The 53,475-nt window shown below is 47.1% G+C and overlaps 1 protein-coding gene across 1 annotated transcript; it reads left to right on the top strand.

Annotated features, from left to right (window-relative positions):
- Window positions 1-4,449: 4,449 nt before the first annotated feature.
- Window positions 4,450-52,031, top strand: GSR (glutathione-disulfide reductase). Its single transcript, XM_056848931.1, has 13 exons — window positions 4,450-4,623; window positions 23,102-23,128; window positions 24,050-24,138; window positions 27,514-27,583; window positions 29,499-29,646; window positions 31,669-31,723; window positions 33,395-33,494; window positions 36,246-36,332; window positions 38,091-38,252; window positions 38,934-39,045; window positions 41,700-41,831; window positions 51,147-51,280; window positions 51,878-52,031. The coding sequence occupies exons 1-13, from the start codon at window positions 4,450-4,452 to the stop codon at window positions 52,025-52,027; spliced, it is 1,440 nt and encodes a 479-aa protein (XP_056704909.1). The 3' UTR covers window positions 52,028-52,031.
- The last annotated feature ends 1,444 nt before the right edge of the window (window positions 52,032-53,475 follow it).

Here is a 53,475-nt window from a genome sequence, read left to right as displayed (position 1 = left end):
CTAAGTAGCAAGTGATGTGAAAGACCTGAGACCCTGGACAGCCACTGCCAGTCAAAGCAGACAACACTAACCTTGATATACCCAGGGTGTAATTCTCCATATGGCAACTCTCCTCCCCATGTGGCTTGCCTGCTTATACCTGTTTCAACAGTCTGTGTTGAACCCTGATGAAGAACCTATCGAAACAGGAAGAATACTGGATCCCTGTCCTATGATGGGTTCATTTGAACCAATTATTGTCCACTTTTGAAGTCCTACACCTCGCTACACAGCTCCAGGGAGATTGGGATCGATTGTTCCTTTCCATCTCAAGGAGTTCTGGGTGTGGATTTGGATTTTAATTCTTTACAATTCTCTCTACTTTACATAAAGAATACAACAGTTCTGTTCATGTAAGAACTGCACATTGTAACATATGATTATATTTGAATGTACTTTTGAACAGTATTCAATTGACAACAAAGCTAAGCTGTTCACATTATAGTTTTCTGTATTTTTCATAGCCAATACTGCTGTTACTTAGTATACCTATTTCTTGACAACTCCTTGTTTCTTAAGAGGTTTTTTTTCTTGCTGGACTGAATGCCAACCCTTCTATGGTTAGGCAAAGTAGATACGTGAACCTACCATATTCCGAAAGGACCTGCCCGTGTTCTTCTGGTTCTATTCATTCACACGTCATTTTTATGAGGATCTAAGATCAAGATATATTATTCCTCTACTAACAGATTGGACTAGTAACTCTGTGTCTGAGCTGTGTGTGTAAAGTGCCTTCAAGTCGCAGCCGACTTACGGCGACCCCTTTTTTGGGGTTTTCATGGCAAGAGACTAACAGAGGTGGTTTGCCAGTGCCTTCCTCTGCACAGCAACCCTGGTATTCCTTGGTGGTCTCCCATCCAAATACTAACCAGGGCTGATCCTGCTTAGCTTCTGAGATCTGACGAGATCAGGCTAGCCTGGGCCATCCAGGTCAGGGCTGTGTCTGAGCTAATACCCTATTTATTAAGCGACAGCGATCCTAAGGTTACATTGGCAGTGGAAAAAATTATCTCAGTCCTTATATCCCTTAAACAACAGATTTAGAATTATGCTGCTCAAGGTTTATGAATCAAGGAGCTTCTAAGGAGGAAAGGAAAGGTCCATATAGCAACTTCATATGTTTGTTATATTGGGAAAGGGTTGTGGCCCCAGTGGCAGAGTATCAAAGTTGCATGTGTAACTCCCAAGAACTAGCTGGTTCAGCCCAGCAGGGGCAGAGATCATGTATCATAGTAGCAGAGAAAGAGGCTGGTTGCTAGGGATAAAATTTTCTGGGCTCAGTCTTCATTACCTTGTATAAGGTAACTAGAAAACTTTGTATGTGAAAATGAATTGTGAAAGGGAGGCTTACATTTAGTTTAACTGGCCTTACTGTAGTAATTATATTGTTATTGGAGGGCCTAGATCTTTCCAACAGCAGTCTGACTAGCCCAGCTTAGCCTGTGTTTGTTAGAGCTTGGGTCAGTTATATGGTTAGTACTTGGATAGAAGTCCATCAAGAAAGACTGGGGTTATTATGCAAAAAAAAAAAAAAAAAAAGCAATGGCAAAAAGTATCTCCACTCATCTTTTGCCTTGAACACTCTGCAGATGGGGTTGCCATGCGTGACTTGATGGCACATTATTCATTCATTCCTCTTTCAAGCTGCAGATTTCATTATAGTTACAGTGTTGCGCAGTTTGTTGGAACTGAATCCTTTTGAAAGAGAAGTGGATGAGAAGAACTCTGCACCTTGGTGGATTTCAGAAGGGGATTGCCGTAACTCACCACAAAAGTTTGCAAGCGAGCACCAGCTGTTTAACTGAACTCAGAGAGACTTATCCGTTGCAGTTTCCTGCTCTCTGCTATATTTATATGTTAGCTACGTCAGTTTTTTCTTCTTCATTGTTCGGTATGGTGGAAAGGTTGTTGAAGACATTTTTATTTTAAATCGTTTTGCCTTACAAGTTCTCTTTGTGAATTAGCCCCATAGATCCCACACAGAACGAAGTTATACATGCAGAAGATCATAGGTTCAAAACCCTGACACTTAAAACAATTAGGTAGTAGACAATGTGACACAAATCTACCTGGGACTCTGACAAGCCGTTACCAGTCTGAATAGCCACCACTGTCTGGGATAGACCAACGGTCAAATGTCATCTGCAGTAGAGGCAGCTTCATGTGTTTTTCACAGAAGCCGCACACTGGGTTGATGTCTGCATTGAGCTATCCACTACCACTTCAAGATCCCTTTCTTGGTCTGTCACTGCCAGCACAGATCCCATCAGTGTATATATGAAGTTGGGATCTCCCCCCCCCCCAATATGCATCACTTTACACTTGCTCACATTGAATCTCATTTGCCATTTTAATGTCCATTCCTCCAGTTTGAAGACATCCTTTTGGAGTTCTTCACAGTTCGATTTTGTTTCAACCACCCAAAATAATTTGGCATCATCTGCAAACTTGGCCACCTTGCTGATCACCCCCAACTCCAGGTCACTGATGAACAAGTTGAAAAGCACTGGTCCCAACACAGATCCCTGAGGCACCCCACTGCTCACATTCCGCCATTGTGAGAATTGACCATTGATTCCTACTCTCTGCTTCCTATTTTTCAGCCAGTTCTCAACCCATAAGAGGACTTTTCCTCTTATCCCATGACTATGAAGTTAGCTTAGCAGTCTTTGGTGGGGGACTTTGTCAAAAGCCTTTTGGAAATCCAAATACACCATGTCCACAGGCTCATTCCTCTCCACACGCTGACAACTAAAAAAAAAAACTCTAAAAGGTTAGTGATTCAGGACCTACCTTTACAGAAACCATGTTGGGTTTTGCTCAGCAGGGCTTGCCCTTCTATATGCTTGACAATTCTATCTTGAATAATGCTTCCCATTAATTTAACTGGAACAGAAGTTAAGTAACTGGCCTGTAGTTTCCTGGGTCCTCCCTGGAACTTTTTTATAAATGGGTGTTACATTGGCCATTCTCCAATCCTCTGGTACAGAGGCTGATCTAAGGGACATGTTAGGTATCAGACCATTTATGCATGGGAGGTTTTGCCTTGGATTTGCCGCTCCCTAGATACACATTTTCCCCATCCGAATTCTCAAAACTCAAAAATAAACCCCCATGCAGAGTTTTCAGTGTCTGGATGGGGAAAAATGTGCATCTAGAGAGCGGCAAATCCAAAGCAGAACCTCCCAGGCGGCCATTTATGCATGGTTTTGCGTTGGATTTGCCACTCTCTAGATGCACATTTTTCCTATCCGAATTCTCAAAACTCATTTATTCATGGAAGGTTTTGCATTGGATTTGCCATCTAGATGCACATTTCCCCCATCCGAATTCTCAAAACTCTGCATAGGGGGCTTACTGTTGAGTTTTGAGAATATGGACCGGGGGGGGGGGGGAGTGCATTTAAAAAGTGGCAAATCCAAGGCAAAACCTCCCAGGCATAAATGGCCATAAATAGGCCACCATGGAGAGTTTTGAGAATTCAGATGGGGGAAATGTGCATCTAAAGAGTGGCACATCCAAGGCAAAAACTCCCATGCATAAATGGCCCTAAAAAATAAACCCCCCATGGAGAGTTTTGAGAATTCAGATGGGGGAAATGTGCATCTAAGGTAAAAGTCCCCTGTGCAAGCACCAGGTCATTCCTGACCCATGGGGTGACGTCACATCCCGATGTTTCCTAGGCAGACTTTGTTTACGGGGTGGTTTTCCAAGGGCCTTCCCCAGTCATCTTCCCTTTACCCCCAGCAAGCTGGGTCCTCATTTGACCGACCTCGGAAGGATGGAAGGCTGAGTCGACCTTGAGCCGGCTACCTGAAACCGACTTCCGCCGGGATCGAACTCCGGTCGTGAGCAGAGCTTTTGACTGCAGTACTGCAGCTGAGCACGGGGCTCCCTAAAATGTGTTTGTGTGTGTGTGTGTGTGTGTGAAGCGCTGTCAAGTCGCAGCCAACTTATGGCGACCCCTTATGGGGTTTTCATGGCAAGAGACTATCAGAGGTGGTTGGCCAGTGCCTTCCTCTGCACAGCAACCCTGGTTTGCCTTGGTGGTCTCCCATCCAAATACTAACCGGGGCCGACCCTGCTTAGCTTCTGGGACCGGACGGGCTCAAGGGCCGTCAGGGCAACGCGTGCGCAGAGAGCCGCCAATCCCAGGCCAACCTCGCCCAGGCGCGAAGGGCCGTTACCGGCTCCCCCGCCCCCGCCCTCGGGCTAGGCCTCGCCTTTGGGCCTAGCGGCCTGCCGAGAGCCTGCCGGGCCCTCAGCCAACCAGAGCCGGCCTGGGCAGGGCCCGAGAGCCGACCTCCGGGCAGGGCTCGGGGCCTACCTCCGGCGGGCGGGATGAGGGGGCCGCGCCCAGGCGTCGTCGTCCTCCTCCTCAGCGCCGCCAGAGACGCTTCCCCGCCCGCCATGGCCCAGCTCCGCGCGCCTGCCTCCTCCTCCTCGGCCTCGGCCTCTGCCGCCGCCGCCTTCGACTACCTGGTGCTGGGCGGCGGCTCGGGGGGCTTGGCCAGCGCCCGGCGCGCCGCGGAACTGGGGGCCCGGGCCGCCGTGGTGGAAAGAGGGCCGCTCGGGGGCACCTGCGTGAGTCCGGGGGAGGGGGGGAGGGGGGGCTGGCTCCGGGTGGGTTTTGGGGGGCTTTTTGCAGGCCGGCTGCCCCTTGGGCGAAGACGCACGGGAGGTTTTTCGCCTTTGGGGGTGACCGCACTAGGTATTCCCAGCGATGTATTAAGAGTTTGAAACCGTTATAAAAAATATTGTTCGCACTTTGTTTGGCCCCTTTAGCGGTGAAGACGTCTTCCAGCCATTTTTTAGCCGTGGCATCCAAAACCCCCTTTTAAAGCGATGTTTTTTATAACATTTTCAAACTCTGAATACATCGCTGGGAATACAAAGTGCGGTAACCCCCTTAGGCTGTTACCGCACTTGAATTCCCAGCGATGAATTAAGAGTTTGAAAACGTTATTAAAAAAAATCCATTCGCACTTTGTTTGGCCCCTTTAGCTGTGAAGACATCTTCTAACCATTTATAAGCCGTGGCATCCAAAAACCCTTTGAAAGCAATGTTTTTTATAACGTTTTCAAACTCTTAATACATCGCTGGGAATACCTAGTGCGGTAACCCCCTTAGGCTGTTACCGCACTTGTATTCCCAGCGATGTATTAAGAGTTTGAAAACGTTATAAAAAATACTGTTTGCACTTTCTATGTATTCCCAGCGATGTATTAAGAGTTTGAAAACGTTATAAAAAATACTGTTCGCACTTTGTTTGGCCCCTTTAGCGGTGAAGACGTCTTCCAACCATTTATAAGCCGTGGCATCCAAAAACCCTTTTAAAGCGATGTTTTTTATAACGTTTTCAAACTCTTAATACATCGCTGGGAATACCTAGTGCGGTAACCCCCTTAGGCGGTTACCGCACTTGTATTCCCAGCGATGTATTAAGAGTTTGAAAACGTTATAAAAAATACTGTTCGCACTTTGTTTGGCCCTTTTAGTGGTGAAGACGTCTTCCAACCATTTATAAGCCGTGGCATCCAAAAACCCTTTTAAAGCGATGTTTTTTATAACATTTTCAAACTCTTAATACATCAAAATATTGTCAAAGGCTTTCCCGGTCAGAGTTCATTGGTTCTTGTAGGTTATCCGGGCTGTATAACCATGGTCTTAATACATCGCTGGGAATACCTAGTGCGGTAACCCCCTTAGGCTGTTACCGCACTTGTATTCCCAGTGATGTTTTAAGAGTTTGAAAACGTTATAAAAAATACTGTTTGCTCTTTCTATGTATTCCCAGCGATGTATTAAGAGTTTGAAAACGTTATAAAAAATACTGTTCGCACTTTGTTTGGCCCCTTCAGCTTGTGAAGACGTCTTCCAGCCATTTTTTAGCTGTGGTATCCAAAAACCCTTTTAAAGCGATGTTTTTTTTACAACATTTTCAAACTCTTAATACATCGCTGGGAATACAAAGTGCGGTAACCTTGCCGCTCTCTAGATGCACATTTCCCCCCCATCCCAATTCTCAAGACTCTGCATGGGGAGGGGGGCTTATTGTTGAGTTTGGAGAATTTGGATGGGGGGGAATGTGCATCTGTGTGTGTGTGTGTGTGGAAAGTGCCATCAAGTCGCAGCCAACTTATGGCGACCCCTTTTGGGGTTTTCATGGCAAGAGACTAAGGGGGTTACCGCACTTTGTAGTCCCAGCGATGTATTAAGAGTTTGAAAATGTTGTCAGAAACATCGCTTTAAAAGGGTTTTTGGATATCACGGCTTATAAATGGTTGGAAGACGTCTTCACAGCTAAAGGGGCCAAACAAAGTGCAAACAGTATTTTTTATAACGTTTTCAAACTCTTAATACATTGGTGGGAATACATATAAAGTGTGAACAGTATTTTTTATAAAATTTTCAAACTCTTAATACATCGCTGGGAATACAAGTGCGGTAACCCCCTAACAGAGGTGCCTTCCCTCTGCACAGCAACCCTGGACTTCCTTGGTGGTCTCCCATCCAAATACTAACCAGGGCTGACCCTGCTTAGTTTCCAAGATCTGACGAGATCGGGCTGTACCATGCTGCCTTCCCGATGTGCATCTAGAGAGCCACAAATCCAAAGCGAAGCCTCCTGTGCATAAATGGCCTTTTAAACAGGCAATTCGGATTAATAGGGAACTGCCATTTATGCCTGGGAGGTTTTGCCTTGGGTTTGCCGCTCTCTAGATGCATTTTACCCCCATCCAAATTCTCGAAACTCTGCATGGGGGCTTATTGTTGAGTTTTGATAATTTGGGTGGGGGCAACGTGCATCTAGAGAGCAGCAAACCCGAGGCGAAACCTCCCATGCATAAATGACCAATATAAGCCAGTTAAGGGTGCTTTCGCACATAACTGAATAGTGTGCTTTCAGTGCTCTTTATAGCTGGGTTTTATTGTGTGAAATGGCAAAGTCCACTTGCAAATGACGTCAAAAGGCGGCAGGGCCATGTTGCAAATAAATAAACGTGGAAGGGAAACAGCACTTTCACACAAACTGAATAATGCACTTTCAATGTACTTTAGCGATTGGGCAAAAACACACGGGAGGGTTTTGCCTTGGATTTGCTGCTCTCTGGATGCACATTTCCCCCATCTGAATTCTCAAAACTCTGCATGGGGGCTTTTTTTTTAATTTTTGAGAATTTGGCTGGGGAAAATGTGCATTTAGAGCACTGGTTCCCAACCAGTTTCGCGGACCTTAATTTAGGGGGTCCGCGAGAACTAAATTAAGGTCCGTGAAACAAAGTTATAAACCCATAATAAATTAATATTTTCAATTAAAAGTTCTCTATTATAAAAATATATTCAAATATTATTCTAAGTTTAGTGTTTAACTAACAGTTATGGTTAAAGTTTATTTTCAAATTCTCGGAATTTTTATTTTGAACCTTGGGGTCCCTGCACCGAACAAAAAGTCCTAGTGGTCCCGGAGACAAAACCTCCCAAGCGTTTTCGCCCATGATTACTAAAGTACATTGAAAGTGCATTATTCAGTATGTGTGAAAGTGCCCTGCATTTCCTTTCTACGTTTATTTATTTATTTGCAACATGGCCCTGCCGCCTTTTGACCCAGTTCGGGCTCCCCAAGGTGGAGGAAGTCAACATGGTGGAGGTCAACCAAAGTGCATAGTGTAAAAAGAAACAACGTTCCTTTTCCTGTAATGCTCACCCTTGGAAACTAACTGGAGGTCGTTCCAGATACAGCGAAAGGAAAGAAGGGATTCAGTGGTACCTTACGGCGCTTTCCACACATGCCAAATAATATACTTTCAATCCACCTTCAATGCACTTTAATGATGGTTTGCAAGTGGGTTTTACCGCTTAACGCAGTAAAATCCAGCTACAAAGTGCATTGAAAGTAGGGTTGCCAACTTCCAGGTACTAGCTGGAGATCTGCTAGTTCAACTGATCTCCAGCCGATAGAGGTCAGTTCACCTGGAGAAAATGGCTGCTTTGGCCATTGGACTCTATGGCATTGAAGTCCCTCCCCTCCCCAAACCCCGCCCTCCTCATGCTCCACCCCAAAAACCTCCTGCCGATGGCAAAGAGGGACCTGGCAACCCTGTTTGAAAGTGCATTGTTCAGCATGTTTGAAAGCGCCCTTGGAGAGACTAACAAACTATTGTAAGGTTTTGTGAGTTGAGGGCAGCTTCACGGGCAAGCTCTGGCTCAGGGGAAATTTATGCTGGAATAAATTTTGCTAGTCTCCTGAGGGTGCTGCTGGACTCCTGTCTTGATTGGCTGTACATTTAGGTGAGGCAGAAGAAAGTCTTATATCACACAAGGGGTAGTTGGCTTGTGGAACTCACTGCCACGAGATGGAATGGCTGCTAGCTTTGGTGGGTTTTACAAAGGGGGATTGGACAGATTTATGTAGGGTAAGTGTATCACTGGCTGTTAGCTGTGATAGCCAAATGGGGCCACGGGTTCAAAGGTAGGTATGTTTTTATGACTCCCCCACATACTTCTCCCCTCCATGCATGTTAGACCCATGCCCTCCCTCGTGGGATCCTGTTAGCTGAGGAGCACACCACCCTGGAATGCACTGTAAATTTTGCTCTCACTGTTATGGTGTCCTCAAGTACAGGATTCTCCCTACAGGAGTGAATGGCAGCCATTCACTTATGTAGGAAGAAGGAAAAGGATGCTTTGGATTGCCGTTGGGGTGGGAGCTAAGCCACCATGCTCAAGATGACATACGAGTTATATCAGATAAGCCACCATGCTCAAGATGACATATGAGTTACATCAGATAAAACAGTTTCAACGCGTTTGTAACAAAACCTATGCCTTCCATGTAATCCTGTTTTACTAGAATTTCGGGGTCATCTGATGCTGGAGGGTGAGAGATTCAGAACAGATAAAAGGAAGTATTTCTTCACACAACACATAATTAGATGGTGGAACTCTCTGCCCCAGGATATGGTGACAGCTGCCAACTTGGAATGCATGAAGAGGGGAGTGGACATGTTCATGAAGGATAGGGTTATCCATGGCTACTAGTCAAAATGGATATTAGTCATGGTGCATACCTATTCTCTCCAGGATCAGAGGAGCATGCCTATTATATTAGGTGCTGTGGGACACAGGCAGGATGGTGCTGCTGCAGTCGCCTTGTTTGTGGGCTTCCTAGAGTCACCTGGTCGGCCACTGTGTGAACAGACTGCTGGACTTGATGGGCCTTGGTCTGATCCAGCAGGGCTTTTCTTATGTTTTTATGAGGGGGTCTATGCTCCATACTGATAAACTAGAGCCTTTTCTGGGAGAGCTTGCATTTTTTTGAATTCCCTCATGTGCAGAAATTCACAAGGCGCAGGTCTCCCCATAACAGTAACCCTATCCCAGTGAAAATTTTGCTTGCTTGATTTCTACCTACCAGGCAGCTGTTAAAAGACACAGGAGGTCTCCCCGCCCCCCTTGGCAATAACAGGATTTAATGTCTTGCATCCATTCCATTATGTTTTTTTGCTTTTACCACTTTTATTCTGCAAAAATACCACTTAGTATTTTTGCATTTACCACTTTTATTCTGCAATCACAAGCATCCTTATAGCCAGTATAGCATAATGGTTAGAATGTCAGGCCAGGATCCAAAAGACCCACGTTTGAATCCCTCCTCTGCCACGGAGGCTTCCCGGGTGACCTTGGGTCAGTCACACACTCTCAGCTGAACCTACCTCACGGTGGTTGTGAGGATGAAATGGAGGCGAGGAAAACATTGTAAGCCGCTTTGTGTCCCCACTGGGGGAAAAGACAGGGTATAGATAAAGTAAATAATAGTTTGGAAGGAGATTAAACTAACATGAGTCTTCCTTAAACCAGAAAGGTACCATGGTTGAAAGTTGACGGGAAACCCATGCCCTATGGTTGTGATTATCTGGGGAGGCCCAAAGGCACATGCTCAAACTATTATTCTTTTTTCCCATTGCTTATCATGATTTATTTATTTTATTGAGTTACATTTAGATTTATATTCCACCCACCCACTACAGCGGGGCTCGGGGCAAGTCACAGCAAGTCAAATATACATATACAAATATACATCAGGTCCCTAGCCCTTATGTTAAAAACAAACGCTAGACCTGAGGCCTGACTCAGTTTAAACCAGAGGGGGTGGGGGAAAGATGTGTTTATATTTGCCTTAAATTCTCCCACATCTTTTTGGTCTGAAGGTGATGTCACAGATAAGTTGTACAGGAAAAACTGAGTTTTGCTGTGAAGTTAGCTTGTCGCTCTACTGGATGGCTGCTAGCACTGACTTGTTTGCTGCACCCACTGTTTTCTTTTGCATTATTTTTGCTTACACAACCAGACAGCTTATGTCTAAAAGTAGTGGCCGGGATCCAAAGAATGACTTGGGCACACCTGAGGGAGGGGCCGTGGCTCAGCGGTAGAGCATTTGCTTGGCATGCAGAAGGTCCCAGGTTCAATCCCTGGCATCTCCAGTTAAAGGGACCAGGCAGGTAGGTGATGGGAAAGGCCTCTGCCTGAGACCCTGGAGAGCCACTGCCGGTCTGAGTAGACAATACTGACTTCGATGGACCGGGGGTCTGATTCAGTATAAGGCAGCTTCGTGTGTGTGTGAGGGCTTTGCATATGCCTAGTGACTTTTAAAATATATTTATTTATTTGATTTATAACCTGCTCTCTTCCCGGCCAAAACCAGGCTCAGAGGCTAAAAGTCTTATTCGTAAATACATCATTTCATAAAACTCCATAAAACATAACACAATTGTGTGTGTGTTAAGTGCCGTCAAGTGGCTTCCGATTCATAGCGACCCTATGAATCAATGTCTTCCAAAACTTCCTATCCTTAACAGCCTTGTTCAGATCTTGCAAACTGAGGGCCGGGGCTCCCTTTATAGAGTCCGTCCATCTCTTGTTGGGTCTTCCTCTTTTCCTGCTGCCTTATGCAGAGTCAATTTTGATTCTCGCTCAAAGCTCTTTTTAAAAAATGCGACCTTTAAAATGCCTATTCACAGTCTCAATGCAAAAGGAGAAATTCCACCCCCCCCCGCTCGCCTGCTCCTTCTCTCTGCATAGCCATTGGTCATTTGCACAGCTAAGCCGCGTTTGTGATTTTTCATGGTTCCTTCACTGAATGCTTGGGGGTGGCGGAGCAAATACAAAAGGTCGCGTTAAAGGGGCTCTTAAGAAATGTGAAGCAGGTATGCGCCGGCTTCGCAGTCACTTCCTGAATGACGGTTTAGCGGGGCACTTCAGCCTGGAACGCGCCACTAATTACCAAGCATAAATGGCCCATGAGTCCAACACCAGGCTAAAAAAACCATGCATAGAGTAAAGAATAGGCAACCCCTGTGTGTGTTATTTGCTGTCAAGTTGCTTCCGACTTATGGCCACGCTACGAATTAACTGAATGGAAGAATAAGTTAACAGAATATGCAACTACGACTAAACTACCTTTGATACATAATAGACTTATGTCAGAATTTCAATAAAAATGAATATTTTCTTTAATTATGTTGCTAACAATTAAGAATAGAATTAAATTAAAAACAGAATAAAAACGATTTAGGTTATGTATGGATTTCCAATAAATATATTACTGGATATGAAGACTTTATAGAGCATTGTAATTTAGAGGCTGATTATTGAGATGTAATTTCAAAAGAAAAACCAAAGGTAAGCTCCATGTAAACTGTAGCATGATGATTATGTACGTTTGTGTGTTGTTATTTTATGTTGGTTCACAAAAGAGATTAAACTTTAACAAAAAACAATGTCCTATTATTAACAGCTTTGCTCAGGTCTTGCAGATTGGACAAGGCGCCTCAGACATTCACAAAATCTGTTCCAGCATAAGATTTCATGAGTCAGAATTTATTTCATCAGACGCATGTAGTGCATATCCATTAGGCAGATGCATTTGTATTAAAGGGAAACCACAAAAGGGTGGAGGGAGGAGAGAGATTACAAAGAGAGGCCGGTTTTAAGAGCCAGTCAGAAGAGTAACCAGTCCACTCAGAGTAGTAAGACCTACTCCCAGCTGAATAGGCAGAACTGCTTTGCAGCCTTGAATATAAGTCTGCCGGCCTAATAGGTGTACACCCTGACCCGGATGGCGCAGGCTAGCCTGATCTTGCCAGATCTCAGTAGCTAAGCAGGGTCAGTCCGGCAACGGCAAACCACCTCTGTTCGTCTCTTGCCTTGAAAATCCTATTGGGGTTGCCGTAAGTCGGCTGCGACTTGACGGCACTTTACACACACCCAATAGGCACCCCCGTGGCGCAGAGTGGTAAGCCGGTTTCAGGTAGCCGGCTCAAGGTTGACTCAGCCTTCCATCCTTCCGAGGTCAGTAAAATGAGTGCCTGCCTTGCTGGGATGAAGTGTAGATGACTGGGGAAGGCAATGGCAAATCACCCCATAAACAAATTTCAGTACCTTTATTGGCATACCATCGAGCAGTCGATCAAATAAAACCAACCCTCTAAACATTATCACCCCATAAACATAGTCTGCCTAGTAAACGTTGGGATGTGACGTCACCCCATGGGTCAGTAATGACCCGGTGTTTGCGCAGGGGACTGCCTTTACCTTTTAATAGGTGTACACTTTGTGCATCTGATGAAATAAATGCTGGCTCACGACAGCTTACGCGGGAGTAAGTTTTTGTCAAGCCTCTAAGGCAGGGCCGGATAACTCATAAATGTCACTTGGTTGGGCTGGGCCATGTGTACCATAAAATTTAATGCCAGGTACAGGAGGTACAAACTTTATTGAAGACACAGACATAGCCAGTTAATGATGTTATTTTTTACTTTAAAATACAGACATGCTTAAAACACTCTTATTGTGTTATCTTGTATTTAACCGTCTTTGATCCTTGACACCTCGGGATTAGGGGGGTTCCTGCTATGGCTGACTTACGGGCCAGAAAAGAGCTCTCAAGGGGCTGGATCTGGCCCCCGAGCCGCGTGTTTGACACCCCTGCTCGAAGGTGTCACTGGACTTCTGTTTTATTTTGCAGCTGTAGACTCAGACGTAGCCAAAAGAAAAGAAAAACCTGGATGTCTGAGGAAACTCTTAAAATTGCCAGAGATAGACGAGACGCAAAAGTAGAAGGTGACAGAAATAGAATCAAAAGTCTAAGTGCTACGTTCCAGCGACTCGCACGTAGAGACAAAGAGACCTATTATAATAACCAGTGTAAAGAAATAGAAGAGAACAACAAAAAAGGAAGAACGAGATCTGTTCCACAAGATCCAAGAAATCAAAGGGAAATTTAAAGCACAGTTAGGCATGCTGAAAGATCAGCAAAGAAACACATTAACTGAACAGGACAAAATAAAGAAAAGGTGGGAACAATACACTGAAGAACTATACAGAAGTCTATACAGAAGACATTAATTTCTCATGCAAGTAAAGTGATGCTCAAAATCTTACAGCAAAGGCTGTTACCATTTATGGAACGAGAAATGCCTGATCAAGCTGGTTTCAGAAAAGGAAGAGGCACTAGAGATCATATTGCAAATATACGCTGGTTACTGGAGCATACAAGAGAATTTCAGAAGAAAATCAGCTCGTGTCTCAGATTACAGCAAAGCTTTTGACTGTGTGGATCATGAAAAGCTATGGCTGGTTTTAAAGGAAATGGGTGTGCCACTACATCTGATCGTTTTGATGCGCAACCTGTACTCTGGACAAGAGGCCACAGTTAGAACAGAATATGGAGAAACGGAATGGTGTCAGCCCTTGGCCCACAGAACCAGAAATCACCACAAAGTCATATAGAGTCCAAACAGATGGCTTTTACTGATCAAATAGGCATACAGTGCAAACGAATAAAATGACAGCTATGAAAGGCTCACTAGCTGGGAGATATTATAAGGCAGGAAAGGCGGGAGATTACACGCATGAATACAGTTTCCCAGGAGCTGAGTTCCCAGGCCTAGGTATGCGACCTTGGGGGGCAGACAATACAGCACAGAGACAGAGGCAATAACGAAACCGAGATAGCAGCCTGACATTCTGCTCCCTTCAAGGCCCCCTCCCAGTTCGCAAGGGGGCTGGCCTGTCCGGGTAAGCAATGTGAAAGGCGTCGACGAGGTCGGGGGCGGAGACATCCCGTGCGCGCACCCATTCGTCATAGGCAGGGGGGAAATGTTTCCAACGAACTAGATATTGCAGATTGCCATGGTGAATACGGGAGTCGAGGATCTTGGAGACTTCGAAGTGTTCTTCCCCCCCCACCATGATGGGTTGCGCAGGCGGTGGGTCCGGATGCCACCGTGGAGAAGCAATATGGGGTTTGAGGAGGCTTATGTGGAAAACAGGATGCACACGCCTCAAGGATTTGGGGAGAGCCAGTTCCACTGTGACAGGGTTTATGACCCGAGTAATGGGGAAAGGGCCAATGAATTTGGCGCTGAGCTTATGGCACGGTTGGGTGGAACGGAGATTTTTGGTGGAAAGGTAAACCAAAGCACCCACTTGCAGGTCACCCCCGGGGGAGCGATGTTTGTCAGCTTGCGCTTTGTATTTACGTTTGGCCCGGTCGAGGTTGCTAACGAGCCAGGGCCAAGTGGTACGGAGGGCGTGTGCCCAGGAGGCAATGTCGGGGTTCCCCTCCCCCTCTACATCATCTGTAGGAGCGATGGGACTGAAATCTTGTCCATATACAGCAAAAAACGGGCTAAAACCTGTGGATTGATGCATGGCATTATTGTAGGCATATTCTGCTAAAGGTAACAGTTCCACCCAGTTATCCTGGTGGTAGTTAACATAACAACGCAAATAACATTCAAGTACAGCATTGACACGTTCAGTTTGACCATCAGTTTGAGGATGGTATGCACTAGACAATCCCTGTTCCACCCCCACCAACTTGAGGAAAGCTTTCCAAAACTTAGAAACGAAACCACTTCCGCGGTCACAAATTATTTTACGCGGAAACGAATGTAAACGAAAGATATGCGTCACGAAGAGGCGGGCCAGTTTTTGAGCAGAGGGGATCCCTGCGCATGGAATCAAATGTATTTGCTTAGAAAACAAATCAGTAACAACCCACAACACAGTTTTACCCCCACTGAGAGGGAGATCAGTCATGAAGTCCATAGCGATCACTTCCCAAGGTCTGCTGGGCGTTTCAAGAGGTTGTAGCAGTCCCGGGTGTTTGCCCTGCGATCGTTTCGCAGCGGCACAAACGGGACAGCTGCGGATGAAGGAGTCAATGTCGGAACGCATTCCCCCCCACCAGAACTGTCTGCGCAATAAGTGAAGGGTCTTCAGAAACCCAAAGTGCCCAGCTGTTTTGGCTCCATGAGCTAAATGTAAAACGTCCTTCCGGAGAGCTTTGGGTACATACAATTTTGAGTCTTTGTACCAGGACCCCCCTTGTTCCAAAACACCAGGAGGTAGGGTATGAGCGGAACGTTCTAAAAGGCACTGGTCCCGAAGGACAGTTAAAAAGGATTCGGAGATGGGGATTTTGGAGGGAGCCCCCCCGTCGGTCTGAGAAACAGTTATAGGGTTAGTGCTTACGTGCGGCGGCGCGCAGACTGCAGGCGGCTGAGCGGTCGGAGGGGTAGGAGGGGCGGGAACTCCGGTCTGTTGCGGTGGCGGCTGGGCAGCCGGTTGGGCTGGCGGAGCTTGCGAGTTAGGGAAGGTGTGCTGATGCTGGGATCGGGTTTGCACAGCCAGCATAGGTAGGGCTCCACGTTGCATAGGGGTGAACAGAGAGTTGGTGGGTCTTTCGAGTTTTACCGGATATTGTGGTAAACGGGAGAGGGCATCCGCGAGAACGTTCTGCTTCCCAGGGACGTGCTTCAGGGTGAAACGGAACTGAGCAAAGAACTCCGCCCACCATTGTTGTTTCGCCGATAGCTTATGGGACCCCGTGAGGGCAGCTAGATTTTTGTGATCGGTCCAAACTTCAAAGGGTACTTTAGACCCTTCCAAGAATTGCCGCCATAAAGTTAGTGCATGATGAACCGCAGAGGCCTCTTTCTCCCAGATGGGCCAGTTTAGTTGGGCGTGCGCAAATTTTTTTGAAAAGTAAGCGCAAGGGTGAAGAAGACCGTCCGGTCCTTGCTGGAGGAGAGCCCCTCCCATGGCTACATCGGAAGCATCGACTTGCACAATGAACATTTGATTTGGGTCTGGGTGCCGTAGCACCGGCTCCGAAGTGAAGAGGCGTTTGAGGGCCAGAAAGGCGGCTTGGCATTGCTCAGTCCATAGGATTTTTGCGGAGGGCAAGGTAGCCGAGCTTATTTTTCCCTTAGTTTTCAGCAGGTCTGTAATGGGTAGAGCCACTTGGGCGAAGTTAGGGATGAATCCCCGATAGAAGTTTGCAAATCCCAGAAATTGCTGTACTTGCTTACGGTTGGTGGGGGGAGTCCAATCGAGGACGGCTTGGACTTTGGCGGGGTCCATGCGAAGACCTTGATGGGAGATGATGTATCCCAAAAACGTGAGTTTGCTTTGGTGAAATTCACACTTAGCTAGTTTAGCGAACAGTTGATGGTTACGCAGGCGTTGAAGAACTTCTCTGACCAGAGTCACATGCTCGTCCATAGTTTTCGAATAAATGAGAATGTCATCTAAGTAGACCACCACCCCACGATATAGAAGGTCATGTAGGATTTCATTGATGAGTTGCATGAAGACCCCCGGGGCCCCCTTTAATCCGAATGGCATTACAAGGAATTCATACATTCCGAAACAGCTAGAGAAGGCAGTGAGGTGTTCATCTCCTTCGCGGATACGGACTCGGTAGTAGGCTTCCACCAAGTCTAATTTAGAGAACACACGGCCTTCCTGTAATTGTCCCAAAATATCCGATATTAATGGGATAGGATAGGCGTTGGTCTGGGTAACCGCATTGAGCTTTCTGAAGTCAATGCACAGGCGAAGGTCGCCCTCTTTTTTCCGGACGAAAAACGCGGGGGCCGAGTTTGGGGCATTCGAAGGGCGAATGAACCCTCTGGCGAGGTTTTTGTCCAAAAAGTCCCGGAGGACAGTGCGCTCGGAAGCGCTCATAGGGTAAATCTTACTTTTGGTTAATGTGCAGTCCTTTACTACTTCAATCGCACAGTCTGAGGCTCGGTGGGGGGGTAAGGCATCACATTCCCTAAGGTTGAAGACATCTTCAAAGTCCCGGTATACAGCGGGTAGAGCTGGTGGTACTGGGGCAGTAGAGGTTAATGCTGGAACGGGCGGAAATGGCAGAGCAAAGTTTTGCCGATGCTGGTCGCAGGTGGGACTAGCGAAAGAGATAGTGTTTGTTTCCCAATCAATACTGGGACTATGTCCTTTAATCCAGTTAATTCCCAAGACCACTTCAAATCGGATAGGAGCTATAGTGAAGTCTATTTGTTCCCAGTGGGAACCAATTCCCATTGCCACCCCTATGGTGCGGTGATCAACTGGACCCCCCTGGAATTGGCTCCCGTCCATTTGAGCAAATTGGACGGGGGCGGGTAAAGCCTCTGAGTCGGCTTTGAGTGCAGCAAACGTGGCTTCGCTTATGAGAGTGCGACAGCAACCGGAGTCAATTAGTGCTTTGACGGGGATTTGTGGACCTCCGTTAAGTTGTTGTAAAACTGCATCCACGTAGACGGTGGAGTCCACTTCTTTGATTTTGGTAGGAGCATTCGGTTTGATAGGAAGATCCTGAGAGGTCTGTGGAGATGCTCCATTCACCACAGACCGGAGCCGTTTTTTGACAAGTCGAGGGGAGATTCCAGGTTTAAGGCTGGAGACATCCAAGGATTTTCCTCATCCGAAGAGGGAAAGCTGTCCCCCAATGGGGCACTTGTAATCCGAGACCCGGCGGGGTCGTTGGAAGCAGGCAGGGAGGCTGGGTCCCCGGCATGGAGTGCAGAGGGTGTGGGCCTTCCCGGAGCTGCGCTGCGGGTGGCCGCGGTGCCTCTGCGTGGTGGACGACCTCGGGCGCGGGTTGTCGTGCTGGGACGAAATAATTCCTGGCGGCGTGGGCAAACGGCTGCAAAGTGGCCCATTTCTCCGCATGTAAGACAGGCACCCCTCTGAAATCGGGCTTCACGTTCCTGGAGCGGACGTGGGGGATTTCGTGGGACGAGCAGTGGTGCCTTGGGTTGAGGCTTTTGGGTGCCCTTCTCCTTGTGCTTTTGACGGACGAGAGAAATAAAGCGGCGGCGGCTTTCCACTTCCTCGGCTAATAGGATCCAGCCTTCGAGGGTATCGGGATCGCCCCGCATGTAAGACCAGTTCAGAATGTCAGGATGCAAGGCTTCCCTGAAATGATGGATTAGGGTGGTCTCGGGCCAACCTACAATTTTACTTGCCAGTCGCTGAAATTCATCGGCAAATTCCCGAACTGTAGCAGAGCCTTGTTTTAATTGTAAGAGTTCCGTTTTGGCTCTTTCCCCCAGGAAGGGGTCCTCAAACCTCCTTCTCAGGGCAGTCATGAAGTTGTTGAGGGAACGAATCGCACGAGAGCGGGTGTCAAACTGGAGGACCATCCAGTCAGCCGCTTTGCCTGTCAGGAGGGAAGCTACGTACCGCACCCGGCTATCTTCCGTGGGGAAAAGTTGACCTTGTTCTCGCATATAACTGTCCACTTGATGCAAGAAACAAGGCAAAGTCTCAAGAGATCCGTCATACGTAGTCCTCAATTTGAGTTGCTTCCAAGGGCCGGGCGCGGGTTGACCCGGTTGCACGGGTGGCCCGGGCGGAGGAGCAACAGGAGCTCCAGGAGGCAAGGGTGGAGCAGGCACATTAGCGGGTGGTTGTACGGGTACCCCCGGACCCGGTATCGGAACGGGCTGTCTCAGAGCTATCAGGGTTTGTTGTAATTGCCTGTTCTCTTGAAGCATAAGTTCCATTACTTCCTGGAGTTGATCAACACGGTCGGAGAGCTCCCGATTCTGGGCTCGTAAAAGATGAACCTCCTCACTTGGGCCACCAGTAAGATGAGGCTTACTGGTTCGGAAGCTCGTGGCCCATTGAGAGCTATCCCCATATAAATCCTCGTCTTCAGACTCATCTGAGTCTCGACGTCGGTCCGCCAAACGGCGTGCGCGTTGGGTCGCACGCGACGGGACAAACGCCGGGGAAAAAGTCAGACCTGATAGTCCCAGTACATAGTCCTTGGGGCGCGTGTCCACGTTCGCCTGATTCCTAATCCTTGCTGCAGCCGCCCTGGCTGCTTCCGCCGCCTCTCTCTCTCTTGCGACCCTAGCCGCTTCGGCGGCTTGCTGATCCGCAAGAACTTTGGCATTCTCAAGTCTTAGGGCAGCCTCTGCCGTAATGCGCGGCAAAAGTTCTGTCTCGAGGAGCAAGAGTATGGGGTCAGGTTCCCCGCCCAGCAGAGGTTGTACTCGAACCGCCAGTGCGGATGCCTCGGCTCCAAACGTCGGGGTCAAAACTTGAGCCAAGGTGGCTACCGGGGTGTCCTTTGTACATTCCACAAGGAGAAGAGCGGTGCTAATAGCGACTCGCTTGGCCTCAGCTTGGCAGCTGGCCGCATCCGGGATCAGGGAAAAACCCTCCGGCGGGGCTCCCGCCATGGTAGAAAGAGTTTGTCGAGAAATAAGATTATCCAAAAGTCCAGTTAATATTTGTAAATCCTCAGTCGCCAATCGGGCATCGTCCAGTAATTGATCCAAGTCCTGAAGATCTAAACGAGCATCAGTATCCTCCGATGTTAACATCCAGAGACGTCCTGTAAGAGATTGCCACTGCGCCTGTACCAGTCCCCTCAAGCGGCAAACCTCTCGGGTCGTCCGGAAAAGTTCAGCGATTAAGTCTTGTAACAGAGTAGGGTCCTCTGAGAAGGGCTCCAGGGTAGTAGATCACCTGGAGAGCTGCACAGCTCCCATCCAAGTGGCAGGCGAACCCCCCTGGGCTCCAGCCTGGCTAGGAGAACGGTGAAGATGAGTGATAGCTGTCATAATGTCAGCCCTTGGCCCACAGAACCAGAAATCACCACAAAGTCATATAGAGTCCAAACAGATGGCTTTTACTGATCAAATAGGCATACAGTGCAAACGAATAAAATGACAGCTATGAAAGGCTCACTAGCTGGGAGATATTATAAGGCAGGAAAGGCGGGAGATTACACGCATGAATACAGTTTCCCAGGAGCTGAGTTCCCAGGCCTAGGTATGCGACCTTGGGGGGCAGACAATACAGCACAGAGACAGAGGCAATAACGAAACCGAGATAGCAGCCTGACATGGTTTCCAATTGGCAAAGGTGTCAGACAAGGATGTATTTTATCTCCCTATCTCTTCAATCTATATGCAGAACATATAATTAGGAAAGCTGGATTAGAGTTAGATGAAGGTGAAAATTGGAGGGAGGAACATTAATAATTTGAGATATGCTGATGACACTACATTATTGGCAGAAAATAGTGAAGATTTGAAATGACTACTGCTGAAAGTTAAAAGAGAAAGTGCCAAAGCAGGACTATAGCTGAACATCAAGAAAACAAAAGTAATGACTACAGGAGAATTATACAACTTTAAGGTTGACAATGAGGAAATTGAAACTGTTCAAGACTTTCTATTCTTTGGCTCCACCATCAACCAAAAGGGAGACTGCAGCCAAGAAATCAGAAAGAGATTGAGACTGGGAAGGGCAGCCATGAAGGAGCTAGAAAAGATTTTGAAGTGTAAGGATGTGTCACTGGCCACCAAGACTAGATTAATTCATTCCATCGTATTCCCTATTACTATGTATGGGTGTGAAAGCTGGACAGTGAAGAAAGCTGATAGGAAGAAAATAGATTCCTTTGAAATGTGGTGTTGGAGGAGAGTGTTATGGATTCCGTGGACTGGCAAAAAAACAAATCAGTGGGTTCTAGATCAAATCAAGCCTGAACTGACCCTAGAAGCTAAAATGACTAAACTGAGGCTATCGTATTTTGGTCACATCCTGAGATGACAAGAGTCACTGGAAAAGACAGTCATGCTAGGAAAAGTTGAGGACAGCAGGAAAAGAGGAAGACCCAACAAGAGATGGATTGACTCAATGAAGGAAGCCACAGCCTTCAATTTGCAAGATCTGAGCAAGGCTGTCAAAGGTAGGACATTTTGGAGGACTTTCATTCATAGGGTCGCCATGAGTCGGAAGCGGCTTGTCAAGGCGGAGGAGAGGATTCTGACTAGCTTGTAAAAGGTATCCATGCCTGTGCAAAGACTGAAGCCCTGAATCAGTCTGCAAGATTGAGTTTGACAGGGTCATGGAGATGAAGATATTTCTACGAGATAAGATTGAGAAGACTTAAGTTCAAATAGCCAGAAAGAAAGAAAAGAGTTCTGGAGAGATTTTGGAATTGTTTAGGATTTCTTACTTTTTATACCTTTTTTAAAAAAAACCAAATGGTGCATTTCTCTTGCCGGGAAACAGCACAAGGAAGTTAGCCTTGTAAGATGATGCAATGGGAAGAGGGGATTTTTTTAGAGCGACTGGGTTGAACAAGTCAGTGTCGTCACAAAATGAGAAATGCCACTTGTTGAGCAAGGAAGACAGGCGAGAGTGTGGTTAAGAGCGGTGGTTTGGAGCGGTGGACTCTAATCTGGAGAACCGGGTTTGTTTCCCCCACTCCTACACAGGAAGCCAGCTGGGTCACCTTGGGCTAGTCACAGCTCTCTTAGAGCTCTCTCAGCCTCACCTCCCTCACAGGGTGTCTGATGTGGGGAGGGGAAGGGAAGGTGATTGTAAGCTGGTTTGATTCTTCCTTAAGTGGTAGAGAAAGTCGGTATATAAAAAGCTGGACAATGAAGAAAGCTGACAGAAAAAAGTAGATTCCTTTGAAATGTGGTGTTGGAGGAGAGTGTTATGGATACGGTGGACTGCCAAAAAAAACAAATCGGTTAGGTTATGGATCAAATCAAGCCTGAACTGACCCTAGAAGCTGAAATGACTAAACTGAGGCTGTCGTATTTTGGTCACATTATGAGAAGACAAGAGTCACTGGAAAATACAATAATGCTAGGGCAGCAGGAAAAGAGGAAGACACAACGAGATGGATCGACTCAATAAAGGAAACCACGACTCTCAATTTGAAAGACCTGAGCAAGGCTGTTAATGATAGAACGTTTGGGGGGACATTGATTCATAGGGTCGCCATGAGTCAGAAGCAACTTGACGGCACTTCACACACACACGCACACACACACACACACACACACACACACACACACACACACACACACACACACACACAGTTTATGCCCACTTCCTGATTTCATCCCAATTTCTTCATTATGTGTTGTTTTCTGCCCTTTGGACGACTACAGAGAGGCTTGCATGGAGCTCCCAAAGAAAGCTCCATCCAAGCGCTGACATCTGGCCTAGCTTAACAACAAGGCTATTAAAAAGAGCCCTGCTGGATCAGCTCAAAGATCCATGTGTCTAGCATCCTGGTTCCAGTAGTTCTGTTTAGTTGCCAGGGCTCATAGCCATTGATAGATAGTTCCTCCACAAATGTGTCCAGTCCCCTTTTCAAGACATCTAAGCTAGTGGCCAACCTTACATCAAGGCAGTGAATTCTATAAATTGTGCCTTGAGTGAAGATTTTTTTTTTTTGGTCTGAATTCCAATGGAAAGGGAGAAGTTTTCTCTCCCTGCTTTCTTCACACGATGCATTATTTAATAACTTCTATTTTATGCCCTCCCCCTTGTAGTGATGGTGTGATCTAGTGCTAGTAAAACCAGTTCTCAACACAGTTTCACAGGGCCGAGGACAAGGTTGCGGAGCAGGGATTGGCTAGTTGTCGGATCTTGCAGACGCTCAGAGAACAGAAAGATTAAGCCTCATCCTTCTGATATCTCAGTGTATGCAGGTGAATAGCTGCTCTTCGTTCCTCAGAAGAAACCAAAGCGCAACACTTGAAAATTTCTGCATGTGGAGAGGGCAGTGTTATGGCCTCAGTCCAAATCCCTCCCCTCGGCCACTACTTTTGGAGGCTTAAAGACTTCAGGAGCTCTTATCACAGATTCCTTGCATGCCTTATAGTTTGTCTCTTAATAGTACTGGCTTTTGACACTCTTCCATTTATTTTTATTTTCTAGGTGAATGTTGGATGTGTACCTAAAAAGGTAAAAAAAAAAGAACTTTAAAATGCTGTGTGTTTTATAAAGAGGGGAGATTCTTGGTTGAAGGAGTGAAAATTCAGCGTGGGTACTTGTTAGAGTAGGACATGGTGCAATATTGGGACTACTGCTTTAAGGTCAAGTCCCAGAGACTCCCAGGAAAGGAGAGGCTCGGGTCTTTTGACCATTACTGGAGGAGGTTAGATATAGGGAGGGGCAGTTGTGCCTTTTCAGTTAGTTGTATTCCAATAAACCCAGTTCTGGTGACCACTGATGCCTCGATTACTTTTTAGAGAACCATCGGTAAGACTGTCCAGTCCTAGTCCGAACAGTTTGTGACCCACCATGCTAGACTCAGCCTACCAGCCAAATAAGGCAATCCCAGAAGGGGCTCGGTAGACCTGGCTTCTGCAGCCTGCCTGGGACGGCAGAGTACCATGCCAAGTGCTGGGCAGGCGAATAGCATTTGTCTTAGTGGGTCACAAATGGAGCAGCTTATCTCAGTCACTGCCCCCCAAACAGGTCCCTGCAAGCATTTCTCTGCCCCCCCACTCCCCAAACACCTGCTGTATTGTATAATACAATAATTCATAGAATCATAGAGTTGGAAGGGACCACGAGGGTCATCTGGTCCAACCCCCTGCTCAATGCAGGAAATTCACAACTACCTCCCCTCCACACCCCCAGTGACTCCTACTCCACACCCAGAAGATAGCAACCACAAAAAATCCCTCCAGGATCCCTGGCCAATCTGGCCTGGAGGAGAATTGCTTCCTGACCCCAAGGTGGCGATCGGCACTACCCTGGGCATGCAAGAAAGAGCCATGAGAGCCAAACACTGATGCAAACCTTCCTGCCCTCCTGTATTGGCAGTGTTCTATTTCCCCCCGTTAATTTTTATGCTGTTCTGGGTGTTTCCTCCAAAAGGTGATGTGGAATACAGCTGTCCACACCGAATTCATCCATGACCATGCAGATTATGGCTTCCAAGTAGCCAATGTGAAATTTAACTGGCGGTAAGTCCGAGGTTACGCTCTGAAATTCTACCTGTGTTGGTAAGCGAGTGCCGTCAGTTGGTTAACCGTCCTAGCAGCCCTTGTGCTGGGGTAATAAATACAGCGTTCTTCTCTTGGTGTTATAACTTCTGTCCTTTTGTGGTTGTGTGTATGATACACTGGTGCCCCGAGTGTCTTGCTTGTGTTTGAAGGGTCTCACTTTGACAGTGCAAGGTATTCAAAAGTTTATTCTGCATTTGCAGCCCTGTAAAAAGTTTAAAATGTTTTATGGGAAGCCACCTCTGGTTACAGATCTCTTTGATTGGAAGGGTCTGAAATAAAAATCAAGGGTTGGATACAGACTGAATTGGCAGTTTCCACCAATTCTCCCTTCCTGCTAGTACAGACTTCCCTCATGTTGTTCCTGATACACCAAGAGCAGCATTTTGAGGACATTCCAAGCTGCAGTGGGAAAGGGAGGCAGGAAAGTTCCATTCTGCTGATGGGAGATTTAGCCCTATTAGTCTGAAAGCCAGTTAAGTGGCAGTAATAAGCCCCGTGGCGCAGGATGGTAAGCTGTAGTACTGCAGTCCAAGCTCCGCTCACAACCTGAGTTCGATCCCGATGGAAGTCTGTTTCAGGTAGCCGGCTCAAGCCTTCCATCCTTCCGAGGTCGGTAAAATGAGTACCCAGCTTGCTGGGGGTAAAGTGTAGATGATTGGAGAAGGCAACAGCAAACCACCCTGGATACATAGTCTGCCTAGTAAATGTTGGGATGTGACGTCATCCCATGGCTCAGGAATGACCCGGTGCTTGCACAGGCGACTACCTTTACCTTTTAAGTGGCAGTAACGGTGAAGAGCCTCTTCACGGTTCATTTGATTACACAGAAAGGAGACCCATACAACTCGCAGGGGAGTGGAATTTGGTTCCCACCCTTTTGCTCCATCTTCTTTCCCTCCTGGCTCTGCCTCCCCCCCCATCACAGTCTTCATACTGGCCTATTCTTTCTCTCCCCCCACTGACAGTCTTTCACTTTAATGGTGAAGTAAATTACCACTGAAATCTCATGAGACTACCTCACAAGATCTTGGCAGCCATTTTAGGTTGCCTAGGCAACTGCAGGCATTGGTGATCTGTACTGTGGTTGCCTAGGCAATCCAAAATGGCTGTTGAGATTACTCGTAGTCTTGCAACATTTCATCACTTTAACCATTTTACGCTTATTTTTCCCCACCACCACCCCTTTTTAATGTCACGTTTCAGATCTTTCCACAAACCTGGGAATTCCCTAGCTTACAGAAATACCTTCCCAACCCATACGTGGCCCCATTGTGCAGATTTTTTGATCCACATCCGTGGGACCAGGTTTGGAATTAAGTATAAGATAGGGTTTTCCTTGATGACAGTGGAGCTTCCCACAGCTAACATGTAAAATTCTTCATTTCTTAACAGTGTGCGAGCTCCAGGGACTCACAGCCAGTTAGGACTCCCTAGCATGTATACAGAAGCATTTAGGGAACATGGCACTCTCATTTGTGCTTTGGTGGGGGTTTTTTTGCTGCAGGAAACACCAGTGTGGCTGCAGCAATCAAACTGTTTGCTACAGAGGTTGGGTGGCTGTACCTACTCCTTTTGGAGAATCTGCCAGGAGCAGGAGATGGCAGGAGATGAGGAAAAGAAGATCCAGATGCAGGGCTTTCTCTTTCCTTTGTTCTCTTACCTGCTGCTGTTCTGCAGCTAGCAGGTGGGCAGTGAGTGATCAGGGGTCCTCATTTGCTACCTTGCTACACCAGCGTGGTGTGGTTTGGAGCGGTGTGATTTAATCTGGTGAACCGGGATGGTTTCCCCACTCCTACACATGAAGTCAGTTGGGTGACGTTGAAGTAGTCACAGCTTTCTTAGAGCTCTCTCAGCCCCACCTGCCTCACAGGGTGTCTGTTGAGGGGAGAGGAAAGGAAGGTGATTGTAAGCCAGTTTAATTCTCCCTTCAGTGGTAGAGAAAGTCAGCATATAAAAACCAAGTCTTCTTCTCTGATGTCACTGGAGAATTTGTTTCCCAGAAGGAAGAGGGAAAGAACATGCAGCCCCCCACCCCAGTAGCTGAAGTAGTAAAAGAAGAAGAGTTGGTTTTTATATATTGCTTTTCTCTACCTTTAAGGAGTCTCAAAGCGGCGTACAATCACCTTCCCTTCCCCTTCCCACAACAGACACATTGTGAGGTAGGTGAGGCTGAGAGAGTTCTGTGAGAACTGTGACTAGCCCAAGGTCACCCAGCAGGCTTCATGTGAAAGAAGAGAAGAAGAGTTGGTTTTTATATGCCGACTTTCTCTACCACTTAAGGCAGAATCAAACCAGCTTAACAATCACCTCCCCTTCCCCTCCCCACAGCAGACACCTTGTGAGGTAGGTGGGGCTGAGAGAGTCCTGGGAGAACTGTGACTAGCCCAAGGTAACCCAGCAGGCTTCATGTGGAAGAAGAGAAGAAGAGTTGGTTTTTTATATGCTGACTTTCTCTACCACTTAAGGCAGAATCAAACCAGCTTACAATCACCTTCCCCTCCCCACAGCAAACAACCTGTGAGGTAGGTGGGGCAGAGAGAGCGTGACTGGCCCAAGGTCACCCAGCTGGCTTCGCAAGGTCACCCAGCTGGTTTCGTGTGTAGGAGTGGGGAATCAAACCCGGTTCTCCGGATCAGACTCCACCCCTCCAAACCACCGCTCTTAACCACTATGCCATGCTGGGGGACTGGGGAATCAAGCCTGGTTCTCCAGATTCAAGTCCACTGATCTTAACCATTACACCACACTGGCTGTCGGTAGTGCATAATCTATTGGCTTCATTGTTACACGATAGACGTGAGCACTGAGAAAACAGCTCCGGGTGCGTTTCTGGCTCTCTTAAAAAGACCCCGTTTACACAAATGTGACCGCCCATAGCCTCAGATTTCAATCCATTGTGAATGACGTGAATGTATTCAAAGGGTATGATTCCTATGAAGTAAACATAACAGTAGGAACCCAGTGCCGTCTGATCACTATTGGCATGTTCACTGCCCGGAACCAAGCCGTTCAAATACGAGGCAAGGGAGCTGCTACAGCTGTAGATTTGCATCATTTGGAATGGTAGAGATACCTGATGCAATTTAGTACAATCTACTGGGAAGAAGTTCTGACATCACAGCAGCTCAGCCAATGGTAGTTGTTAGCCAGTACATTAAAGAAGTTTGCATCTAGTTAAAGAAAGAAAGATCTGTCTTCTGGTTTGACTGTGTTCTTCATAAACTTCTGTGTGCCTAGCCCATGGGGGTTGAGAAAGAGGCCCTGGTTTTCAACTATGGCCTCTCTAGTGCGAGAGAGAGAATTTAGTGACACCAAACTCACATTCTATTGCAGAGTAATTAAAGAAAAGCGTGATGCTTATGTGAAGCGGCTGAATGAGATCTATCAAAATAATTTGAACAAGGTTTGTAAACGTTCCTGTTTTGCTCCTCAGCCAGCCCTATGCCTCCAAAAACTCCTTCACTGCTATAACTGCGTAGGTTTCCTAACAGGAAAAAGAGTTCTCAGTTGGTTCATCTTATCCCTTTGAGACAAACTGACTTGTCACTGATAAAACATTTTGTTTATTTATTTGATTTATTTGATTTTTAGGCCGCTCTTTTCTGGCCCGGCCCGGCTCAGAGCGGCTCACAGCCTGTTAAGACACTCTAAAATCAAGCCCAATTCATAGGTGTAACAATAAAACCTATAAAACCCAGATGCCCGTTTCTATCACAGCAGCATATAAAATACATAATACCAGACCAACAAAAACAAACTTACTATTTGTGGGGAGATAGCAGAGGAGGGAGAAGGGGAGGCCAGTTAGATAGAAGACCATCCCTGCCCTCAACTATATTCCTGGTGGAACAGCTTAGTTTTACGGGCCCTGCAGAACTGTTTTAAGTCCCGCAGGGACTGAACCTCACTGAGTATAGCATTCCACCAGGCCCAAGGCCAGAGCTGGGAAGGCCCTGGTCGAGGACAACCAGATGCTTTTTGGGCCAAGGATCACCAAGAGATTTTCACCAGATGAGTGAAGTGCTCTTTGAGGGGGTATATTGGGAGAGGTGGTCCCACAGGTATGACCATTTAGGGCTTCAAAGGTGAATACCAAAACCTTAAACCTGATCTGGTACTCGAAGGAGACCCTGAAAGGACCCGTGCCGCTGCATTCTGGACCAGTTGAAGTTTCTAGAGCAGTCTTAAGGGCAGCCCTGTGTAGAGCAAGTTAACAGTAGTCTAACCTGGAGGTGACCGTTGTGTGGATCACCGTAGCTGAGTCGGGGGGAAAGGTAGGGCACCAAACAGTCTAATCTGGCAGAAATGGTAAAACGCCGCCCTGGCTGTGTTGGTGTTTAGGTTCACGAGCAAATAGTTTTTTTGCAAGTTGCTGTCTACCTGCATAGAATTTTAAATGTGGTTTGTAAAAAGACCTTCTGATACTGAACAGAAGGGCATCTTAGGCCTATCTGTACTGCAAACTTGTATCAGTTTTATATTGGTTTAAGGATCGTACTTTTCCTCTGAGAATCTTGGGAATTGGAGTTCACTAAAGGCGGTGGCAATTTTTAGTCCCCCAGCAGAATTATAGTTCCCAGGATTCCATTCCATTAAAGCCAGTTTCTGTCCATCATAGATAACGCACTTAAAGCTCATTCCTGAGCCTGGGGGCTGAATGGGCTTAGGAGGTGACCAGCCCTCTACGCTGGCGTCCGTGTCACTTGTGCCATGCAAACTGTCACGGACGCCGGCATAGTGCCACTTGCGGAGGCCCCCCAGGACTGGCGCGGCACTGTGGCCCATGGACAAGTGCTTCCGCCAGTGTCCTGGGAGGCGTTCCCGGGGTGTTCCGGGAGGCTGGGCTTCCGGTAGGCTACCTCCTAACCCCTTCCAGCCCAGGAACACCCCCCTCCAAAACAGCAATGCTGTGCCAGGTTCCCCCCCCCCCCATTTTTTAATTTAAATTTTTAAAATGGGGTTTTAAGCCTTGCGGTGGCCGGGAAACCTCTTTGAAGGCGCCACAGCAGTGCCTCGGCCACACTGTCCCTGGTTGCTGCAAGGCTCAGGAATGAGCTGTTAGACTGCAGCTTTCTGTTTTAGAAACCCCTTTCAGGGTTTGCTCCAGAAATACGTGGCAGCTCTGAGCGCCCCAGTCGGCTCAGTTATCTTCATATATCAGACAAACAGTAGATGAGGAGAAAGGGTTTGACACACAGCCACTTAACACTGTGAAGGCAAAGGGGTGACTAAAACGCCCTAGTCCACACTCTCTGTCTAGCTGGTATTTAATTCAGTTCACGTCTGTTAACGTTTTAATCTAAAATTGATTTTGCTAGGCTCATGTAGAAACCATTCATGGCGATGCGACGTTTACATCCGATCCCACACCCACGGTGGAGGTAGATGGTAAAAAATACACGGCGCCCCACATCCTGATAGCTACTGGTGGGCAGCCGGTGGTCCCCGATGAGAATGAGATCCCTGGTAAGTCTTCTTTTTTAAAAATTTATTCAATTAAATAAAGATCAACAAAAACATACAACAATCTTCATACTTTAAAATACAATATATATATGTAAACTTAAAAATTTAACAGATACAACTTATTCCAATATCCTCATTCATACTACCACACCAAAAACATGGTTTAGTCCTCTGTAAAATAGCTAGACTATCATCGCAGCACCCTGTCCTTTCTCACCCTTGATTATAAGATTTTCCATTTTATTTACAGCTCGTAACCATAGCTCACCTAGGCTCATTGTATCACCATTTTTCTGATGTGTTGTTAACTTTATTAATACATATATTTCTTTAACTTTAACCAACCCTTCCTCTATTTTTGGAGTCGTTTTTTTGTTTCCAGTGTCTGGCAAAGGTCATTCTAGCAAGCTGTTATCATGTGTAACCCCACACATCGTTTATCTTTAGTTCGGTTAGGGACTAAATTTAACAAGAGTATCTCAGGTTTACATGGAATGTCAATCTCCATTCCAACATCCTGGTAAGACTTCTAACGGTGCCGTTTTTGACCTGACTTGATAGCTAAGTTATGCTGCTCCTTAAGCATATTTTACAGGTCCTTGGGATTCCTTGGGCTTCTATTTTATTGTCTGTTTTGTCATCATTAAGCCCTATCAATTATGAGGTTATAAATAAAAGCAAAAAAACCCCAAACGAACAAACAAACCCAGAGCCCCTGCCCCAGGAAGCTTACAATTTAAATTTAATCGTTAGACAAGATGACAAAGGGACAGGGGGGAAGGAAGAGGCAAAGGCAATAAGCAGTGAATAGGAATGCCACTTTTATTGCACCCTTTGATCTGAAGGGGAAATTCCAAAACAGAAATTGGTTCAGACTGTGGCTGGATCCAAATATGAAACTCGGCAAATAATTACGAGGAGATGTATGGTTTATTGCACTATCAATAATATTTGCGCAGATAGGAGAGAAAGGGGGTGTTGCCCTGTAACGGGCCTGTAACCGGACCATTTCTCTCGCTAATTGCTACACATTCCAGCAATATAGGATTCTTTGACCTTAGGCAGATCATGAGAGGGAGGGCATCTTGGGCATTTTCTGGGCATGGAGTAGGGGTCACTGGGTGTGTGTGTGGGGGAGGTAGTTCTGAATTTCCTACGTTGTGCAGGGGGTTGGACCAGATGACCCTGGTGGTCCCTTCCAGCTCTGATTCTATGATTCTAAAGAGCAATACAAAATCTTTGGTTCGTAGACTTGGTAGGCCCTGCCTAGGCTATGAAACCTCACAATTCCTCTTCTGGTCTGAGTATTGTTTGGCCTGTGCATTGCCCTGTTTTTAAAATGTTGTAATTTGCCTTGAGTCTCAGCGAGGAAAGTGAGCTATAAATAAAGCAAATAAACCAACGATGTTACTTGTCCTTACGTTCAGTTACAGAGCAGGAACTCTGGAGGAGTTAAGCCAGGGGTCCCAACCTTTTTGAGCCTGTGGGAACCTTTGGAATTCTGACATCGGGGTGGTGGGCGTAGCCACGACATGACTGCTGTACAAGGTGGTGCCAACCATACAGAAGAATCCCAAGTGCAGGGAAGGAGTAATTTTAAAAGATGAAAGAGGAATGATTTGAATGGGGAGGAGTTGCCACTTTGTTTTCGGTTCCTTACTTCAACTGTCTTCCTGATTCAGGCAGGGGTCCTGCTAACTCCCCCAATGGCAGTGCATTTAACCTGGCCTTGGAGAAAAGCACTCTGTACTTGGGGACAGTTAAAAATTCACAATAAGCAGGCAGAATTTTTGGAATGGGGAGGCCCAGATGGTACAAGGAGCATACCCTGCGCGCTCTGCAGCCAGTGCTCCATTTGTCAAGTTGCAACACCCTAGATCTGTGTGTGTGTGTGTGTTAAGTGCTGTCAAGTCGCTTCCGACTCATGGCGACTCTAGATCTAGCACTTGTTAACAAGGGCTTGACAGTAACTTCCCAAATGCGCTGCCATATTGTTCCTAAAACTCCTGAATTGCTTTACAGGAGCCAGCTTGGGAATTACCAGCGACGGGTTCTTTGAACTTGAAGAACTGCCTAGGTAAGATGCAATCAATATGGACATGCTACTGCAGAGTATCCCAAACTTTTTGAGTTGTGGAGCACTTTTCAGGGGAGAAATTCATCACAGAGCACTAATTTTCACCTATCTCCTATATAGGGCTGATATGATAAGCGGCAGACGGCAAACTTTGGGTTTGGCAGAGTGAATGCTGACTTACCCTTTACAGTTGCTGCTTCACAGCATACCGCAGGAGTGAAATAATTTCTACTCGATACTTACCTACACACAGTTCATGGCCGCCAAAATTCACAAGTTTGAGATCTTGGTCACGTTTATTTCATTTATTTTTCTTTCCGGAGCACTTGGAGATGTTTCGCGGAGCACCAAGTGCTCCGTGGAGCACAGTTTGGGAACCGCTGCTCTAGTGTGTTTCAGTTTTCAGTATTTCTTGCAAGTGGGTTTGTTCTATAAATAGAGACCGTTTCCTTTTTCTCTCTTATAAACAAACCTGAATAGCTGCAGAAAACAGGCTGTTGACTCGTTAATGCAGCTTGTAGTATCCCAAGATGACTTCCCATCGGTGGATCCAAACTTTGTTTATGTATTTATTAATTAAAATATTTACACCCCTTTCTTTTTGGCTCAGGTTTGAAGCTTTCCTCCAGTTTAAGTGGTTCTCCCTTTGGAGGAGGAGCCACTTAAATGGTTTTATTTGTTTATTTACTTTATTTATATCCCGCCTCTCCCCCCAATGGGGACCCAAAGCGGCTCACATCATTCTCCTGTCCTCTGCTACTTGCCTTGCTACTTAGCAGCAGAGGCTAATCTGGTGAACCAGGTTGGTTTTCCCCATTCCTCCACATGAAGGCAGCTGGGTGACCTTGGGCTAGTCACAGGTCTCTCAGCCCCACCTACCTCAGGGGGTGTCTGTTGTGGGGAGGGGAAGGGAAGGTGGTTGTAAGCCAGTTTGATTCTCCCTTAGGTGGTAGAGAAAGTCGGCATATAAAAACCAACTCTTCTTCTTCTTAAATTAAAAACATTAATACATTTTTTCAGAAATAAATAGCACATGCAGTGGGTAACTGACTTCAGCGGGCTGACTGAGCTCTTGGGTTGAATATTACCTAAAAATTTGTCTTCATAGTAAAAACAAGACCTAAGGACTTGTTTTTTCTTTTTTTCTTTTTTGTTGAATAAAAACTGTAATTTCAATCAATCAATCAAGTTTTATTTCGATATAGTATCAGCTCTGAATAAAATCAAAGTTAGGTTTAAAATAATAAAATAAAATAATAAAAGTTGATGATTCTGGGAGGGATGATTTGAAGAGGAGGAGGAAAGATCTTCTACGGGGAAGGGTTTTCAGTTAGCCGTTTACGAATCCCACTAGACCGGAGGCAGAATTTGGATACTTGAACGGTTATCTCCTGAGAGGAGTCTGCTAAGAGAAGGGAAACTAGCTTCTTCTGATCTTCCAGGAAAGGATGACAATACGGGGAGAATGTACTGCGATCTTATGTTGAGGGAAAGGGCCTGAAACATACCTAAAGGAATGGGTACTGTCTTCCCCCCGCCACCTCCGCTTGGCTTGAAGCAAAGGCTAGCCAAATAGCTCGGAATGTTTGTTCTTTTAAATACAAGGTATAACTAGAATATATTTCAAGCTTTTGGGATAGGAGTCCCATAATGTATTCTCCCTTCTCCCAGGCGCAGTCTTGTGGTTGGTGCCGGATACATAGCTGTGGAGATAGCTGGCATCCTTTCGGCCCTTGGGTCAAAGACGTCCCTACTGATCCGGTACGGCGAGGTAAGGCAGATGGGGTGGTGTTTTCAGTATCCTGACTGCCCTCCAGGGGTGTCTGGTTCCCAGTAATAAGAACCAAAAACCCACTTCCTGCGCTGGGTTGTCACATTGCTAAGGCATGTTTATGAATGTGTGCGCAAGCATGATGCAGAGGATAAGGGTGGAAGAGGGAAAGCTGGGTGCAAATCCCTACTCGGTCACGCATGTCACTGGAAACTCAGGCTGTCAGGTTAGCCCAGGGGTCTGCAAACTGCGGCTCCAGAGCCGCATGCGGCTCTTTGGCCCGTTGAGTGTGGCTCTCCGAACTTGGTTCGGAGCCCCTGCTCTCGCGCCCACTCGCGCTGGCAGCCGGCTGCGGAGCCGGCGCGCCTGAGAGAGAGAGAGAGAGAGAGAGAGCAGGCGAGCGGGCGCGCTGTCTCTCTCCCCCCCCCCCACCGTGGAGAATGGCCGGGTCCCCCTTTCCCTTGCCCTGAATGGTTGGGAGGCTGAAGCCTCCCCTCCCCTCTAGCCATGCGATTGCTGGGCGGGCGGCTCGGCGGTTCCTGCCCCCCCCCACCTATCAGCTGTTGGGCGGGGCGGGCTTCCTTTGGTAGACCTGGCCTCTGGCTGAGTCCCATTGGGAGGCCATGTCTACCCACTGGCTTTCTTGGCGGTAGACCTGGACTCCGAGGAGGGGGAAAAGTCCCCCTTCAGAGGCTAGGTCTACCCATTGGCTTCTATGGGCCTCCGGAGGCCAGGTCTACTGCCAAGAAAGCCAATGGGTAGACCTGGCCTCCCAATGGGACTCAGCCAGAGGCCAGGTCTACCAATAGGCTTTTATGGCAGTAGGCTTTTATGGCGGTAGACCAGGCCTCCAGACGAGGACTCCGGACGGGGAGGGGGAAATGGCAGGGACTTACAATTTAATTTTTATTGATAAATAAGATCACTATTAAGTATGATATCAAGTTTTATTCAGTGTACCTATAGTTTAATTAAGACTTAAAACTTTAATTAAAGTTTATTAAGTTAATAAACAGTGTACCTACCTATATAGTTTAAGTTTAAGAAATTTCGCTCTCAAAAGAAATCTCAGACGTTGTACTGTTGATATTTGGCTCTTTTGACTAATGAGTTTGCAGACTCCTCCTATTGCTCACAGCAGTAGTAAGGATGGAACAAGAATGGTGTATTAGTGACAATGCAGCTTCCCCTAAGAACTGTCAAGAGCACTGAGGGTTTTGGAAGAGGTAATCAAGGACAGAGCCGAGTTGGAAGGGACCACCAGGATCATCTAGTCCAACCCCCCTGTATAATACATGAAATTCATAACTGCCTCCCCTCCACCTCCAGTGACCCCTGATCCATGCCCAGAGGATGGCAGACAAAAACCCTCCAGGATCCCTGGCCAATCTGGCCTGGAGGAAAACTGCTTCCTGACCCTAAAGTGGTGATCGGCATTGCCCTGGGCATGTAAGAAAGGGCCACGAGAGCCAAGCACTGACGCAACCCTTCCTGCCCTCCCTCTTATAATCTGCCTAAGTTCACAGAATCAGCATTGTTGACAGATGGCCATCTAGCCTCTGCTTAAAAACCTCCAATGAAGGAGAGCTCACCACCTCCTCTTACCCTCTAGAGATCCAGGCTTGACTCGTGCATCTCCCATGATGGGCACATGCGCCTAGCAAAGAGAATGGGTGCTAATGACTAGCTAGATTTCAGTGTGTGCTCAGTGATTCGGGCTGCAACCCTTTGGGCAAAATTGTTTCCTCCTTCGTTACAGACTGAGGGAGAGAGGTATCCTCTCCCGAAATGGAGGAGGGGGTGTTACCTAAGCCCTCATAAGTCACCGTCATGTCTAACATAAGACTTGACCTGCAGGCTTTGTGATTTAAGGCAGTGGTTCTCAACCTTTTTCCGACTGTGGCCCCCTTCCGACCTTGTTTCCTTCCTGCGGCCCCCTGGTCCTACCGGTAGAAAAGTAGCTATTTAAATGTTTTGTTTGTAAATAGCCAAGGAACAAAGAAGCATCAACAGCCACACAAAATGCACACATGCAGTTCTTATTGGGAAACGGAAATTTACAAAAAATACCCCACAAAAATGGAATACAACACGCTAATAAACAACAATGTTCACAGTCAAGGGAGAACAAAGCCTCTACCACACCGTTGCACAGGATTACAGCGATATAAAAATCCTCACTTGCAAACGATGCATAGAAGCGCAATGAAGAAAGTCAGGTGTTAGGTTTTCATGTGTTTTTGTTTTCTTCACTTCTCACTTCCCTCTGTGGGCCCCTAGTCTTGTGCCGTGGCCCCCCATTTACTCAATTTTCACCTGTGGCCCCCTTGGAATATCCTGCCCCCCCACCCCCCGGGAGGCCATATGGCCCCCGTTTGAAAACCACTGATTTAAGGTGCAGTCTCGGTAGTTCGGATGGATACAAAACAGAGCGGTTCCTCAGTGGAACAGGCTTCCTCAGAAGGTGGTAAGCTCTCCTTCCCTGGAGGTTTTTAAGAATAGGTTAGATGGCCATTTGTCAGCAATGCTGATTCTGTGACCTTAGACAGATGATGAGAGGGAGGGCATCTTGGCCATCTTCTGGTCACTGGGGGTGTCGGGGGGAGGTAGTTGTGAATGTCCTGCATTGTGCAGGGGGTTGGACTTGATGACCCTGGTGGTCCCTTCCAACTCTGATTCTATGAAAAGGGATAATATTCAAGTGGATGTGAAGCGTGACGGTATGACCTGACTGACTGCTTTTCCATGCAGGTGCTGAGGAATTTTGATTCGATGATCAGTTCAAATTGCACTCAAGAACTGGAACATGGTGGTGTAGAAGTCTGGAAGCATTCAAAGGTATGTACTCTTTTCCACTTTGAATGTCTATAAACTTGTAATGGTTCTGGCGCAAAATGTTTGGAGTTTGCAGTGGGGCCTCATAGCAGGAAGTGGTTATCACCATCTCCCAATAAGCTTGTCTGGCTGTATTGTCTGGCTTACCGTCCTTGTATGATAATGTTCCTTGCTTCTTCAGCCAGTGTGGTGAAGTGGTTAAGAGCAGTGGACTCTAATCTGGAGAAGAACCGGGTTTGAGTCCCCACTCCTCCACAAGAGCGGCAGATGCTAATCTGGTGAACTGGGTTGGTTTCCCCAGTCCTACACATGAAGCCAGCTGGGTGACCTTGGGCTAGTCACAGCTCTCTTAGAGCTCCCTCAGCGCCACCTACCTCACAGGGTGTCTGTTGTGGGGAGGGGAAGGGAAGGTGATTGTAAGCTGGTTTGATTCTTCCTTAAGTGGTAGAGAAAGTTGGTATATAAAAAACAACTTTTCTTCTTAATGAACGAAAAAAACTTCATACGTACAAAAATAAACCATTTTCAAGCATTACTGTCATGCTTTATACTCCTGTTGTATTATTTAAGTAATCCCATTTATTAAAGATGGTATTACTAATGGTGCCCTGACCGGGATGGCCCAGGCTAGCCTAATCTCGTCAGATCTCAGAAGCTAAGCAGGGTCAGCCCTGGTCAGTATTTGGATGGGAGACCACCAAGGAATACCAGGGTTGCTGTGCAGAGGAAGGCATTGGCAAACCACCTCTGTTAGTCTCTTGCCATGAAAACCCCCCAAAAGGGGTTGCCATAAGTTGGTTGCGACTTGACGGCACTTCACACACACACACACACATTACTAAAGGTAGTAGGCAAATCTTGGAGCCACAGTATTTTGATGTGTGTAACTTTCCTTATAATCAAGAGTGTGCATTAATGAAAATGAAAATTCTGTGCCCTAGTAACACAGTGTACCAATAAAAGCTGAATTCCAACTGTGTTGACATGGGGTCCCATCTGCCTGACTGACAGGCGAGTTTATAAATGTTTCACAAGAATGATACTTCTGAAATTCCTATGTGCAATACAAATAAATAAAAACAGACAGGACCTGCCGAAGGAGGAGTTTATGTTCAGATTTAGGCAGAAATAAAACTAAAATTTCGAGACTGGCAAAAACAGTTTGGTGTAGTCTAACAGAAATAATTAAGGCTATTTTAAAGCATTTTTGCTTGTTAATCCAGGGCGGGTACACAGTGTATTAGGCCTGGCATTCAAGCACCATGACCCTTCTGACTTTGGAGATTTCCCCACACACTTTAAAACATATATTCACAATCAGAAGGGCCAGAAAGTTGCTAGGCTTTATTGTGAAAATAAAAAATTATTTCTGCACACAACGCCATGTAAAAATGCGTTTCCTGAGCTAGTGTTGAACTGAAGTAGGCATGAAGCCCTGCCTACAGCAAAAGGTTAGGGTTGCCAGGTCCCTCTTTGCCACCTGCGGGAGGTTTTGGGGGTGGGGGGAGGGGAGGGACTTCAATGCCATGGAGTCCCATTGCCAAAGCGGCCATTTTTCTCCAGATCTGGAGATCAGTTGTAATAGTGGGTGATCTCCAGCTAGTACCTGGAGGTTGGCAATCCTACAAAAGGTTGCTACTGTCAAATTATGTTAACTGTAGCTCCTAGAACTGAAGACACATAAAATGCCTTGCTTGCAGCTGTTCTCGGTGGTTGAAAAGTCATGCAGGATGTCTCATATTGTTCTTCGTTCCTCACCAGGTCAAACAGGTCAAAAAGTTACCTTCTGGATTGTTGGCAGTAACCGTAACGACCTCCCCTCCCAGTCAGAAACCCACCGTTAACACGATTGAGGATGTTGATTGTCTGTTGTGGGCCATCGGGAGACGGCCAAACACGGAGGGGCTGCATCTTGGCAAACTGGTGAGTAGGAATGACTTCCGCTTTGGGGCCCATCTGTCCCACATGGAATACTACAGTCCAGCAAAGTGTAGTGGTTAAGAGCAGTGGTTTGGAGCGGTGGACTCTGATCTAGAGAACCGGGTTTGATTCCCCACTCCTCCACATGAGCGGCGGACACTAATCTGGTGGGTTGGTTTCCCCACTCCTCCACATGAAGGCAGTTGGGTGACCTTGGGCTAGTCACAGGTCTCTCGGCCCCACCTACCTCACAGGATGTTTGTTGTGGGGAGGGGAAAGGAAGGTGATCATAAACCGGTTTGATTCTTCCTTAAGTGGTAGAGAAAGTGGGCGTATAAAAACCAACTCTTCTGCTATTCTCTTCTATGTTGCTTTCTTTTATTGCAATTGCTGAGATGATGTATTGAACACTTAGAAAATGCCAGTTTTTTACTGCAAGGTTCATGTTAAGCATATGGCCTACAGCTTGACCGCTGCTTGAAATGGTTCACCGTCTACCTGTGTGCTTAAACACTTGAGCTATGCAGACAAAAAAAAACCCCACTCACTGTCCACACTGCACACAATTTTCTTGAAGATATTAAATTAATGTAGCCAAAGGTCAGATCTTTCAGGGCTATCTGTTTTAGATGTGCTTTCTTGAGGTGCCAGGTCTTGATGTGAACTTTTGTTTTCTTATATCAGGGTCTTAAGGTAGACCATGCAGGCCACATTGTGGTTGATGAGTTCCAAAACACCAGCCGGCAGGGGGTCTACGCCGTTGGAGATGTATGTGGGAAAGCACTTCTTACCCCAGGTAATATTCATCGACTTTATAAGGGGTTACGTGTGCAAATCCTGTGCGTTCTGCACCAAAAACTGAGGAAGGGCTATGAAAAGAAATGGGTATAGTGCAGCAGCTGTCCAGGATTTCTTTATCTTTTTCACCTTTTCTATATCCTGCATAGAATATTAAGTACCACTTCTTTAACCATAATAAACCTGCTGCATCAGTACTACAAGAGAATTACACAACTTTAAGGTTGACAATAAGGAAATTGAAATTGTTGAAGACTTTCTGTTCCTTAGCTCCACCATCAAGCGAAAAGGATACTGCAGCCAAGAAATCAGAAGGGGATTGAGACTGGGAAGGGCAGCCATGAAGGGGCTAGAAAAGATTCTTAAGTGTAAGGATGTGTCACTGGCAACCAAGATCAGGTTAATTCATGCCATCGTATTCCCTATTACTATGTATGGGTGTGAGAGCTGGACAATTAAGAAAGCTGATAGGAAGAAAGTAGATTCCTTTGAAATGTGGTGTTGGAGGAGTGTGTTACGGATACCCTGGACCGCCAAAAAAACAAATCAGTGGGTTATAGATCAAATCAAGCCTGAACTGACCCTAGAAGCTAAAATGACTAAACTGAGGCTATTGTATTTTGGTCACATTATGAGAAGACCAGAGTGTCACGTCTCACGGGCGTTGCCGTCGCCCTCGGGGTCTCTGCCCTGGGGAAAGGCCTCGGCCTCGGACCAGTCCAAGGGGGAATCTGAGCTGGCCTCCCCCTCGGAAACAGCCAGGATGTTGAGAGTCAGCTCCCTCTCTCTCACCCTCCTGCTGCTATTCCTCTCAGACGAGGCTCCTCTCTGGCCTTATATCTCCTCCAGGCCAGAGAGGTCCCGCCCCTTCCTCCCCCAGGCCCGCCCCCGGAAGTCCCCTATAAGGGCGGCGGTCGGGTCACGTGGCTGCCGGTAAGGCCGCTGATCGGTGCGCTCTCTCCTGCCCCGCCCGCGCTCGTCCAACGCCCAGCTGTTGAGTGGGGCGTGGTGCGGCGGCGCGCGCTTCTCGCGCTGCGTCCGGTGCTGGGGACAGGTGCATGAGGCCGCTGTCTCTTGGGGGTTTCGCTCCCTCGTTGCCTTGCTCGGACTATGGGGAGGAAAAAGGGGGTGAGAAGCCGGCGCCGGGTGCGCCCTCAAAGGGCCCAGCTTTCCCGCAACTCTGCTCCCTTCCCCTCGAGGTGAGTGGCGGCCGCTCCGCAGGGTGGGTTGGGGGCTGGATACGGCCCGGGCAGCTCCGGGAGGGGCTCGTCCCGGGACACAGAGTCACTGGAAAAGACAGTCATGCTAGGAAAAGTTGAGGGCAGCAGGAAAAGAGGAAGACCCAAAAATAGATGGATCGACTTAATAAAGGAAGCCACGGCCCTGTTTGCAAGATCTGAGCAAGGCTGTCAAAGATAGGACATTTTGGAGGACATTGATTCATAGGGTCGCCATGAGTTCCCATCCAAGTGTCCCTTTGAGTGCTTACTCAAGATATAGACAGACATGTCAAAGATCATAGCTGAAGTCTGTAAAAAGTAAATTGTGCAGATAAGGGAGAAATGATTTAACCCTTCAGCGCCCTCTTGCTTTTGCTGTTCCAAACAAGACTTCCTGCAATGTTAGCATTTTAAAGGATGCATTTTCTTTAAAAACATTAATTAATGTACAGAGGTTGGAGGGCTGAATCCCATATTCCCCTTCTCTGTAGCTGTCTGCATAATTTTCATCTTACAGGCTGATAAGATTTTATTTTATTTTCGTCAGGTCTGCTAATGCCCATAGTGGACAATTGTCTTACTTTTGAGTTGCGGGGTTGTTACTGGTGTTCAGTGCTTAAGAATTTTTGTTCTGCTTTTCAGTTGAAATTGATGCTTTTTCAGATATTTTGTTATCACTCGGAGTTGCAAATACAGCTGTCACTTCTTTTGCTTGTTCTGATGTACCCCAGGACTTGTCTTGATCAAATTATACTCTCTTCATTGGAGTGAAGGCAAGCAGCAAATGAAACTTACCCCTAATACATACATACTAAAAATCCACATGGGAGGGGGCCTGTGCACACAGCAAGTGAACTTAAAAAAAAAAAAAGGTAAAGGTCCCCTGTGCAAGCACCAGGTCATTCCTGACTCATGGGGTGACGTCACATCCCAACGTTTACTAGGCAGACTTTGTTTATGGGGTGGTTTGCCAGTGCCTTCCCCAGTCATCTTCCCTTTACCCCCAGCAAGCTGGGTACTCATTTTACCGACCTCGGAAGGATAAAAGGCTGAGTCAACCTTGAGCCGGCTACCTGAAACCAACTTCTGTTGGGATCAAACTCAGGTCGTGAGCAGAGCTTGGACTGCAGTGTTGCAGCTTACCACTCTGCGCCACGGGGCTCCTAGTGAACTTAACCATACTTAAATGATATTGCTTAAACAGCCAAAAGGCCACAAGCAGCATCACACTAATGTAATTCCCAAAATTAACCCTTTTTACATTTAATTACTGCCCGCAAAAATTTAGCCAGTAGTACATGGACTGATACATTTCCCCACGGCAACTGTCAAGGTGGCACGGCATTGTTAGTACAGATTTCATCAATAGGTTGTGTGGATTTGGATTCTGCCAAGCTACATTAATTATACAGCTCAACTTTTGCTCTTACAGTGGCAATAGCGGCTGGCAGGAAATTGGCACACAGACTTTTTGAAGGCAAAGAAGATTCCAAACTTGACTACACCAACATTCCTACTGTGGTCTTCAGCCACCCACCTATCGGAACAGTGGGACTAACAGAAGGTAGGATCCTGGACCTCTTCATCGGTGTTCCAGTACGCAAGGCACTCTTATGACCCAGTCCTTGTGCTTGTGTTTTGCTGTCAAGTCACAGCTGACTTATAGCGGTCCCATAAGGTTTTCAAGGCAAGAGACGTTCAGAAGTGATATTGCCATTGCCTGCCTCCGTGTCGCGCCCCCAGTATTCCTTGAAGGTCTCTCATTCAAATACTTGCCAGAATCGAGGCTGAGAGTGTGTGACTGGCCCAAGGTCACTCAGCAAGTTTCCATGGCGCAAGTGGGGATTTGAACCTGGGTTTCCCAAGTCCTTTTCCAACACCTTAACCACTACACCACACTGGCTGTATTGGCACAATCCTTGGTGACTGTGATGTTAGTAAGGACCCTTTATTCATTCCTTATAGAGCAAAGCTTTGTACCAGAGTAGTTTAAGATATCCCCCCAATCCCCCGCCCCCCAGTTTAGAAAACGTGACAGTTTAATGAAACTATGAACAGTAGGGTGGATCTTGTCGAAGGCTTTCACGGTCAGAGTTCATTGGTTCTTGTAGATTATCCAGGCTATGTAACCATGGTCTTGGTATTTTCTTTCCTGACGTTTCGCTAGCAGCTGTGGCAGGCATCTTCAGAGGAGTAACAGTGTACTCCTCTGAAGATGCCTGCCACAGCTGCTGGCGAAAGAAAGGTACATTGTTTACTCACCGAGAAGGTCCTTTCCGCTCTGAAGTAGAAGGTCATCTTGTAAGCATTGGGTGTTTCTCGTTCCCATTGCTTGGAGAGGCAGGACGAAGTTTAAATTAACTTCCTGTCTCGGGGCGAGGAACGCCCAAGCTCCAGTTTTCTACTAAGAGCTCACGAGAGACAATCAACAGGTAACAGATAAACAAAGAACAGGAAAAAACACAACACTGACTGTATGATGCCTACTGAATGCAATAAACTTCTATAAATTTCTATAAACCCGTAAGTGTGAATGTATACTGATGTGATATAGTTGGCTAACCAGGAGATAGCCACCCGTGGAAGATGAGTTACATCTCCGGGTGGGCAAGATGACCTTCTACTTCAGAGCGGAAAGGACCTTCTCGGTGAGTAAACAATGTACCTTTCCCGCTCTGAAGGAAGGTCATCTTGTAAGCATTGGGATGTCCAAGAGCCCTTATTTTGGGTGGGAACCTGAGTCCTCGTCTTCCACTACGTGTTGTAGAATGCGCCTACCAAATGCCGCCTCTGCTGAAGCTAATGTGTTTATACGGTAGTGTCTAATGAACGTGGAAGGGTTGGACCACGTGGCAGCCCTGCAAATCTCTTCAGTTGATGCCTGTTTGAATAAGGCGGATGAGGTGGCGGTACTGCGTAAGGAATGAGCCGTGATACCATGAGGAACCGGAATGCCACTTGCTAAGTAGGCTTCCTTGATACAGTCTCTGAGGGTTGAACTGATTGATTGGCGAGACATAGGGAGGCCCTTGTTGGGAGCATTGAGGGAGATGAAGAGATATTCGGTTTTTCTAAATGAGGCGGTTCTGGAGATGTATACGTGTAATGCCCGTTGCAGGTCCAGTGTATGCCAGGCTGCTTCTGTGGGATTGGAAGGGTTGGGGCAGAAAGAAGGAAGATTAATGTCCTGTGTTCGATGAAATCTTGATTGAACTTTTGGGGTAAAGGAAGGGTCAGTCCGGAGAACGACTCTGTCTTTGTGGAAAATGCATAAGTCACTGCGAAAGGAGAGGGCTTTCAGCTCCGAGACCCGTCTGGCAGAGGTGATGGCCGTTAAGAATAGGGTCTTCATTCTAAGGAATTTTAGAGGAACTTCTTTCAGTGGTTCAAAGGGTTTGGAAGTCAGAGCCGATAGGACCGTATTGAGTCTCCAGGTGGGAAAGCGATGTGCCACTGGGGGAATAGACTGTTCCACTCCCTTTATGAAGGCCTTGATCTGGGGATGTGATGAAAGAGGAATCCCATCAATAGAGGGACAAACTGATGCGATGGCTGCAATTTGTTTGCGAAGAGTGGCGGCCCTGAGTTTTTGGTGGACACCATCCTGTAGAAATTGGAGAAGCTGCGGTAGGGAGGGGGAGGTAGGGTCAGTGTGTTTGCGAATGCACCATCTAGCAAAGGTTTTCCACGTGTAGTTGTAAATTCTGTTGGTGGAAGGGCGCCTAGCCTGTAGGATGGTAGATATAACTTCTTGAGATAGGCCGAGGGCTAAAAGCCTGTTCCTTTCAATCTCCAAGCGGTTAATTGAAACCAACTTGGATCCGGATGGCAAATGGGACCCTGCCTGAGAAGAGTGTGCGATGTTGGTAGATGCCATGGAGGATGGAGTGACATTTCCATCAGAGCCAGAAACCAAGGGCGGCGTGGCCAGTTGGGAGCTATTAGGATGATCTCCGCCCTCTCTTGTCGAATTTTCCGAATCACTTTTGGGAGGATGGGAAGAGGTGGGAAGCCGTAGAGGAGGCCCTTTGGCCATGGGGACAGCAGGGCATCCACTTGCTCCGCTTCCCTGTGGAAGAATCTGGAGAAAAAGCGAGGGACCTGGCGGTTCTGGGCTGTGGCAAACAGGTCTAGGACTGGGGATCCGAAATGTTCCGTTACTTGCCGGAAGATCTGGGGATCCAAGGACCATTCTCCCTCGATGATCGGTTGACGACTCAGCCAATCTGCCTTGAGGTTGTGTGAACCCTGAATGTGTTCCGCTTTTAATGAAAGAAGATGCTTCTCCGCCCAAGAAAGGATGGCGATGGCTTCCTTGTTCAGTGCCTTGAATCTCGAGCCGCCCTGCCTGTTGATATGGGCCTTGGAGGCCACGTTGTCTGTCCTGATGAGGACATGCTGATGGTGCAGAATGGACTGGAACTTTAGGAGGACCAGGTAGATTGCCCTCAGCTCTAGAAGATTGATGTGCTTTCTGGACTCCGAGGGGGACCAGATGCCCTGGGTGAAGGTGCCCAAGACGGTTGCTCCCCAGCCCACGAGGCTGGCATCTGTGAATACCTGGATTGGTGGTGGATGAAGATACTGTTGTCCGCCTGAGGTTGTTGGTGTTGGACCACCAATTTAGGCTCTTTCTGGCATCTGTGGTGAGGTTTATCTGCTTGTCTATCTTGTGGGCGATAAGGAGCTGGAAGGGCTGAAGAGCGTTCTGCAGGGGTCTGGAATGGAAGCGGATCCATGGTCCCAAGTCGATGCAGGAAATCATCGAACCAAGGAATTTTGCGAGGGTCATGAGACGATGATGCGGGGCTCTGGCCAACGCTCTTGCAGTCAAAGCCAATTTGGTCGCCTTGTCCTGGGGAAGAAATACCTTGTTAAGGCTGGAGTCAATGACAGCTCCTAGGTGTCGGATGCGTTGAGACGGGATGAGAGAGCTTTTGGATTTGTTGATGATGAACCCGTGTAGTTGAAGTGATTGGACTACTCGATTTGTATGGTCTGATGCCAAAGTGGCAGAAGGGGCACAAATTAAGATGTCATCGAGATATAGATGCAATTGAATCCCTTCTCTTCGAAGTGAGGCTATGATGGTGATTAAGATTTTGGGAAAAACACGTGGTGCGGAAGCCAAACCAAAAGGTAAAGCCCTGAACTGAAGGTGTAAGTCCATATAATTGAATCGGAGGAATCTCCTATGAGAAAGGTGAATAGGTATGTGAAGGTATGCTTCGGTTAAATCTATTGAAGACATGTAGGAGCCAGGGCGAAGGGCCTCGAGGATGGACCGGAGGGTTTCCATACGGAATTTTTTCTTTTGGACAAAGCGGTTTAGGTATTTGAGGTCAAGAATCGCCCGCCAGTCACCGTTCTTCTTAGGGACAGTAAAAAATATAGAATATACTCCCGTGGACCTTTCCGGAAGGGGAACCTCTTCAATTGCCCCTATGGATAGGAGGTGTGAGATGGCGCTCAAGGTAATTCTATGTTTGTCTGGTTTTTTGTAAACTGGGGAAGTTTGGAACCTATCTCTGGGTGGAGACCGAAATTCTATAAGATAGCCAGATTGAATGGATTGAAGTACCCAGGCATCAGCCTGAGAGGTGATCCACTGTGGGAGGAAATCCTGAAGCCTGCCTCCCACCACGGAATGTTTACTGTTTGTTGGTCCTGGGGAACTTGTCAAATTTGTCGAATTTGTCCCCTTTGAATGGCTGGGAGGGAGGAGGTCTCCCGAATCGATTGAATCTGCGAAAGGATCCACGCTGGGAGGACCAGGAGGAGCGCCTTTGGTCCTGTCTAAACCTTGAAAGGGTATGGGAGGAACGAAAGGTTTGAGGGTAATGAGTGGGTCTGGAATCCTTTCGCTGGTTCTTTAACATGTACCTATTCTTATCTTTAGTGTCGACTAACATTTTGTCCAGCCTTTCTCCAAAAAGCTTGCCTCCCTTGAAGGGGTGAGCTAAGAGAATGGCTTTGGATCGATAATCAACCTGCCAGGGTCTGAGCCATAGAGCACGACGTATAGCAGTGTTAGAAGCTATTGCTCTGGAGGCAAGGATGAGTGCATCCAGGGATGCATCCGCCATGAAGGCGGAAGCCTGCAAAACTCTAGACAAGCCCTCGGCTACTCTTTTATCTGCAGAAGGAAGAAGTTTAATTAGTTTCTTAGTCCAAGCATTGGTTGCGCGAGCTATCAGGGCGGTGGTGGTGTTGGCCTGTATAGCGAGGGCGGATGCTTCATGGACTCTCCTAGAAAGAGAATCCATCTTTCTGTCTAGCATGTCCTTGATAAACCCGCCCCCATCCTCTTTGAAGAAATCTGAGGTTTGGAGCGCAGTTACTGCAGCGTCCACCACAGGGAGCTCTAACAATTCCATAGCATATGGAGCCAGGTCATACAGTTTCTTAGCAGAGCCTGAAAACTGTTTGTTGTGTAGTAGTTTATCCCATTCTGCTCTTATAAGATTTTTAAACTGTACAGGAAGGGGAACCTTAATTACATGAGAGTCTCCCTGGGGAAAATAGTCCTTGCACCCCCTGCGTTTAACCTTAGATTGAGGTTCTTCTGAGGTTTCAGGCTCGCTCAGGAGGTCTAGGGCAAATAATGCCTTGGCCAGAAGAGACTGATAGTCCTCATGGTGGAAAAGCCTGGGCTGCTGCTCTTGGGTGGAGGGGAGCTCTTCATCTGAAATGAATTCTCCTTCCTCCAAATCCCCAGCTATAATTTCCCGGCTGGTCACAGAATCGTCATCCCTAATGGGCAGTTCAGGCCTCCTGGGATTGGCTTTAAGGGCAGCCTTAGTTAACCACTGAGTGTTGTTTTGGCTGCAGCCTGGTTCCTCTTGTGAGGGGGAGGAGGCTGAAGATGAATGAGAGGATGAATGGGAGGGTGATTCCAAAACATGAGGATCCCCCTGCTGGGTGCCAACCCCTCCCTTCTGGGCCGTCAGGATAAGATTCTGTAGTCTGAGGAAATGGTCCTCAAAGGTATTTTTAATCAGTGTCTGGACCCGATCCTCGGTCAAAGGGACATTAGCAGGGGCCCCACCCTCAGCCGAGGGGGGGGTACTTTACCCTTAGAAGAATCTGCCCGCTTGTTGGAGGAGGAGCCGGCAAGGACCTTAGAGGTTGAGGCGGCGCTCCTCTTAAGATGGCGGCGGCGGGTCGTCTTTTTCCCGCTCTTTTTTTCCTTCTCTTTCCCGGCCGCGCCAGCGGTAGCGCCGCTCTTTTCGGGCTTGGGGGGGGGCCGGAGCGTCTTCTCCTGATTCCCGAGCCGCGAGTCCGCCCGGGCGGCTGGCGGTGGGAATCGTTTTGAGGGCTGCGTCTCGATCGGTGTCGGAAAGAAGCTCGACTTCTTCTGAATGGGCCGCGGAGGCGGCCATCTTGGCTTCTCTCCCCTGCCTGCTCTGCCCTACCACCGGAGCAATGCAGCCGTAGCCGCTAAGGTCCGGGCGGGCACGAAAAAACAGACGGGGTAAACGCGGACAGGGAGACGACAGAGGGAGGAAGGGAAGGGAAAGAACAAAGTTGGAGGAACAAAGGGGTAAGAAAATCTCAAATTCCAGCAATGCTAGTTCCCAGCTAAGGCTGGGATGTCCTCTTTCCGCAAAGGCAGGAGAAAAACTGGAGCTGTGGGCGTTCCTCGCCCCGAGACAGGAAGTTAATTTAAATTTCATCCTGCCTCTCCAAGCAATGGGAACGAGAAACACCCAATGCTTACAAGATGACCTTCCTTCAGAGCGGGAAAATACCAAGGAAAGAAAATACCAAGACCACGGTTACACAGCCCGGATAACCTACAAGAACCAAGGGTGGATCTTACCTGTCCGCTGACTAAAGTCTGAAGCCTTCCTACAACTCAAGAGCTGCTTAAGGTGAAGAAAACTTTTAGTCAAGTGGCCAAATCACCCCATTATGAACTGCAATTACTGAACTGTCCATGTTTTATTCCAAACATTTAATAGTAAAAATAGCAAAGCTTTCTGATCACTAATTTCAGGACTTAATTATTCAGTTGGCGGCAACTCGGCAAGTTTAATTCATGCGCAGGCATGGTTTTCGTACTACTCTAATGTTTAAAATGTGAAGTCCCCAGGGGTTTCTATCAGAGAATCTTTTATAGCCCCTGATGTACCAGAATGACCTCCTGTCACCTGTGATGAGATAAGAGAACATATTATTAGCTTAAAATTGGGCAAAGCCCCAAGACCCGATGGTATTCTTGCAGAGCTCCTAAGGAGTAATTCCGATTGGTGGGCTCCGCCACTCGCACATCTCTTCACGCTGATAGACAAATTTGGTATCCTCCCAGATTCATGGCTGAATTCTATAATAATCCCATTGTTTAAGAAAGGTGATCCTAGTAAACCGGAAAATTATAGACCAATTAGCCTTTTGTCTATTTTAGGAAAGCTCTATGCCAAGCACCTCCTCAAGAAATTATCTGAATGGATGGCCCTTCATAATCTCCCAGGGAAAGAGCAAATTGGATTTTTACCTAACCATTCTACAACTGATCATTGCACAGTTCTTGCATTTTTGGCAGAAAAATATCTTAAGTTCCCTAGAGGAAATTTGTATGTTGCTTTTATCGACCTTCAAGGAGCGTTTGACACAGTCGACAGGCAGATTTTATGGGAGAAACTAGCCATATGGGCCTTGACCCACACCTTTTGTTTTTATTACGTACCTGTCAAGTTAGATTTGATGAGGGGAGCCTTAACCCAAAAAATCCCGGTGACAAAGGGCGTAAAGCAAGGCTGTGTATTGGCACCATCCTTATTAAATTTATTTATTTCAGATCTCCCTGCTTTTTTGGCTAATACTGATGGTTATGCACCTAAGCTAAGCTCTGAGAAAGTCCCTATTCTGTTATATGCAGAATCTGGTGCTTGGATCACTACTATCAAATACTGGTTACGCTCTCATTTTCGATGCCCCCCAAATAGTTTATTGGCAGCTTTACATACTGACTCAACTGCTTCTAGATGGTCTCGGCTTATCTTAAATAGGATCAGATCACTCGGGATTGTTCTTGATTCCTTGTCCAATTCCAGTGAATTATATATTTTTAGGACAATCCAAAAAAGGATATGGGACAGTGATTCCCAAATAATAAAAGCCGGTGCTGAAGGTATTTGCTCCCCCTTTTTTTTAGGCCTTTCTTATCAAATAAACTCTATGGCCCAGTATTTTTCTAACTTAACTATACCCTCTCACCGTAGAGCATTTTTGTTGGCCAGATTTAATATATTCCCTTCAGCTGTTGTTAATGGTAGATACAAGGGAATACCACGCGAAGCAAGATGTTGTAGGTGTCAATGTAAAGAACCTGACACAATACATCATATTCTCTTGTACTGTCCACTTTTCACACAGCTTCGATGCAGCTTGATTAATTCTCTTCCACAATTTACTACTGCAATGACTACTGGAAACATAGCCCATTTATTGGATGACAAAAGCTTCGAAGTTACCACTCAGGTAGCAGAGTTCTGGCCAAGGTCCTAAAGGAGGGAGAAAGAAGGAGGGCAACCCTCATTTAATTGTTTTATTATAAAATTTGCTGATGAGCTGTGTATTCGTTCGTTTTTTGTACCCATGTCTAGCTGCTTTGCCTTGTTTGTTTTGTTTTGTTGCTGTGGATGCCAATAAAGGTTGTTTTCTGTTTTAACTGTCCATGTTTAAGAGCTCAAGGGATGCGAGTTGCAAACTTCAAAATCAGGGCTCTCTAGAACAGCGTAGCACAAGGCCAGGGGTTGAATCCTGTACATCTGCTCTTCTTTCTACCAGCTGCTACCCTGGCAATCCTCCGCTGCAGAGCCAGCGTGGTGTAGTGGTTAAGAGCGGTGGTTTGGAGCGGAGGACTCTGATTTGGAGAACCTGGTTTTTCCCCATTCCTCCACATGAGCGGTGAACACTAATCTGGAGAACCGGGTTTGATTCCCCACTCCTCCCCATGAGCGGCGGATGCTAATCTGGAGAACTGGATTTGTTTCCCCACTCCTCCACATGAAGCCAGATGGGTGACCTTGGGCAAGTTACAGCTCTGTTAGAGCTCTCTCAGCCCCACCTACCTCACAGGGTGTCTGTTGTGGGGAGGGGAAGGGAAGGTGATTGTAAGCCGGATTGATTCTCCCTTAAGTGGTAGAGAAAGTTGGCATATAAAAACCAACCCTCCTTCTTTGCTTTGGGGCTCATTGAAAAACATTGGGATTGCGCGAAAGGAAGCACCTACTGCCAAAGGAAGTGAATTTGACAGCTGAGGACTGTTTCTGCAGAGCCAGGAGGGAGGTACATGTGGGCCATTGGATTCAAGCCCAGGTGAAAGTTTAGAAGGGTTGGACGTTTCAGGATGGTTACTACAAGGAAGCTTTTCAAAGCCTGAGAGGCACACTTAGTATTCAGCCTCATAGGCTGTGCCCATTGCAGCACTGTAGCAGAAAGCTAATCGCACACCCTGTTCCAAATGCTGCCTTCAGAAGGAAATAGAAGAGTTGGTTTTGATATGCCAGCTTTCTCTACCACTTAAGGGAGACTCAATCCAACTTACAATCACCTTCCCCTCCCCACAACAGACACCCTGTGAGGTAGATAGGGCTGAGAAAGCTGTGACTAGCCCAAGGTCACCCAGCTGGCTTCGTGTGTAGGAGTGCAGAAACAAATCCAGTTCACTGGATTAGCCTACGCAGCTCCTGTGGAGGAGCGGGGAATCAAACCTGATTCTCCAGATCAGAGTCCACAGCTCCAAACCACTGCTCTTAACCACTACACCATGCTGGCTCCCCAAGCCTGAACAGTGTGGTTTTTGCCTCAGTCACCTGTAACACCTACATACACTTTTATCTCGATGGGCTCAAGTTTGTGTTCTGTCTTCCAGCGGAAGCCGTAGCCGCCTACGGAAGAGAGAACGTCAAGGTTTATACGACTTCCTTCGTCCCAATGTACCACGCTGTAACGACGAGGAAAACCAAGTGTCTCATGAAACTGGTCTGTGCCACTCCACAGGAAAAGGTAAGCTGAGCAGAAAAAGGTAGAGGCGGTTAGCAGCTCACCCATCCAGCGCATAAAACTGCTCCCCTATATTTAAAATGTTTTGATCCACGTAGGGAAGGAAGATGGGAACCACCTTTAACAGGTATTCTTCTATTACGCACCTGGATCTTGCATGTGGAGGACTCTTCTTTCAACAGCTTTTAAGTCACAAAGCTGTAGCAGAAGTTCATAGAATCAGAGTTGGAAGGGACCACCATCTAGTCCAACCCCTTGCACAATGCAGGAAATTAACAACTACCTCCCCCCCACACTCAGTGACCCCTACTCCATGCCCAGAAGATGGCCAAGATGCCCCCCTCTCAGGATCTGCCTAAGGTCATAGAATCAGCATTGCTGACAGATGGCCTTCTAGCCTCTGCTTAAAATCCTCCAGGGAAGGAGCGCTTACTACCTCCCGAGGAAGACTGTTCCACTGAGGAACCGCTGTTAGAAAATTCTGTAAGAACACTCTTTGTCTTCGCTGTCTAAAAGCAAGGCTATCTAAAGATTCCCTTTTACAAAGACAACAACAGAAGCCCCGTGTTTGACATGCTCGCGTCTCTCTTGTGTTTTAAGGTGGTCGGACTTCACATGCAAGGGTTGGGATGCGACGAAATGCTCCAAGGCTTCGCGGTTGCTGTCAAAATGGGAGCAACCAAGGCCGACTTCGATCAGACCGTAGCCATTCACCCAACTTCAGCAGAAGAGCTGGTTACCCTCCATTAAAAGACCGCCCCTGCCTGACGCTTCACAAAAGCATTTATGAGATGCCAAGGGGCAAGCTTCTCAGAATCATGTTCACCCCAACCTGTGCCTCAAGAGAAGACTTGAACTATATATTATCCTTTCTTACTGAACCTTGCTGCAAATCATTACCCGCAAATGAAAAGTGAGCAAACCCGTGCTGGAACTGAGGGCTGCACGACTTGAGAAGGCTCTCAGAACAATAAATGGTCTTAAAACCGATGGCTGTCAATTGGATGGGGTGGAAGCGGGCACGGCTATCTTCAGACAACCATACATCCTGTACACATCAGATACTTCAACAGGGAAGGGGTGGGGAGTGAAAGCTAATAAGGGCTTAAAGGCCAGCGGAAGCACAACCGAGCACAGAATTCTGACAAAGCATTCTCCCTCAGCAGTACAGCCCTCCTCTGACCCAGCTAAATCTCATGCGACCGTCCTGGCTGTAGGCACTGCCCAATTGTTTTCACACACACTTGAAATATGCTCTGTTTGAAAAAGAATGGCTCATGAGTCTTAAGGGAAAGTTTAGTGGACTAAAAGTGGTGGATTTGGGCCAGATATGGCGTCACACTCAACCCTAAACCTTATTAGTTGACCTTGGGGTGCGATAGAATCATGGAGTTGGAAGGGGGCCCCATACAGGCCATCTAGTCCAACCCCTGCTCAATGCAGGATCAGACTAGACTCTAGAACATCCCTGATAAGTGCTTGTCCAGCCTCTGCTTAAAGTCTGCCAGTGAGGGGGAGCTCACCACCTCCCTAGGTAGCCGATTCCATTGTTCAATTCTTACTGTAAAAAATTTCCCCCCTATTATCTAGCTGGTAACTTTCCGCCCGCAATTTAAACCCATTATTGCAAGTCCTATCCTCTGCTGCCAACAGGAACAGCTCCCTGCCCTCTGAGTGACAGCCCTTCAGATTCTTAAAGAGAGCAATCGTGTCCCCACTCAACCTCCTCCAGACTAAACATTCCTAATTCCCTCAGCCTTTCCTCATAGGGATTGATCTCCATAGGCCCCTGACCATCCTCATCGCTCTCCTCTGCAGCCGCTCGATTCTGTCCACATCCTTTTGGAAGTGAGGCCTCCAGAACTGCAAATACTCCAGGTGCAGCCTGACCAATGCGCTGTGCAGCGGAACTATGACATCTTGCGATTTGGATGTTATGCCTCAATCACTGTAGTTGAGAAACTTGAACATATGCTTAAATATGAACGGCAGCTTTAGCTTCAAGATAAGGTCAGGCTACATTAGCTCATTTCTACGTTTCATTTACATGTACGTTCCCTACTGCGTGATCAAATCCTGATTTCTAGAAAACCTTGAAGGTGTTTGCAAACTTAGCAGAAGACAGTATTAAGAAACTAACTTTCCCTAAGGGGGATACTCTCTTGCTCCATATCTTGTTAAAGGCAGACAGATGGAGG

This window comes from Euleptes europaea, chromosome 4 (assembly GCF_029931775.1).
Source record: "Euleptes europaea isolate rEulEur1 chromosome 4, rEulEur1.hap1, whole genome shotgun sequence".
Classification (NCBI taxonomy): Eukaryota; Metazoa; Chordata; class Lepidosauria; order Squamata; family Sphaerodactylidae; genus Euleptes; species Euleptes europaea.
The sequence above is the reverse complement of the archived record's forward strand: the minus strand, read 5'-3'. Positions and strand labels throughout refer to the sequence as shown.

What these genes read in the sequence shown, in the direction of transcription:
- GSR (XM_056848931.1), top strand. Translation starts at nt 4,450, where the DNA reads ATGGCCCAGCTCCGCGCGCCTGCCTCCTCCTCCTCGGCCTCGGCCTCT. An exon ending in TACTGATCCGGTACGGCGAG is followed by an intron (nt 33,495 to 36,245) that starts GTAAGGCAGATG and finishes TTTTCCATGCAG; the next exon opens with GTGCTGAGGAATTTTGATTC. An exon ending in GGCTGCATCTTGGCAAACTG is followed by an intron (nt 38,253 to 38,933) that starts GTGAGTAGGAAT and finishes TTCTTATATCAG; the next exon opens with GGTCTTAAGGTAGACCATGC.